Source organism: Taudactylus pleione, unplaced genomic scaffold, assembly GCF_031769625.1.
Source record: "Taudactylus pleione unplaced genomic scaffold, aTauple2 ptg000422l, whole genome shotgun sequence".
NCBI lineage: Eukaryota > Metazoa > Chordata > Amphibia > Anura > Myobatrachidae > Taudactylus > Taudactylus pleione.
Genome location: NW_028284824.1, coordinates 2,098,632 through 2,169,968, shown reverse-complemented (window position 1 = coordinate 2,169,968; position 71,337 = coordinate 2,098,632).

Genomic DNA, 71,337 nt, shown 5'->3' with positions numbered 1-71,337 from the left:
TAAAGGGCCGGCTGGCTTCACCATTAAAGGGTGCTGTAACCCCCAAAGTACACTCCAGTCCAAACCAAAAAAATATATATTTTCTGTGTTTGTGAACTGTGTGCGCAGTAGCCGCACGTGCATCAACAAAGTAGTGCCAAGCGTGCGCCTGTGTCATAAGTAAAAGGCCGGGTGGCTTGACCGTTAAAGGGTGCTGTAACCCCCAAAGTACACTCCAGTCCAAACCAAAAAAAAATTATTTTCTGTGTTTGTGAATTGTGTGCGCAGTAGCCGCACGTGCATCAACAAAGTAGTGCCAAGCGTGCGCCTGTGTCATAAGTAAAGGGCCAGCTGGCTTGACCATTAAAGGGTGCTGTAACCCCCAAAGTACACTCCAGTCCAAACCAAAAAAAAAAATATTTTCTGTGTTTGTGAATTGTGTGCGCAGTAGCCGCACGTGCATCAACAAAGTAGTGCCAAGCGTGCGCCTGTGTCATAAGTAAAGGGCCGGCTGGCTTGACCATTAAAGGCTGCTGTAACCCCCAAAGTACACTACAGTCCAAACCAAAAAAAAAATTATTTTCTGTGTTTGTGAATTGTGTGCGCAGTAGCCGCACGTGCATCAACAAAGTAGTGCCAAGCGTGCGCCTGTGTCATAAGTAAAGGGCCGGCTGGCTTGACCGTTAAAGGGTGCTGTAACCCCCAAAGTACACTCCAGTCCAACCAAAAAAATATATATTTTCTGTGTTTGTGAAGTGTGTGCGCAGTAGCCGCACGTGCATCAACAAAGTAGTGCCAAGCGTGCGTCTGTGTCATAAGTAAAGGGCCGGCTGGCTTGACCGTTAAAGGGTGCTGTAACCCCCAAAGTACACTCCAGTCCAAACCAAAAAAATATATATTTTCTGTGTTTGTGAATTGTGTGCGCAGTAGCCGCACGTGCATCAACAAAGTAGTGCCAAGCGTGCGCCTGTGTCATAAGTAAAGGGCCGGCTGGCTTGACCATTAAAGGGTACTGTAACCCCAAAGTACACTCCAGTCCAAACCAAAAAATATATATTTTCTGTGTTTGTGAATTGTGTGCGCAGTAGCCGCACGTGCATCAACAAAGTAGTGCCAAGCGTGCGCCTGTGTCATAAGTAAAGGGCCGGCTGGCTTGACCGTTAAAGGGTGCTGCAACCCCCAAAGTACACTCCAGTCCAAACCAAAAAAAAATATATTTTCTGTGTTTGTGAATTGTGTGCGCAGTAGCCGCACGTGCATCAACAAAGTAGTGCCAAGCGTGCGCCTGTGTCATAAGTAAAGGGCCGGCTGGCTTGACCATTAAAGGGTGCTGTAACCCCAAAGTACACTCCTGTCCAAACCAAAAAAATATATATTTTCTGTGTTTGTGAACTGTGTGCGCAGTAGCTGCACGTGCATCAACAAAGTAGTGCCAAGCGTGCGCCTGTGTCATAAGTAAAGGGCCGGCTGGCTTGACCGTTAAAGGGTGCTGTAACCCCCAAAGTACACTCCAGTCCAAACCAAAAAAAAAATTATTTTCTGTGTTTGTGAATTGTGTGCGCAGTAGCCGCACGTGCATCAACAAAGTAGTGCCAAGCGTGCGCCTGTGTTATAAGTAAAGGGCCGGCTGGCTTGACCGTTAAAGGGTGCTGTAACCCCCAAAGTACACTCCAGTCCAAACCAAAAAAAAATTATTTTCTGTGTTTGTGAACTGTGTGCGCAGTAGTCGCACGTGCATCAACAAAGTAGTGCCAAGCGTGCGCCTGTGTCATAAGTAAAAGGCCGGCTGGCTTGACCGTTAAAGGGTGCTGTAACCCCCAAAGTACACTCCAGTCCAAACCAAAAAAAAATTATTTTCTGTGTTTGTGAATTGTGTGCGCAGTAGCCGCACGTGCATCAACAAAGTAGTGCCAAGCGTGCGCCTGTGTCATAAGTAAAGGGCCAGCTGGCTTGACCATTAAAGGGTGCTGTAACCCCCAAAGTACACTCCAGTCCAAACCAAAAAAAAATATATTTTCTTTGTTTGTGAATTGTGTGCGCAGTAGCCGCACGTGCATCAACAAAGTAGTGCCAAGCGTGCGCCTGTGTCATAAGTAAAGGGCCGGCTGGCTTGACCATTAAAGGCTGCTGTAACCCCCAAAGTACACTCCAGTCCAAACCAAAAAAAAAATTATTTTCTGTGTTTGTGAATTGTGTGCGCAGTAGCCGCACGTGCATCAACAAAGTAGTGCCAAGCGTGCGCCTGTGTCATAAGTAAAGGGCCGGCTGGCTTGACCGTTAAAGGGTGCTGTAACCCCCAAAGTACACTCCAGTCCAAACCAAAAAATATATATTTTCTGTGTTAGTGAATTGTGTGCGCAGTAGCCGCACGTGCATCAACAAAGTAGTGCCAAGCGTGCACCAGTGTCATAAGTAAAGGGCCGGCTGGCTTGACCGTTAAAGGGTGCTGTAACCCCCAAAGTACACTCCAGTCCAAACCAAAAAAAAAATTATTTTCTGTGTTTGTGAATTGTGTGCGCAGTAGCCGCACGTGCATCAACAAAGTAGTGCCAAGCGTGCGCCTGTGTCATAAGTAAAGGGCCGGCTGGCTTGACCGTTAAAGGGTGCTGTAACCCCCAAAGTACACTCCAGTCCAAACCAAAAAAATATATATTTTCTGTGTTTGTGAATAGTGTGCGCAGTAGCCGCACGTGCATCAACAAAGTAGTGCCAAGCGTGCGCCTGTGTCATAAGTAAAGGGCCGGCTAGCTTGACCGTTAAAGGGTGCTGTAACCCCCAAAGTACACTCCAGTCCAAACCAAAAAAATATATATTTTCTGTGTTTGTGAATTGTGTGCGCAGTAGCCGCACGTGCATCAACAAAGTAGTGCCAAGCGTGCGCCTGTGTCATAAGTAAAGGGCCGGCTGGCTTGACCGTTAAAGGGTGCTGTAACCCCAAAGTACACTCCAGTCCAAACCAAAAAAATATATATTTTCTGTGTTTGTGAATTGTGTGCGCAGTAGCCGCACGTGCATCAACAAAGTAGTGCCAAGCGTGCGCCTGTGTCATAAGTAAAGGGCCGGCTGGCTTGACCGTTAAAGGGTGCTGTAACCCCCAAAGTACACTCCAGTCCAAACCAAAAAAAAAAATTATTTTCTGTGTTTGTGAATTGTGTGCGCAGTAGCCGCACGTGCATCAACAAAGTAGTGCCAAGCGTGCGCCTGTGTCATAAGTAAAGGGCCGGCTGGCTTGACCATTAAAGGTTGCTGTAACCCCCAAAGTACACTCCAGTCCAAACCAAAAAAATATATATTTTCTGTGTTTGTGAACTGTGTGCGCAGTAGCCGCACGTGCATCAACAAAGTAGTGCCAAGCGTGCGCCTGTGTCATAAGTAAAGGGCCGGCTGGCTTCACCATTAAAGGGTGCTGTAACCCCCAAAGTACACTCCAGTCCAAACCAAAAAAATATATATTTTCTGTGTTTGTGAACTGTGTGCGCAGTAGCCGCACGTGCATCAACAAAGTAGTGCCAAGCGTGCGCCTGTGTCATAAGTAAAAGGCCGGGTGGCTTGACCGTTAAAGGGTGCTGTAACCCCCAAAGTACACTCCAGTCCAAACCAAAAAAAAAATTATTTTCTGTGTTTGTGAATTGTGTGCGCAGTAGCCGCACGTGCATCAACAAAGTAGTGCCAAGCGTGCGCCTGTGTCATAAGTAAAGGGCCAGCTGGCTTGACCATTAAAGGGTGCTGTAACCCCCAAAGTACACTCCAGTCCAAACCAAAAAAAAAAATATTTTCTGTGTTTGTGAATTGTGTGCGCAGTAGCCGCACGTGCATCAACAAAGTAGTGCCAAGCGTGCGCCTGTGTCATAAGTAAAGGGCCGGCTGGCTTGACCATTAAAGGCTGCTGTAACCCCCAAAGTACACTACAGTCCAAACCAAAAAAAAAATTATTTTCTGTGTTTGTGAATTGTGTGCGCAGTAGCCGCACGTGCATCAACAAAGTAGTGCCAAGCGTGCGCCTGTGTCATAAGTAAAGGGCCGGCTGGCTTGACCGTTAAAGGGTGCTGTAACCCCCAAAGTACACTCCAGTCCAAACCAAAAAAATATATATTTTCTGTGTTTGTGAAGTGTGTGCGCAGTAGCCGCACGTGCATCAACAAAGTAGTGCCAAGCGTGCGTCTGTGTCATAAGTAAAGGGCCGGCTGGCTTGACCGTTAAAGGGTGCTGTAACCCCCAAAGTACACTCCAGTCCAAACCAAAAAAATATATATTTTCTGTGTTTGTGAATTGTGTGCGCAGTAGCCGCACGTGCATCAACAAAGTAGTGCCAAGCGTGCGCCTGTGTCATAAGTAAAGGGCCGGCTGGCTTGACCATTAAAGGGTACTGTAACCCCAAAGTACACTCCAGTCCAAACCAAAAAAATATATATTTTCTGTGTTTGTGAATTGTGTGCGCAGTAGCCGCACGTGCATCAACAAAGTAGTGCCAAGCGTGCGCCTGTGTCATAAGTAAAGGGCCGGCTGGCTTGACCGTTAAAGGGTGCTGCAACCCCCAAAGTACACTCCAGTCCAAACCAAAAAAAAATATATTTTCTGTGTTTGTGAATTGTGTGCGCAGTAGCCGCACGTGCATCAACAAAGTAGTGCCAAGCGTGCGCCTGTGTCATAAGTAAAGGGCCGGCTGGCTTGACCATTAAAGGGTGCTGTAACCCCCAAAGTACACTCCTGTCCAAACCAAAAAAATATATATTTTCTGTGTTTGTGAACTGTGTGCGCAGTAGCTGCACGTGCATCAACAAAGTAGTGCCAAGCGTGCGCCTGTGTCATAAGTAAAGGGCCGGCTGGCTTGACCGTTAAAGGGTGCTGTAACCCCCAAAGTACACTCCAGTCCAAACCAAAAAAAAAATTATTTTCTGTGTTTGTGAATTGTGTGCGCAGTAGCCGCACGTGCATCAACAAAGTAGTGCCAAGCGTGCGCCTGTGTTATAAGTAAAGGGCCGGCTGGCTTGACCGTTAAAGGGTGCTGTAACCCCCAAAGTACACTCCAGTCCAAACCAAAAAAAAAATTATTTTCTGTGTTTGTGAACTGTGTGCGCAGTAGTCGCACGTGCATCAACAAAGTAGTGCCAAGCGTGCGCCTGTGTCATAAGTAAAAGGCCGGCTGGCTTGACCGTTAAAGGGTGCTGTAACCCCCAAAGTACACTCCAGTCCAAACCAAAAAAAAAATTATTTTCTGTGTTTGTGAATTGTGTGCGCAGTAGCCGCACGTGCATCAACAAAGTAGTGCCAAGCGTGCGCCTGTGTCATAAGTAAAGGGCCAGCTGGCTTGACCATTAAAGGGTGCTGTAACCCCCAAAGTACACTCCAGTCCAAACCAAAAAAAAATATATTTTCTTTGTTTGTGAATTGTGTGCGCAGTAGCCGCACGTGCATCAACAAAGTAGTGCCAAGCGTGCGCCTGTGTCATAAGTAAAGGGCCGGCTGGCTTGACCATTAAAGGCTGCTGTAACCCCCAAAGTACACTCCAGTCCAAACCAAAAAAAAAATTATTTTCTGTGTTTGTGAATTGTGTGCGCAGTAGCCGCACGTGCATCAACAAAGTAGTGCCAAGCGTGCGCCTGTGTCATAAGTAAAGGGCCGGCTGGCTTGACCGTTAAAGGGTGCTGTAACCCCCAAAGTACACTCCAGTCCAAACCAAAAAAATATATATTTTCTGTGTTAGTGAATTGTGTGCGCAGTAGCCGCACGTGCATCAACAAAGTAGTGCCAAGCGTGCACCAGTGTCATAAGTAAAGGGCCGGCTGGCTTGACCGTTAAAGGGTGCTGTAACCCCCAAAGTACACTCCAGTCCAAACCAAAAAAAAAATTATTTTCTGTGTTTGTGAATTGTGTGCGCAGTAGCCGCACGTGCATCAACAAAGTAGTGCCAAGCGTGCGCCTGTGTCATAAGTAAAGGGCCGGCTGGCTTGACCGTTAAAGGGTGCTGTAACCCCCAAAGTACACTCCAGTCCAAACCAAAAAAATATATATTTTCTGTGTTTGTGAATAGTGTGCGCAGTAGCCGCACGTGCATCAACAAAGTAGTGCCAAGCGTGCGCCTGTGTCATAAGTAAAGGGCCGGCTAGCTTGACCGTTAAAGGGTGCTGTAACCCCCAAAGTACACTCCAGTCCAAACCAAAAAAATATATATTTTCTGTGTTTGTGAATTGTGTGCGCAGTAGCCGCACGTGCATCAACAAAGTAGTGCCAAGCGTGCGCCTGTGTCATAAGTAAAGGGCCGGCTGGCTTGACCGTTAAAGGGTGCTGTAACCCCAAAGTACACTCCAGTCCAAACCAAAAAAATATATATTTTCTGTGTTTGTGAATTGTGTGCGCAGTAGCCGCACGTGCATCAACAAAGTAGTGCCAAGCGTGCGCCTGTGTCATAAGTAAAGGGCCGGCTGGCTTGACCGTTAAAGGGTGCTGTAACCCCCAAAGTACACTCCAGTCCAAACCAAAAAAAAAAATTATTTTCTGTGTTTGTGAATTGTGTGCGCAGTAGCCGCACGTGCATCAACAAAGTAGTGCCAAGCGTGCGCCTGTGTCATAAGTAAAGGGCCGGCTGGCTTGACCATTAAAGGTTGCTGTAACCCCCAAAGTACACTCCAGTCCAAACCAAAAAAATATATATTTTCTGTGTTTGTGAACTGTGTGCGCAGTAGCTGCACGTGCATTAACAAAGTAGTGCCAAGCGTGCGCCTGTGTCATAAGTAAAGGGCCGGCTGGCTTGACCGTTAAAGGGTGCTGTAACCCCCAAAGTACACTCCAGTCCAAACCAAAAAAATATATATTTTCTGTGTTTGTGAACTGTGTGCGCAGTAGTCGCACGTGCATCAACAAAGTAGTGCCAAGCGTGCGCCTGTGTCATAAGTAAAATGCCGGCTGGCTTGACCGTTAAAGGGTGCTGTAACCCCCAAAGTACACTCCAGTCCAAACCAAAAAAAAAATTATTTTCTGTGTTTGTGAATTGTGTGCGCAGTAGCCGCACGTGCATCAACAAAGTAGTGCCAAGCGTGCGCCTGTGTCATAAGTAAAGGGCCAGCTGGCTTGACCGTTAAAGGGTGCTGTAACCCCCAAAGTACACTCCAGTCCAGACCAAAAAAATATATATTTTCTGTGTTAGTGAATTGTGTGCGCAGTAGCCACACGTGCATCTACAAAGTTGTGCCAAGCGTGCGCCTGTGTCATAAGTAAAGGGCCGGCTGGCTTGACCGTTAAAGGGTGCTGTAACCCCAAAGTACACTCCAGTCCAAACCAAAAAAATATATATTTTCTGTGTTTGTGAATTGTGTGCGAAGTAGCCGCACGTGCATCAACAAAGTAGTGCCAAGCGTGCGCCTGTGTCATAAGTAAAGGGCCGGCTGGCTTGACCGTTAAAGGGTGCTGTAACCCCCAAAGTACACTCCAGTCCAAACCAAAAAAAAAAATATTTTCTGTGTTTGTGAATTGTGTGCGCAGTAGCCGCACGTGCATCAACAAAGTAGTGCCAAGCGTGCGCCTGTGTCATAAGTAAAGGGCCGGCTGGCTTGACCATTAAAGGCTGCTGTAACCCCCAAAGTACACTACAGTCCAAACCAAAAAAAAAATTATTTTCTGTGTTTGTGAATTGTGTGCGCAGTAGCCGCACGTGCATCAACAAAGTAGTGCCAAGCGTGCGCCTGTGTCATAAGTAAAGGGCCGGCTGGCTTGACCTTTAAAGGGTGCTGTAACCCCCAAAGTACACTCCAGTCCAAACCAAAAAAATATATATTTTCTGTGTTTGTGAAGTGTGTGCGCAGTAGCCGCACGTGCATCAACAAAGTAGTGCCAAGCGTGCGTCTGTGTCATAAGTAAAGGGCCGGCTGGCTTGACCGTTAAAGGGTGCTGTAACCCCCAAAGTACACTCCAGTCCAAACCAAAAAAATATATATTTTCTGTGTTTGTGAATTGTGTGCGCAGTAGCCGCACGTGCATCAACAAAGTAGTGCCAAGCGTGCGCCTGTGTCATAAGTAAAGGGCCGGCTGGCTTGACCATTAAAGGGTACTGTAACCCCAAAGTACACTCCAGTCCAAACCAAAAAAATATATATTTTCTGTGTTTGTGAATTGTGTGCGCAGTAGCCGCACGTGCATCAACAAAGTAGTGCCAAGCGTGCGCCTGTGTCATAAGTAAAGGGCCGGCTGGCTTGACCGTTAAAGGGTGCTGCAACCCCCAAAGTACACTCCAGTCCAAACCAAAAAAAAATATATTTTCTGTGTTTGTGAATTGTGTGCGCAGTAGCCGCACGTGCATCAACAAAGTAGTGCCAAGCGTGCGCCTGTGTCATAAGTAAAGGGCCGGCTGGCTTGACCATTAAAGGGTGCTGTAACCCCCAAAGTACACTCCTGTCCAAACCAAAAAAATATATATTTTCTGTGTTTGTGAACTGTGTGCGCAGTAGCTGCACGTGCATCAACAAAGTAGTGCCAAGCGTGCGCCTGTGTCATAAGTAAAGGGCCGGCTGGCTTGACCGTTAAAGGGTGCTGTAACCCCCAAAGTACACTCCAGTCCAAACCAAAAAAAAAAATTATTTTCTGTGTTTGTGAATTGTGTGCGCAGTAGCCGCACGTGCATCAACAAAGTAGTGCCAAGCGTGCGCCTGTGTTATAAGTAAAGGGCCGGCTGGCTTGACCGTTAAAGGGTGCTGTAACCCCCAAAGTACACTCCAGTCCAAACCAAAAAAAAAATTATTTTCTGTGTTTGTGAACTGTGTGCGCAGTAGTCGCACGTGCATCAACAAAGTAGTGCCAAGCGTGCGCCTGTGTCATAAGTAAAAGGCCGGCTGGCTTGACCGTTAAAGGGTGCTGTAACCCCCAAAGTACACTCCAGTCCAAACCAAAAAAAAAAATTATTTTCTGTGTTTGTGAATTGTGTGCGCAGTAGCCGCACGTGCATCAACAAAGTAGTGCCAAGCGTGCGCCTGTGTCATAAGTAAAGGGCCAGCTGGCTTGACCATTAAAGGGTGCTGTAACCCCCAAAGTACACTCCAGTCCAAACCAAAAAAAAAATATATTTTCTTTGTTTGTGAATTGTGTGCGCAGTAGCCGCACGTGCATCAACAAAGTAGTGCCAAGCGTGCGCCTGTGTCATAAGTAAAGGGCCGGCTGGCTTGACCATTAAAGGCTGCTGTAACCCCCAAAGTACACTCCAGTCCAAACCAAAAAAAAAATTATTTTCTGTGTTTGTGAATTGTGTGCGCAGTAGCCGCACGTGCATCAACAAAGTAGTGCCAAGCGTGCGCCTGTGTCATAAGTAAAGGGCCGGCTGGCTTGACCGTTAAAGGGTGCTGTAACCCCCAAAGTACACTCCAGTCCAAACCAAAAAAATATATATTTTCTGTGTTAGTGAATTGTGTGCGCAGTAGCCGCACGTGCATCAACAAAGTAGTGCCAAGCGTGCACCAGTGTCATAAGTAAAGGGCCGGCTGGCTTGACCGTTAAAGGGTGCTGTAACCCCCAAAGTACACTCCAGTCCAAACCAAAAAAAAAATTATTTTCTGTGTTTGTGAATTGTGTGCGCAGTAGCCGCACGTGCATCAACAAAGTAGTGCCAAGCGTGCGCCTGTGTCATAAGTAAAGGGCCGGCTGGCTTGACCGTTAAAGGGTGCTGTAACCCCCAAAGTACACTCCAGTCCAAACCAAAAAAAATATATATTTTCTGTGTTTGTGAATAGTGTGCGCAGTAGCCGCACGTGCATCAACAAAGTAGTGCCAAGCGTGCGCCTGTGTCATAAGTAAAGGGCCGGCTAGCTTGACCGTTAAAGGGTGCTGTAACCCCCAAAGTACACTCCAGTCCAAACCAAAAAAATATATATTTTCTGTGTTTGTGAATTGTGTGCGCAGTAGCCGCACGTGCATCAACAAAGTAGTGCCAAGCGTGCGCCTGTGTCATAAGTAAAGGGCCGGCTGGCTTGACCGTTAAAGGGTGCTGTAACCCCAAAGTACACTCCAGTCCAAACCAAAAAAATATATATTTTCTGTGTTTGTGAATTGTGTGCGCAGTAGCCGCACGTGCATCAACAAAGTAGTGCCAAGCGTGCGCCTGTGTCATAAGTAAAGGGCCGGCTGGCTTGACCGTTAAAGGGTGCTGTAACCCCCAAAGTACACTCCAGTCCAAACCAAAAAAAAAAATTATTTTCTGTGTTTGTGAATTGTGTGCGCAGTAGCCGCACGTGCATCAACAAAGTAGTGCCAAGCGTGCGCCTGTGTCATAAGTAAAGGGCCGGCTGGCTTGACCATTAAAGGTTGCTGTAACCCCCAAAGTACACTCCAGTCCAAACCAAAAAAATATATATTTTCTGTGTTTGTGAACTGTGTGCGCAGTAGCTGCACGTGCATTAACAAAGTAGTGCCAAGCGTGCGCCTGTGTCATAAGTAAAGGGCCGGCTGGCTTGACCGTTAAAGGGTGCTGTAACCCCCAAAGTACACTCCAGTCCAAACCAAAAAAATATATATTTTCTGTGTTTGTGAACTGTGTGCGCAGTAGTCGCACGTGCATCAACAAAGTAGTGCCAAGCGTGCGCCTGTGTCATAAGTAAAATGCCGGCTGGCTTGACCGTTAAAGGGTGCTGTAACCCCCAAAGTACACTCCAGTCCAAACCAAAAAAAAAATTATTTTCTGTGTTTGTGAATTGTGTGCGCAGTAGCCGCACGTGCATCAACAAAGTAGTGCCAAGCGTGCGCCTGTGTCATAAGTAAAGGGCCAGCTGGCTTGACCGTTAAAGGGTGCTGTAACCCCCAAAGTACACTCCAGTCCAGACCAAAAAAATATATATTTTCTGTGTTAGTGAATTGTGTGCGCAGTAGCCACACGTGCATCTACAAAGTTGTGCCAAGCGTGCGCCTGTGTCATAAGTAAAGGGCCGGCTGGCTTGACCGTTAAAGGGTGCTGTAACCCCAAAGTACACTCCAGTCCAAACCAAAAAAATATATATTTTCTGTGTTTGTGAATTGTGTGCGAAGTAGCCGCACGTGCATCAACAAAGTAGTGCCAAGCGTGCGCCTGTGTCATAAGTAAAGGGCCGGCTGGCTTGACCGTTAAAGGGTGCTGTAACCCCCAAAGTACACTCCAGTCCAAACCAAAAAAAAAAATATTTTCTGTGTTTGTGAATTGTGTGCGCAGTAGCCGCACGTGCATCAACAAAGTAGTGCCAAGCGTGCGCCTGTGTCATAAGTAAAGGGCCGGCTGGCTTGACCATTAAAGGGTGCTGTAACCCCCAAAGTACACTCCAGTCCAAACCAAAAAAATATATATTTTCTGTGTTTGTGAACTGTGTGCGCAGTAGCTGCACGTGCATCAACAAAGTAGTGCCAAGCGTGCGCCTGTGTCATAAGTAAAGGGCCAGCTGGCTTGACCGTTAAAGGGTGCTGTAACCCCCAAAGTACACTCCAGTCCAAACCAAAAAAAATATATATTTTCTGTGTTTGTGAACTGTGTGCGCAGTAGCTGCACGTGCATCAACAAAGTAGTGCCAAGCGTGCGCCTGTGTCATAAGTAAAGGGCCAGCTGGCTTGACCGTTAAAGGGTGCTGTAACCCCCAAAGTACACTCCAGTCCAAGCCAAAAAAATATATATTTTCTGTGTTAGTGAATTGTGTGCGCAGTAGCCACACGTGCATCTACAAAGTTGTGCCAAGCGTGCGCCTGTGTCATAAGTAAAGGGCCGGCTGGCTTGACCGTTAAAGGGTGCAGTAACCCCAAAGTACACTCCAGTCCAAACCAAAAAAATATATATTTTCTGTGTTTGTGAATTGTGTGCGAAGTAGCCGCACGTGCATCAACAAAGTAGTGCCAAGCGTGCGCCTGTGTCATAAGTAAAGGGCCGGCTGGCTTGACTGTTAAAGGGTGCTGTAACCCCCAAAGTACACTCCAGTCCAAACCAAAAAAAAAAATTATTTTCTGTGTTTGTGAATTGTGTGCGCAGTAGCCGCACGTGCATCAACAAAGTAGTGCCAAGCGTGCGCCTGTGTCATAAGTAAAGGGCCGGCTGGCTTGACCATTAAAGGGTGCTGTAACCCCCAAAGTACACTCCAGTCCAAACCAAAAAAATATATATTTTCTGTGTTTGTGAACTGTGTGCGCAGTAGCTGCACGTGCATCAACAAAGTAGTGCCAAGCGTGCGCCTGTGTCATAAGTAAAGGGCCGGCTGGCTTGACCGTTAAAGGGTGCTGTAACCCCCAAAGTACACTCCAGTCCAAACCAAAAAAAATATATATTTTCTGTGTTTGTGAATTGTGTGCGCAGTAGTCGCACGTGCATCAACAAAGTAGTGCCAAGCGTGCGCCTGTGTCATAAGTAAAAGGCCGGCTGGCTTGACCGTTAAAGGGTGCTGTAACCCCCAAAGTACACTCCAGTCCAAACCAAAAAAAAAATTATTTTCTGTGTTTGTGAATTGTGTGCGCAGTAGCCGCACGTGCATCAACAAATTAGTGCCAAGCGTGCGCCTGTGTCATAAGTAAAGGGCCGGCTGGCTTGACCGTTAAAGGGTGCTGTAACTAACCCCCAAAGTACACTCCAGTCCAAACCAAAAAAATATATATTTTCTGTGTTAGTGAATTGTGTGCGCAGTAGCTGCACGTGCATCAACAAAGTAGTGCCAAGCGTGCGCCTGTGTCATAAGTAAAGGGCCGGCTGGCTTGACCGTTAAAGGGTGCTGTAACCCCCAAAGTACACTCCAGTCCAAACCAAAAAAAAAAATTGTTTTCTGTGTTTGTGAATTGTGTGCGCAGTAGTCGCACGTGCATCAACAAAGTAGTGCCAAGCGTGCGCCTGTGTCATAAGTAAAGGGCCTGCTGGCTTGACCGTTAAAGGGTGCTGTAACCCCCAAAGTACACTCCAGTCCAAACCAATAAAATATATATTTTCTGTGTTTGTGAATTGTGTGCGCAGTCGCACGTGCATCAACAAAGTAGTGCCAAGCGTGCGCCTGTGTCATAAGTAAAGGGCCGGCTGGCTTGACCGTTAAAGGGTGCTGTAACCCCCAAAGTACACTCCAGTCCAAACCAAAAAAATATATATTTTCTGTGTTTGTGAAGTGTGTGCGCAGTAGCCGCACTTGCATCAACAAAGTAGTGCCAAGCGTCCGTCTGTGTCATAAGTAAAGGGCCGGCTGGCTTGACCGTTAAAGGGTGCTGTAACCCCCAAAGTACACTCCAGTCCAAACCAAAAAAATATATATTTTCTGTGTTTGTGAATTGTGTGCGCAGTAGCCGCATGTGCATCAACAAAGTAGTGCCAAGCGTGCGCCTGTGTCATAAGTAAAGGGCCGGCTGGCTTGACCATTAAAGGGTGCTGTAACCCCAAAGTACACTCCAGTCCAAACCAAAAAAATATATATTTTCTGTGTTTGTGAATTGTGTGCGCAGTAGCCGCACGTGCATCAACAAAGTAGTGCCAAGCGTGCGCCTGTGTCATAAGTAAAGGGCCGGCTGGCTTGACCATTAAAGGGTGCTGTAACCCCCAAAGTACACTCCAGTCCAAACCAAAAATATATATATTTTCTGTGTTTGTGAAGTGTGTGCGCAGTAGCCGCACGTGCATCAACAAAGTAGTGCCAAGCGTGCGCCTGTGTCATAAGTAAAGGGCCGGCTGGCTTGACCATTAAAGGGTGCTGTAACCCCCAAAGTACACTCCAGTCCAAACCAAAAAAATATATATTTTCTGTGATTGTGAAATGTGTGCGCAGTAGCCGCACGTGCATCAACAAAGTAGTGCCAAGCGTGCGCCTGTGTCATAAGTAAAGGGCCGGCTGGCTTGACCATTAAAGGGTGCTGTAACCCCCAAAGTACACTCCAGTCCAAACCAAAAAAATATATATTTTCTGTGTTTGTGAATTGTGTGCGCAGTAGCCGCACGTGCATCAACAAAGTAGTGCCAATCGTGCGCCTGTGTCATAAGTAAAGGGCCGGCTGGCTTGACCGTTAAAGGGTGCTGAAACCCCCAAAGTACACTCCAGTCCAAACCAAAAAAATATATATTTTCTGTGTTAGTGAATTGTGTGCGCAGTAGCCGCACGTGCATCAACAAAGTAGTGCCAAGCGTGCGCCTGTGTCATAAGTAAAGGGCCGGCTGGCTTGACCATTAAAGGGTGCTGTAACCCCCAAAGTACACTCCAGTCCAAACCAAAAAAATATATATTTTCTGTGTTTGTGAATTGTGTGCGCAGTAGCCGCACGTGCATCAACAAAGTAGTGCCAAGCGTGCGCCTGTGTCATAAGTAAAGGGCCGGCTGGCTTGACCGTTAAAGGGTGCTGTAACCCCCAAAGTACACTCCAGTCCAAACCAAAAAAAAAATTATTTTCTGTGTTTGTGAATTGTGTGCGCAGTAGCCGCACGTGCATCAACAAAGTAGTGCCAAGCGTGCGCCTGTGTCATAAGTAAAGGGCCGGCTGGCTTGACCATTAAAGGGTGCTGTAACCCCCAAAGTACACTCCAGTCCAAACCAAAAAAATATATATTTTCTGTGTTTGTGAACTGTGTGCGCAGTAGCTGCACGTGCATCAACAAAGTAGTGCCAAGCGTGCGCCTGTGTCATAAGTAAAGGGCCGGCTGGCTTGACCGTTAAAGGGTGCTGTAAGCCCCAAAGTACACTCCAGTCCAAACCAAAAAAATATATATTTTCTGTGTTTGTGAATTGTGTGCGCAGTAGTCGCACGTGCATCAACAAAGTAGTGCCAAGCTTGCGCCTGTGTCATAAGTAAAAGGCCGGCTGGCTTGACCGTTAAAGGGTGCTGTAACCCCCAAAGTACACTCCAGTCCAAACCAAAAAAAAAATTATTTTCTGTGTTTGTGAATTGTGTGCGCAGTAGCCGCACGTGCATCAACAAATTAGTGCCAAGCGTGCGCCTGTGTCATAAGTAAAGGGCCGGCTGGCTTGACCGTTAAAGGGTGCTGTAACTAACCCCCAAAGTACACTCCAGTCCAAACCAAAAAAATATATATTTTCTGTGTTAGTGAATTGTGTGCGCAGTAGCTGCACGTGCATCAACAAAGTAGTGCCAAGCGTGCGCCTGTGTCATAAGTAAAGGGCCGGCTGGCTTGACCGTTAAAGGGTGCTGTAACCCCCAAAGTACACTCCAGTCCAAACCAAAAAAAAAATTGTTTTCTGTGTTTGTGAATTGTGTGCGCAGTAGTCGCACGTGCATCAACAAAGTAGTGCCAAGCGTGCGCCTGTGTCATAAGTAAAGGGCCGGCTGGCTTGACCGTTAAAGGGTGCTGTAACCCCCAAAGTACACTCCAGTCCAAACCAAAAAAATATATATTTTCTGTGTTTGTGAATTGTGTGCGCAGTAGCCGCACGTGCATCAACAAAGTAGTGCCAAGCGTGCGCCTGTGTCATAAGTAAAGGGCCGGCTGGCTTGACCGTTAAAGGGTGCTGTAACCCCCAAAGTACACTCCAGTCCAAACCAAAAAAATATATATTTTCTGTGTTTGTGAAGTGTGTGCGCAGTAGCCGCACTTGCATCAACAAAGTAGTGCCAAGCGTCCGTCTGTGTCATAAGTAAAGGGCCGGCTGGCTTGACCGTTAAAGGGTGCTGTAACCCCCAAAGTACACTCCAGTCCAAACCAAAAAAATATATATTTTCTGTGTTTGTGAATTGTGTGCGCAGTAGCCGCATGTGCATCAACAAAGTAGTGCCAAGCGTGCGCCTGTGTCATAAGTAAAGGGCCGGCTGGCTTGACCGTTAAAGGGTGCTGTAACCCCAAAGTACACTCCAGTCCAAACCAAAAAAATATATATTTTCTGTGTTTGTGAATTGTGTGCGCAGTAGCCGCACGTGCATCAACAAAGTAGTGCCAAGCGTGCGCCTGTGTCATAAGTAAAGGGCCGGCTGGCTTGACCGTTAAAGGGTGCTGTAACCCCCAAAGTACACTCCAGTCCAAACCCAAAAAAAATATATTTTCTGTGTTTGTGAATTGTGTGCGCAGTAGCCGCATGTGCATCAACAAAGTAGTGCCAAGCGTGCGCCTGTGTCATAAGTAAAGGGCCGGCTGGCTTGACCGTTAAAGGGTGCTGTAACCCCAAAGTACACTCCAGTCCAAACCAAAAAAATATATATTTTCTGTGTTTGTGAATTGTGTGCGCAGTAGCCGCACGTGCATCAACAAAGTAGTGCCAAGCGTGCGCCTGTGTCATAAGTAAAGGGCCGGCTGGCTTGACCATTAAAGGGTGCTGTAACCCCCAAAGTACACTCCAGTCCAAACCAAAAATATATATATTTTCTGTGTTTGTGAAGTGTGTGCGCAGTAGCCGCACGTGCATCAACAAAGTAGTGCCAAGCGTGCGCCTGTGTCATAAGTAAAGGGCCGGCTGGCTTGACCATTAAAGGGTGCTGTAACCCCCAAAGTACACTCCAGTCCAAACCAAAAAAATATATATTTTCTGTGATTGTGAATTGTGTGCGCAGTAGCCGCACATGCATCAACAAAGTAGTGCCAAGCGTGCGCCTGTGTCATAAGTAAAGGGCCGGCTGGCTTGACCATTAAAGGGTGCTGTAACCCCCAAAGTACACTCCAGTCCAAACCAAAAAAATATATATTTTCTGTGTTTGTGAATTGTGTGCGCAGTAGCCGCACGTGCATCAACAAAGTAGTGCCAAGCGTGCGCCTGTGTCATAAGTAAAGGGCCGGCTGGCTTGACCGTTAAAGGGTGCTGTAACCCCCAAAGTACACTCCAGTCCAAACCAAAAAAATATATATTTTCTGTGTTAGTGAATTGCGTGCGCAGTAGCCGCACGTGCATCAACAAAGTAGTGCCAAGCGTGCGCCTGTGTCATAAGTAAAGGGCCGGCTGGCTTGACCATTAAAGGGTGCTGTAACCCCCAAAGTACACTCCAGTCCAAACCAAAAAAATATATATTTTCTGTGTTTGTGAATTGTGTGCGCAGTAGCCGCACGTGCATCAACAAAGTAGTGCCAAGCGTGCGCCTGTGTCATAAGTAAAGGGCCGGCTGGCTTGACCGTTAAAGGGTGCTGTAACCCCCAAAGTACACTCCAGTCCAAACCAAAAAAAAAATTATTTTCTGTGTTTGTGAATTGTGTGCGCAGTAGCCGCACGTGCATCAACAAAGTAGTGCCAAGCGTGCGCCTGTGTCATAAGTAAAGGGCCGGCTGGCTTGACCATTAAAGGGTGCTGTAACCCCCAAAGTACACTCCAGTCCAAACCAAAAAAATATATATTTTCTGTGTTAGTGAATTGTATGCGCAGTAGCCGCACGTGCATCAACAAAGTAGTGCCAAGCGTGCGCCTGTGTCATAAGTAAAGGGCCGGCTGGCTTGACCGTTAAAGGGTGCTGTAACCCCCAAAGTACACTCCAGTCCAAACCCAAAAAATATAAATTTTCTGTGTTAGTGAATTGTGTGCGCAGTAGCCGCACGTGCATCAACAAAGTAGTGCCAAGCGTGCACCAGTGTCATAAGTAAAGGGCCGGCTGGCTTGACCGTTAAAGGGTGCTGTAACCCCCAAAGTACACTCCAATCCAAACCAAAAAAAAAATTATTTTCTGTGTTTGTGAATTGTGTGCGCAGTAGCCGCACGTGCATCAACAAAGTAGTGCCAAGCGTGCGCCTGTGTCATAAGTAAAGGGCCGGCTGGCTTGACCGTTAAAGGGTGCTGTAACCCCCAAAGTACACTCCAGTCCAAACCAAAAAAATATATATTTTCTGTGTTTGTAAATAGTGTGCGCAGTAGCCGCACGTGCATCAACAAAGTAGTGCCAAGCGTGCGCCTGTGTCATAAGTAAAGGGCCGGCTAGCTTGACCGTTAAAGGGTGCTGTAACCCCCAAAGTACACTCCAGTCCAAACCAAAAAAATATATATTTTCTGTGTTTGTGAATTGTGTGCGCAGTAGCCGCACGTGCATCAACAAAGTAGTGCCAAGCGTGCGCCTGTGTCATAAGTAAAGGGCCGGCTGGCTTGACCGTTAAAGGGTGCTGTAACCCCAAAGTACACTCCAGTCCAAACCAAAAAAATATATATTTTCTGTGTTTGTGAATTGTGTGCGCAGTAGCCGCACGTGCATCAACAAAGTAGTGCCAAGCGTGCGCCTGTGTCATAAGTAAAGGGCCGGCTGGCTTGACCTTTAAAGGGTGCTGTAACCCCCAAAGTACACTCCAGTCCAAACCAAAAAAAAAATTATTTTCTGTGTTTGTGAATTGTGTGCGCAGTGGCCGCACGTGCATCAACAAAGTAGTGCCAAGCGTGCGCCTGTGTCATAAGTAAAGGGCCGGCTGGCTTGACCATTAAAGGTTGCTGTAACCCCCAAAGTACACTCCAGTCCAAACCAAAAAAATATATATTTTCTGTGTTTGTGAACTGTGTGCGCAGTAGCTGCACGTGCATTAACAAAGTAGTGCCAAGCGTGCGCCTGTGTCATAAGTAAAGGGCCGGCTGGCTTGACCGTTAAAGGGTGCTGTAACCCCCAAAGTACACTCCAGTCCAAACCCAAAAAATATATATTTTCTGTGTTTGTGAACTGTGTGCGCAGTAGTCGCACGTGCATCAACAAAGTAGTGCCAAGCGTGCGCCTGTGTCATAAGTAAAAGGCCGGCTGGCTTGACCGTTAAAGGGTGCTGTAACCCCCAAAGTACACTCAGTCCAAACCAAAAAAAAAATTATTTTCTGTGTTTGTGAATTGTGTGCGCAGTAGCCGCACGTGCATCAACAAAGTAGTGCCAAGCGTGCGCCTGTGTCATAAGTAAAGGGCCAGCTGGCTTGACCGTTAAAGGGTGCTGTAACCCCCAAAGTACACTCCAGTCCAAACCAAAAAAATATATATTTTCTGTGTTAGTGAATTGTGTGCGCAGTAGCCGCACGTGCATCTACAAAGTTGTGCCAAGCGTGCGCCTGTGTCATAAGTAAAGGGCCGGCTGGCTTGACCGTTAAAGGGTGCTGTAACCCCAAAGTACACTCCAGTCCAAACCAAAAAAATATATATTTTCTGTGTTTGTGAACTGTGTGCGCAGTAGCTGCACGTGCATCAACAAAGTAGTGCCAAGCGTGCGCCTGTGTCATAAGTAAAGGGCCGGCTGGCTTGACCGTTAAAGGGTGCTGTAACCCCCAAAGTACACTCCAGTCCAAACCAAAAAAATATATATTTTCTGTGTTTGTGAATTGTGTGCGCAGTAGTCGCACGTGCATCAACAAAGTAGTGCCAAGCGTGCGCCTGTGTCATAAGTAAAAGGCCGGCTGGCTTGACCGTTAAAGGGTGCTGTAACCCCCAAAGTACACTCCAGTCCAAACCAAAAAAAAAATTATTTTCTGTGTTTGTGAATTGTGTGCGCAGTAGCCGCACGTGCATCAACAAATTAGTGCCAAGCGTGCGCCTGTGTCATAAGTAAAGGGCCGGCTGGCTTGACCGTTAAAGGGTGCTGTAACTAACCCCCAAAGTACACTCCAGTCCAAACCAAAAAAATATATATTTTCTGTGTTAGTGAATTGTGTGCGCAGTAGCCGCACGTGCATCAACAAAGTAGTGCCAAGCGTGCGCCTGTGTCATAAGTAAAGGGCCGGCTGGCTTGACCGTTAAAGGGTGCTGTAACCCCCAAAGTACACTCCAGTCCAAACCAAAAAAAAAATTGTTTTCTGTGTTTGTGAATTGTGTGCGCAGTAGTCGCACGTGCATCAACAAAGTAGTGCCAAGCGTGCGCCTGTGTCATAAGTAAAGGGCTGGCTGGCTTGACCGTTAAAGGGTGCTGTAACCCCCAAAGTACACTCCAGTCCAAACCAAAAAAATATATATTTTCTGTGTTTGTGAATTGTGTGCGCAGTAGCCGCACGTGCATCAACAAAGTAGTGCCAAGCGTGCGCCTGTGTCATAAGTAAAGGGCCAGCTGGCTTGACCGTTAAAGGGTGCTGTAACCCCCAAAGTACACTCCAGTCCAAACCAAAAAAATATATATTTTCTGTGTTTGTGAAGTGTGTGCGCAGTAGCCGCACTTGCATCAACAAAGTAGTGCCAAGCGTCCGTCTGTGTCATAAGTAAAGGGCCGGCTGGCTTGACCATTAAAGGGTGCTATAACCCCCAAAGTACACTCCAGTCCAAACCAAAAAAATATATATTTTCTGTGATTGTGAATTGTGTGCGCAGTAGCCGCACGTGCATCAACAAAGTAGTGCCAAGCGTGCGCCTGTGTCATAAGTAAAGGGCCGGCTGGCTTGACCATTAAAGGGTGCTGTAACCCCCAAAGTACACTCCAGTCCAAACCAAAAAAATATATATTTTCTGTGTTTGTGAATTGTGTGCGCAGTAGCCGCATGTGCATCAACAAAGTAGTGCCAAGCGTGCGCCTGTGTCATAAGTAAAGGGCCGGCTGGCTTGACCGTTAAAGGGTGCTGTAACCCCCAAAGTACACTCCAGTCCAAACCAAAAAAATATATATTTTCTGTGTTAGTGAATTGTGTGCGCAGTAGCCGCACGTGCATCAACAAAGTAGTGCCAAGCGTGCGCCTGTGTCATAAGTAAAGGGCCGGCTGGCTTGACCATTAAAGGGTGCTGTAACCCCCAAAGTACACTCCAGTCCAAACCAAAAAAATATATATTTTCTGTGTTTGTGAATTGTGTGCGCAGTAGCCGCACGTGCATCAACAAAGTAGTGCCAAGCGTGCGCCTGTGTCATAAGTAAAGGGCCGGCTGGCTTGACCGTTAAAGGGTGCTGTAACCCCCAAAGTACACTCCAGTCCAAACCAAAAAAAAAATTATTTTCTGTGTTTGTGAATTGTGTGCGCAGTAGCCGCACGTGCATCAACAAAGTAGTGCCAAGCGTGCGCCTGTGTCATAAGTAAAGGGCCGGCTGGCTTCACCGTTAAAGGGTGATGTAACCCCCAAAGTACACTCCAGTCCAAACCAAAAAAATATATATTTTCTGTGTTAGTGAATTGTGTGCGCAGTAGCCGCACGTGCATCAACAAAGTAGTGCCAAGCGTGCGCCTGTGTCATAAGTAAAGGGCCGGCTGGCTTGACCGTTAAAGGGTGCTGTAACCCCCAAAGTACACTCCAGTCCAAACCAAAAAAATATATATTTTCTGTGTTTGTGAATTGTGTGCGCAGTAGCCGCACGAGCATCAACAAAGTAGTGCCAAGCGTGCGCCTGTGTCATAAGTAAAGGGCCGGCTGGCTTGACCGTTAAAGGGTGCTGTAACCCCCAAAGTACACTCCAGTCCAAACCAAAAAAAAAATTATTTTCTGTGTTTGTGAATTGTGTGCGCAGTAGCCGCACGTGCATCAACAAAGTAGTGCCAAGCGTGCACCTGTGTCATAAGTAAAGGGCCAGCTGGCTTGACCATTAAAGGGTGCTGTAACCCCCAAAGTACACTCCAGTCCAAACCAAAAAAAAAAATATTTTCTGTGTTTGTGAATTGTGTGCGCAGTAGCCGCACGTGCATCAACAAAGTAGTGCCAAGCGTGCGCCTGTGTCATAAGTAAAGGGCCAGCTGGCTTGACCATTAAAGGCTGCTGTAACCCCCAAAGTACACTCCAGTCCAAACCAAAAAAAAAATTATTTTCTGTGTTTGTGAATTGTGTGCGCAGTAGCCGCACGTGCATCAACAAAGTAGTGCCAAGCGTGCGCCTGTGTCATAAGTAAAGGGCCGGCTGGCTTGACCGTTAAAGGGTGCTGTAACCCCCAAAGTACACTCCAGTCCAAACCAAAAAAATATATATTTTCTGTGTTAGTGAATTGTGTGCGCAGTAGCCGCACGTGCATCAACAAAGTAGTGCCAAGCGTGCGCCTGTGTCATAAGTAAAGGGCCGGCTGGCTTGACCGTTAAAGGGTGCTGTAACCCCCAAAGTACACTCCAGTCCAAACCAAAAAAAAAATTATTTTCTGTGTTTGTGAATTGTGTGCGCAGTAGCCGCACGTGCATCAACAAAGTAGTGCCAAGCGTGCGCCTGTGTCATAAGTAAAGGGCCGGCTGGCTTAACCGTTAAAGGGTGCTGTAACCCCCAAAGTACACTCCAGTCCAAACCAAAAACATATATATATTTTCTGTGTTTGTGAATAGTGTGCGCAGTAGCCGCACGTGCATCAACAAAGTAGTGCCAAGCGTGCGCCTGTGTCATAAGTAAAGGGCCGGCTAGCTTGACCGTTAAAGGGTGCTGTAATCCCCAAAGTACACTCCAGTCCAAACCAAAAAAATATATATTTTCTGTGTTTGTGAAGTGTGTGCGCAGTAGCCGCACGTGCATCAACAAAGTAGAGCCAAGCGTGCGTCTGTGTCATAAGTAAAGGGCCGGCTGGCTTGACCGTTAAAGGGTGCTGTAACCCCCAAAGTACACTCCAGTCCAAACCAAAAAAATATATATTTTCTGTGTTTGTGAATTGTGTGCGCAGTAGCCGCACGTGCATCAACAAAGTAGTGCCAAGCGTGCGCCTCTATCATAAGTAAAGGGCCGGCTGGCTTGACCGTTAAAGGGTGCTGTAACCCCAAAGTACACTCCAGTCCAAACCAAAAAAATATATATTTTCTGTGTTTGTGAATTGTGTGCGCAGTAGCCGCACGTGCATCAACAAAGTAGTGCCAAGCGTGCGCCTGTGTCATAAGTAAAGGGCCGGCTGGCTTGACCGTTAAAGGGTGCTGTAACCCCCAAAGTACACTCCAGTCCAAACCAAAAAAAAAATTATTTTCTGTGTTTGTGAATTGTGTGCGCAGTAGCCGCACGTGCATCAACAAAGTAGTGCCAAGCGTGCGCCTGTGTCATAAGTAAAGGGCCGGCTGGCTTGACCATTAAAGGGTGCTGTAACCCCCAAAGTACACTCCAGTCCAAACCAAAAAAATATATATTTTCTGTGTTTGTGAATTGTGTGCGCAGTAGCTGCACGTGCATCAACAAAGTAGTGCCAAGCGTGCGCCTGTGTCATAAGTAAAGGGCCGGCTGGCTTGACCGTTAAAGGGTGCTGTAACCCCCAAAGTACACTCCAGTCCAAACCAAAAAAATATATATTTTCTGTGTTTGTGAACTGTGTGCGCAGTAGTCGCACGTGCATCAACAAAGTAGTGCCAAGCGTGCGCCTGTGTCATAAGTAAAAGGCCGGCTGGCTTGACCGTTAAAGGGTGCTGTAACCCCCAAAGTACACTCCAGTCCAAACCAAAAAAAAAAAATTTTTCTGTGTTTGTGAATTGTGTGCGCAGTAGCCGCACGTGCATCAACAAAGTAGTGCCAAGCGTGCGTCTGTGTCATAAGTAAAGGGCCGGCTGGCTTGACCATTAAAGGCTGCTGTAACCCCCAAAGTACACTCCAGTCCAAACCAAAAAAAAAATTATTTTCTGTGTTTGTGAATTGTGTGCGCAGTAGCCGCACGTGCATCAACAAAGTAGTGCCAAGCATGCGCCTGTGTCATAAGTAAAGGGCCGGCTGGCTTGACCGTTAAAGGGTGCTGTAACCCTCAAAGTACACTCCAGTCCAAACCAAAAAAATATATATTTTCTGTGTTAGTGAATTGTGTGCGCAGTAGCCGCACGTGCATCAACAAAGTAGTGCCAAGCGTGCGCCTGTGTCATAAGTAAAGGGCCGGCTGGCTTGACCGTTAAAGGGTGCTGTAACCCCCAAAGTACACTCCAGTCCAAACCAAAAAAAAAATTATTTTCTGTGTTTGTGAATTGTGTGCGCAGTAGCCGCACGTGCATCAACAAAGTAGTGCCAAGCGTGCGCCTGTGTCATAAGTAAAGGGCCGGCTGGCTTGACCGTTAAAGGGTGCTGTAACCCCCAAAGTACACTCCAGTCCAAACCAAAAAAATATATATTTTCTGTGTTTGTGAATAGTGTGCGCAGTAGCCGCACGTGCATCAACAAAGTAGTGCCAAGCGTGCGCCTGTGTCATAAGTAAAGGGCCGGCTAGCTTGACCATTAAAGGGTGCTGTAACCCCCAAAGTACACTCCAGTCCAAACCAAAAAAAAAATTATTTTCTGTGTTTGTGAATTGTGTGCGCAGTAGCCGCACGTGCATCAACAAAGTAGTGCCAAGCGTGCGCCTGTGTCATAAGTAAAGGGCCGGCTGGCTTGACCGTTAAAGGGTGCTGTAACCCCCAAAGTACACTCCAGTCCAAACCAAAAAAATATATATTTTCTGTGTTTGTGAATTGTGTGCGCAGTAGTCGCACGAGCATCAACAAAGTAGTGCCAAGCGTGCGCCTGTGTCATAAGTAAAGGGCCGGCTGGCTTGACCGTTAAAGGGTGCTGTAACCCCCAAAGTACACTCCAGTCCAAACCAAAAAAAAAATATTTTCTGTGTTTGTGAATTGTGTGCGCAGTAGCCGCACGTGCATCAACAAAGTAGTGCCAAGCGTGCGCCTGTGTCATAAGTAAAGGGCCGGCTGGCTTGACCATTAAAGGCTGCTGTAACCCCCAAAGTACACTCCAGTCCAAACCAAAAAAAAAATTATTTTCTGTGTTTGTGAATTGTGTGCGCAGTAGCCGCACGTGCATCAACAAAGTAGTGCCAAGCATGCGCCTGTGTCAAAAGTAAAGGGCCGGCTGGCTTGACCATTAAAGGGTGCTGTAACCCTCAAAGTACACTCCAGTCCAAACCAAAAAAATATATATTTTCTGTGTTAGTGAATTGTGTGCGCAGTAGCCGCACGTGCATCAACAAAGTAGTGCCAAGCGTGCGCCTGTGTCATAAGTAAAGGGCCGGCTGGCTTGACCGTTAAAGGGTGCTGTAACCCCCAAAGTACACTCCAGTCCAAACCAAAAAAAAAATTATTTTCTGTGTTTGTGAATTGTGTGCGCAGTAGCCGCACGTGCATCAACAAAGTAGTGCCAAGCGTGCGCCTGTGTCATAAGTAAAGGGCCGGCTGGCTTGACCGTTAAAGGGTGCTGTAACCCCCAAAGTACACTCCAGTCCAAACCAAAAAAATATATATTTTCTGTGTTTGTGAATAGTGTGCGCAGTAGCCGCACGTGCATCAACAAAGTAGTGCCAAGCGTGCGCCTGTGTCATAAGTAAAGGGCCGGCTAGCTTGACCATTAAAGGGTGCTGTAACCCCCAAAGTACACTCCAGTCCAAACCAAAAAAAAAATTATTTTCTGTGTTTGTGAATTGTGTGCGCAGTAGCCGCACGTGCATCAACAAAGTAGTGCCAAGCGTGCGCCTGTGTCATAAGTAAAGGGCCGGCTGGCTTGACCGTTAAAGGGTGCTGTAACCCCCAAAGTACACTCCAGTCCAAACCAAAAAAATATATATTTTCTGTGTTTGTGAATTGTGTGCGCAGTAGCCGCACGAGCATCAACAAAGTAGTGCCAAGCGTGCGCCTGTGTCATAAGTAAAGGGCCGGCTGGCTTGACCGTTAAAGGGTGCTGTAACCCCCAAAGTACACTCCAGTCCAAACCAAAAAAAAAATTATTTTCTGTGTTTGTGAATTGTGTGCGCAGTAGCCGCACGTGCATCAACAAAGTAGTGCCAAGCGTGCGCCTGTGTCATAAGTAAAGGGCCAGCTGGCTTGACCATTAAAGGGTGCTGTAACCCCCAAAGTACACTCCAGTCCAAACCAAAAAAAAAATTATTTTCTGTGTTTGTGAATTGTGTGCGCAGTAGCCGCACGTGCATCAACAAAGTAGTGCCAAGCGTGCGCCTGTGTCATAAGTAAAGGGCCGGCTGGCTTGACCGTTAAAGGGTGCTGTAACCCCCAAAGTACACTCCAGTCCAAACCAAAAAAATATATATTTTCTGTGTTTGTGAATAGTGTGCGCAGTAGCCGCACGTGCATCAACAAAGTAGTGCCAAGCGTGCGCCTGTGTCATAAGTAAAGGGCCGGCTAGCTTGACCATTAAAGGGTGCTGTAACCCCCAAAGTACACTCCAGTCCAAACCAAAAAAAAAATTATTTTCTGTGTTTGTGAATTGTGTGCGCAGTAGCCGCACGTGCATCAACAAAGTAGTGCCAAGCGTGCGCCTGTGTCATAAGTAAAGGGCCGGCTGGCTTGACCGTTAAAGGGTGCTGTAACCCCCAAAGTACACTCCAGTCCAAACCAAAAAAATATATATTTTCTGTGTTTGTGAATTGTGTGCGCAGTAGCCGCACGAGCATCAACAAAGTAGTGCCAAGCGTGCGCCTGTGTCATAAGTAAAGGGCCGGCTGGCTTGACCGTTAAAGGGTGCTGTAACCCCCAAAGTACACTCCAGTCCAAACCAAAAAAAAAATTATTTTCTGTGTTTGTGAATTGTGTGCGCAGTAGCCGCACGTGCATCAACAAAGTAGTGCCAAGCGTGCGCCTGTGTCATAAGTAAAGGGCCAGCTGGCTTGACCATTAAAGGGTGCTGTAACCCCCAAAGTACACTCCAGTCCAAACCAAAAAAAAAAATATTTTCTGTGTTTGTGAATTGTGTGCGCAGTAGCCGCACGTGCATCAACAAAGTAGTGCCAAGCGTGCGCCTGTGTCATAAGTAAAGGGCCGGCTGGCTTGACCATTAAAGGCTGCTGTAACCCCCAAAGTACACTCCAGTCCAAACCAAAAAAATATATATTTTCTGTGTTTGTGAATTGTGTGCGCAGTAGCCGCACGTGCATCAACAAAGTAGTGCCAAGCGTGCGCCTGTGTCATAAGTAAAGGGCCGGCTGGCTTGACCGTTAAAGGGTGCTGTAACCCCCAAAGTACACTCCAGTCCAAACCAAAAAAATATATATTTTCTGTGTTTGTGAATTGTGTGCGCAGTAGCCGCACGTGCATCAACAAAGTAGTGCCAAGCGTGCGCCTGTGTCATAAGTAAAGGGCCGGCTGGCTTGACCATTAAAGGGTGCTGTAACCCCCAAAGTACACTCCAGTCCAAACCAAAAAAATATATATTTTCTGTGTTTGTGAACTGTGTGCGCAGTAGTCGCACGTGCATCAACAAAGTAGTGCCAAGCGTGCGCCTGTGTCATAAGTAAAAGGCCGGCTGGCTTGACCGTTAAAGGGTGCTGTAACCCCCAAAGTACACTCCAGTCCAAACCAAAAAAAAATATATATTTTCTGTGTTTGTGAACTGTGTGCGCAGTAGTCGCACGTGCATCAACAAAGTAGTGCCAAGCGTGCGCCTGTGTCATAAGTAAAAGGCCGGCTGGCTTGACCGTTAAAGGGTGCTGTAACCCCCAAAGTACACTCCAGTCCAAACCAAAAAAAAAAATTTTTTCTGTGTTTGTGAATTGTGTGCGCAGTAGCCGCACGTGCATCAACAAAGTAGTGCCAAGCGTGCGCCTGTGTCATAAGTAAAGGGCCGGCTGGCTTGACCATTAAAGGCTGCTGTAACCCCCAAAGTACACTCCAGTCCAAACCAAAAAAAAAATTATTTTCTGTGTTTGTGAATTGTGTGCGCAGTAGCCGCACGTGCATCAACAAAGTAGTGCCAAGCATGCGCCTGTGTCATAAGTAAAGGGCCGGCTGGCTTGACCGTTAAAGGGTGCTGTAACCCTCAAAGTACACTCCAGTCCAAACCAAAAAAATATATATTTTCTGTGTTAGTGAATTGTGTGCGCAGTAGCCGCACGTGCATCAACAAAGTAGTGCCAAGCGTGCGCCTGTGTCATAAGTAAAGGGCCGGCTGGCTTGACCGTTAAAGGGTGCTGTAACCCCCAAAGTACACTCCAGTCCAAACCAAAAAAAAAATTATTTTCTGTGTTTGTGAATTGTGTGCGCAGTAGCCGCACGTGCATCAACAAAGTAGTGCCAAGCGTGCGCCTGTGTCATAAGTAAAGGGCCGGCTGGCTTGACCGTTAAAGGGTGCTGTAACCCCCAAAGTACACTCCAGTCCAAACCAAAAAAATATATATTTTCTGTGTTTGTGAATAGTGTGCGCAGTAGCCGCACGTGCATCAACAAAGTAGTGCCAAGCGTGCGCCTGTGTCATAAGTAAAGGGCCGGCTAGCTTGACCATTAAAGGGTGCTGTAACCCCCAAAGTACACTCCAGTCCAAACCAAAAAAAAAATTATTTTCTGTGTTTGTGAATTGTGTGCGCAGTAGCCGCACGTGCATCAACAAAGTAGTGCCAAGCGTGCGCCTGTGTCATAAGTAAAGGGCCGGCTGGCTTGACTGTTAAAGGGTGCTGTAACCCCCAAAGTACACTCCAGTCCAAACCAAAAAAATATATATTTTCTGTGTTTGTGAATAGTGTGCGCAGTAGCCGCACGTGCATCAACAAAGTAGTGCCAAGCGTGCGCCTGTGTCATAAGTAAAGGGCCGGCTAGCTTGACCATTAAAGGGTGCTGTAACCCCCAAAGTACACTCCAGTCCAAACCAAAAAAAAAATTATTTTCTGTGTTTGTGAATTGTGTGCGCAGTAGCTGCACATGCATCAACAAAGGAGCAGCGCCAAGCGTGCGCCTGTGTCCCATAAGTAAAGAGCCGGCTGGCTCATTTCTTAAAGGCTGGTGTAACCCACAAAGTGCACTACTCTCCAGCAAAAATAAAAAAATATTTTCTGTGTTTAGCCGCACGTATATATCAAATCGATATAACATAAATGGAGGACCAAACTTTCTCCGATAAAAATAAAATAGAGAAAGATCAAGAACCACTTCCTCCTAGTGCTGAAGCTGCTGCCACTAGTCATGACATAGACGATAACATGCCATCAACGTCGTCTGCCAAGGCCGATGCCCAATGTCATAATAGAGGGCACATACAATCCCAAATGACAAAGTTCTGGAAAATGACCTTGAAAAAAACATTTAAATCAGCTGAAGAGAAACGTAAACTTGCCAATATGCCATTTACGACACGGAGTGGCAAGGAACGGCTAAGGTCGATCCCTAGTATGTTCATGACTAGTGGTTCAGCTTCACATGACGATGGAAGCCCTCCTCCCACTAAAAAAATCAAAAGAGTTAAGCTGGCAAAAGCACAGCGAAGAACTGTGCTTTCTAAGAAGATATCACAAATCCCCAAGGAGAGTCCAAGTGTGGTGGTGGTTGCGATGCCTGACCTTCCCAGCACTGGACGGGAAGAGGTGGCTCTTTCCACCATTTGCACGCCCCCTGCAAGTGCTGAAAGGAGCACCCACAGTCCACTTGTTGATATGCAAATTGATGATGTCACTGTTGAAGTACAACAGGATGAGGATACTGGTGTAGCTGGCGCTGAGGAGGAAGTTGGCGAGGAGGATTCTGATGGTGATGTGGTTTGTTTAAATCAGGCTCCGGGGGAGACAGTTGTTGTCCGTGGGATGAAAAAGCCCATCACGGTCATGCCTGGGCAGAAGACCAAACATTCCACCTCTTTGGTCTGGCAATATTTCTATCCAAATCCGGACAACAACTGTCTTGCCATATGTACCTTATGTAAAGGTGGAATAAGTAGGGGTAGGGACGTTAACCACCTACGAACATCCTCCCTTATACGGCACCTGCAGCGCGTTCATAATAAGTTACTGTCAAGTTCAGAAACTTTGGCTAAGACCGTAAGCAGTCCAGGGACACCTAAATCCCGTTGTCCTGTTGTATCCAAGCGCCTGCAAACCACACCGTCAACTCCCTCCTCGTCAATTTCCTCCTTAGTCAGGATCGGAAGTAGTCCTGCAGGCCATGTCACTGGCATGACTGACTCTCCTATCCGGGATTCCTCCGGAGGATCCTGCATTGCTTCGCCTCCTACTGTCGCTGCTGCTGTTGCTGCTGCTGGGAGTCGTTCATCATCCCAGAGAGGAAGTAGGAACACCACTACTTTTACTAAACAATTGACCCTCCAACAGTCCTTAGCGAGGAGGATGAAGTACGACAGCAGTCATCCTGAAGCAAAACGTATAACTGAGGCCTTGACTGCTATGTTGGTGTTAGACGTGCGTCCGGTATCCGCCATTGGTGCAGTGGGATTTAGACAATTGATGGAGGTAGTGTGTCCCCGGTTCCAAATCCCGTCTAGATTCCACTTCACTAGGCAGGCGATACCGAGACTGTACAGAAACGTCAGAAAAAGTGTCCTCAGTGTCCTGAAAAATGCCGTTGTACCCAATGTCCACTTAAAAACGGACATGTGGACAAGTGGAACAGGGCAGACTAAGGACTATATGACTGTGACAGCCCACTGGGTAGATGTATCACCTTACGCAGCAACAGCAGCAGCGTCACCAGTCGCAGCATCTCAGAAACGCCAGCTCGTTCCAAGGCAGGCTACGCTGTGTATCACCGGTTTCAGTAAGAGGCACACCGCCGACAACCTCTTAGAGAAACTGAGGGAAATCATCGCCCAGTGGCTTACCCCACTTAGACTCTCCTGGGGATTTGTGATATCTGACAACGCCACCAATATTGTGCGGGCATTACATCTGGGCAAATTCCAGCACGTCCCATGTTTTGCTCACACAAGAAACTTGGTGGTGCAGAATTTTCTGAAAAGCGACAGGGGCGTGCAGGAGACGCTTTGGGTGGCCCGAAAAATTTCAGGCCACTTTCGCCATTCAGCGACTGCGTGCCGAAGACTGGAGCGCCAGCAAACACTCTTGAACCTGCCCCGCCATCACCTGAAGCAAGAGGTTGTGACGCGGTGGAACTCAACCCTCTATATGCTTCAGAGGATGGAGGAGCAGCAAAAGGCCATTCAAGCCTATACATCCACCTATGACATAGGCAAAGGAGGGGGTATGCACCTGACTCAAGCGCAGTGGAGAATGATTTCCGTGTTGTGCAAGGTTCTCCAGCCCTTCGAACTTGCCACACGTGAAGTCAGTTCAGACACTGCCAGCTTGAGTCAGGTCATTCCCCTCATCAGGCTTTTGCAGAAGCAGCTGGAGAAAGTGAAGGAGGAGCTAAGATGGAGCGATTCCGCTCGGCATGTGGGACTTGTGGATGAAGCCCTTCATTCGCTTTGCCAGGATTCCAGGGTGGTCAATTTGTTGAAATCAGACCACTACATTTTGGCCACCGTGCTCGATCCTAGGTTTAAAGCCTATGTGGTGTCTCTCTTTCCGGCCGACACAAGCCTGCAGAGGTGCAAAGACCTGCTGGTGAACACACTGTCAGCTGAAGCGGAACGTTACACGTCAACAGCTCCTTCTTCATTTTCTCCCGCAACTGGGGCTGCCAGGAAAAAACTTAGGTATCCTAAGCAACCCGCTGGCGGTGATGCAGGGCAGGCAGGACCAAGTTTGGACATCTGGTCCGGACTGAAGGACCTGGCAACAATTTCTGACATGTCTACTGTCACTGCATATGATACTGTCACCATTGACAGAATGGTGGAGGATTACATCGGTGACAGCATCCAAGTAGGCATGTCAGACAGTCCATACCTGTACTGGCAGGAAAAAGAGGCAATTTGGAGGCCCCTGTACAAACTGGCTCTATTTTACCTGAGTTGCCCCCCTTCCAGTGTGTACTCCGAAAGAGTGTTTAGTGCAGCCGGGAACCTTGTCAGCGAAAGGCGTAGGAGGTTGCTTCCACAGAATGTGGAGAAGATGATGTTCATCAAAATGAATTATCAACTCTTCCAGGGAGACCAGCCTCCAGAACGTACAGAGGGACCTGTGGTGGTGGATTCAAGTGGGGACGAGTTAATACTTTGTGAGGATGAAGATGTACACACTGAAGAGGGTGAGGAATCTGTGGATGAGGAGGATGAGGATGACATCTTGCCTCCGTAGAGCCAGTTTGTGCAGGGACACATTAATTGCCAGCTTGTTTTGTGGGGGCCCAAACGAACCAATCATTTCAGCCACAGTTGTGTGGCAGACCCTGGCGCTGAAATGATTGGTTTGTTAAAGTGTGCATGTCCTGTTTATACAACATAATCCCAAGGACAATTCCATCTTGCACCTCTTTTTTTTCTTTGCATTATGTACAGTTTGGGGCCTAGTTTTTCAAACTGCCATCCTGTCTGCCACTGCAGTATCACGCCTAGATGGGTCACGTGTTTGTGCCGCCCACTCGTGTCGCTTAGCATAGTCATCCAGCTACCTCGGTGCAACCTTTTGGACATAAAAACACTATTGTGAGGTGTGAGGTGTTCAGAATAGACTGGAAATGAGTGGAAATTAAGGTTATTGAGGTTAATAATAGCATAGGAGCAGAAAAACCTACAAATTCTGTGATTTTAGCTGTTTTTATGCTTTTTTTTTTTCAAAAAAATACAGATCCAAAACACAAAACCCAGAACCCAAAACACGGAAGGGTGGTTTTGGCAAAACCAATCCAGATCCAAAACACGAAGAAAGATCCAGATCCAAAACCAAAACACAAAACACGAAAAGTGGCCGGTGCACACCCCTAATATACAGTATGCGCTAGTGTGTGTATACTGTGTAGGTATATGTGTTTGTGTATACTGTACATGTGCGTGTTAGTATGTTTGTTATAGAAAACATGTTTGCTACATATGTATTATATGTGTGTGTGTGTAACGTGTGCCTACTCTCCAACATGACCTGTTCCATTAGGTACAAAATACTCTGCTCCTGGACTTAACACCTAACGTATGATTGCAGTCACCTGTGTAGCACTAGGTAATTGATTAGACAGGTGATTCACCACAGGTGGCTGCAATCATAAATTAAGAGGGAAGTCCAGGAGCAGAGCATTTTGTACCTAATGGAACGGGTCATGTTGGAGGGTCTGCGTGTGGCGGGGGAAGGGGTAGGCTCCATGTGGCTTGGTGGGGGCCCCCACAACTTAGTTGCCCCAGGGCCCCCACAAGCCTTAATCCTGCCCTGCTTACGGACACGCCAGGTGGCCCCCAAGCGCTGCAGACAGTGAGAATAGATGCCGGGCGCATGCGCCTGGCATCTATTCTCCGGAGGTGACCGGGTGCACCGCACATTTCTCCACCCGCGGGACACTGCGACCCGTGGGTGAAGACGGCACCCGCAGACTGTGAGGGCAGGGTGCTTTTTGTCCTCCTTCTGGAGGGCAGGTTGCTTTTTGCCCTCCAGAAGGAGGGCAGGGCGCCGCGCCCCGCTAAAACAGCCAAGTGGGAACGCTACATGTGCTCTATCAAGCCCCAGAGTACAATCGATACTATCGAATGTGACTGATGTTATGTTTGATGTTTCTATTTTGTGCCACACAATGCAAGCAGCTAATAATCGATTGTTGAAGCTAATAACACTGCTAATTGGCTTTTAATTGATTCAGTTGCGTTAGCATTAGCGAATAATAAGAATAAATAAATTTCATGGGGATGGCTTATTCTATGTGGTTTTTTGTTAATTTTTTATGTAATTTGCACCCAACACAAGCAGCCGCAACCATAAGAAGAAAATTAACATACAGCGACTGACAACGATTGACTCGATCGATAACTGCTATCACTCGCTAGCTAGAGGAGGTGCTTTGTTCATGTATGGGCGTCACTTTGGTTGCGATCGCCTGGCCGTGCGATTGGTTTTTTTTCTGATTCTCGATCGTTAGGCGTACGACCGAGCGGCCGCTTACGACCAACTCTGAATGAGGTCCAGAGTTCGTAAGGCACCCCAAACGCTTGATTTCTAGCTTTCTGGGGTAACATATACATTGTGTACTGCTAACCACTTTCTATGTCTGCATTTATCTAAGTTGGGAGGAGTGTGGTGTATATAGTTCTCATTGCTGTGTTTGTATTCTGGTGGAAGGTTACAACGGATCTTATTATTTGTTGTATTAGTTGGCGTATGATTTTCTAGTCTGTGTCTTTGTTTTTCCTGCTGTTTTACAGTAAAGAAGCATGCTCACTCACTGTGTCCAAGTTATTTAGAAACCCTTATTGAAGTATAAATCACAAACTTAACACACAGCCCCTGACCGTCCGCGGCCGGCCCGACACCTTTCAAATGTTGGGGAGGGATGAGCTGCCCCCTTGTCCCCCCCAATTACGACACCTATGCGTATACCAAACCTGGTGCTCTCTATCTCATTATTACCAGCCTGTCACACTGAGAACCCAGACAGAGGGTGCAGTAAATCCCCAAATTTCTTACAGGGAACCCTGGCGAAAACAACACCAGTGCATTAGATTCCGCACCTCTGTTCTGAGTAGCGTCTATATGCGTTTTCAGAACAAAATCCTTTTAATTCCTGGCATTCATAGATGATTCAAAATATAATAGTTTATCCAAAATATAATCTGGCAACCACTAGTATGTATAGTACGATTCTATAAACCAGTGGTTCTCAAACTCGCTCCTCAGGACCCCACACAGTTCAACTTTTGCAGGTCACCCAGCAGGTGCTCAGAGCCGGCCCTAACCAGTTTGATGCCCTAGGCAAGATTTTGGGTGGTGTCCCCTAGCACAGTCGCTAGTTCCGCCTCTGACCCAGCACCCCTATCCCAGCACAGCAGCAATCAACCAGCAGTACAGATCACAGCAGCAGCCAGCAACATCCATCACCCCTCACCCATTGCAAACCTCATCCACAGAGCTATAACTAGACACTTTGGTGCCCTGTGCCAGCAAGAGCATTGGCATCCCCACACCGATGTTTGTCTTCCTACAGATAGGCCCAGGCTACTGGACTCAGCCAAGAACCATGGGAGGAGGAGCTGCTGCAGCTAGGCATGCCCAGCACCCTCCTCCAGTGGCGATTTTTGCTACTGCCTGCTGCTTCCACTGTCTCTGCTCCCGTTGCTGCTGGCTGTATGAGCTGCTACCTGAGCTGAGCTGAGAGCTCCGATCGCGGTAGGACAGCAACAGCAGAGGTGCCATCTGCCTGTCCTGGTCCAGCCGTTGCCTGCTGTCAAGCTGAGCTGGCCCTAGGCTGGAAATGCCTGCCCCTAGGTATTCCAAATGCCCTAAGCATTTGCCTAGTTTGCCTATGCCTAGGGCTGGCTCTGGGTGCACAGGTGTATTCAATACTCACTGACACATTTTAAAAGATCGACAGGTGGTGCTAATATCTCACTTGTGATTCTGTGAGGAGACCTGGAAAACATGCATGTTTGGGGTCCTGAGGACCGAGTTTGAGAACCTGTGCTATAAACACATGAATGCTGTGCAAATCAATGCGCTATAGCAGTGGTTCTCAGACTCTGTTCCCAGGACCCCACACAGGTCACATTTTCCAGGTCACCCAGCAGGTGTACAGGTATAGTCATTACTCACTGAGACATTTTAAAAGATACACAGGTGGAGCTAACAATTTCATTTGTGGTTATGTGAGCAGACCTTGAAAACATGCACTGTTTGGGGTCCTGAGGAGAGAGTTTGAGAACCTGTGAGCTATAGTGATGCCTTAGCAAACTTAAATATATAGGTGGTTTGGCTCCCCAATAAGAAAGTTATATCTGACCACTAAAAAATGGACAGTTCTGGCACTAAACTCAATAGTCCAATAAAGTAAAAAAGACTGCTGCAGATATCAAACTCTGTGTTAATTTGAAAAAGAGATCAGAAAGAAAAAAAGTGGGGAATCTGCGCTGTCTGTATATGTGTATATATAATGGTTAACTAGTAAGTGGATAGTAACACAAGCAGATGGTAAATACAAGCATAAATCGAAGTTAAATTTAATACATGTTAAAATACACAACAATATCAATGTACATAGGAAAAAAAATAAAGATAAAAATGAAAATAAAATTTAAACAAAAGATTGTGTGAGTTATTTCACCAATCAAATAATAAACAATAAAAATAGTTGCCAGTGACCGTGATTAAACACCTTTTCAGTCTGACCAAGGAAAATAAAGTGACTGATGGAATCTGGTACTATGAGAAGCTCTTATTGTACCTAGTAACAATGGCCCTCATTCAGAGCCGTTCGCTATTTGCGGTCGTTCGTTCAAAAACAAGGGGTGGCTATTCAAATGATCCGTTCGCACATTGCGGTCTGTTCACACCTCTAAGTCTGAACGAGCGAGCAAAACATACGCTCGTTTTTTTTATAAAAACACCCCCTGGCCGCTCGCACCATACGTCATGTCCGCTATTTATTAGATTAATCGAGTACATCGTACAGCGTATGAACTGCTCGCTATTCTTGTGGTTGGTTTTTTCAACCGCTATTTTGCGAGCAGTTCTGAGTTAAAAAAAAACAAGTGACGTGGTCAATGATGCTGCTGTATTAATTATGCACTCCCTTAAAACGCCCGTTTTGACCTTTAAGCACGCCTGCGTTCGAATTCCACACCCCCGTTTTCAAGCACCTTCCCCTGTTACCACCCACATACGCCTCATTCTGTCACTCAAAATAGCAGGTATTCGCTATATAGCGTACAAACGACTGATTGGTCCGTGAGTACTCTGAGCGGCGCTGTGATTGGGCAGCACAGCTGATCTGGATGACCGTCCATGTATGTTAGCAGCCCAGCGGCTATTCATGTGTTTTTAACACAGTAAGATTTGGCTCCTTAAAAAACATTGGGGTCATTTTGGGCTTACATGATATCTACTCTATAAAGGTCCTTTATCAGAGCTACTATTGAGGTCAGAATACTGTATGAGCTTCACAGCTATACGGGATAAATTTCCTAATTGCTGTTATTCTAAGGAATTGTGACATTATTTTCATATACCAATACGCATTAGTTGTATCCACTGGAGATCAACACCAACTGCTAATTTTTCATATGCTACAAGTGATACTGATAGTAACAATTACCTTTCAGTGGAAACATTGTTACTAGGTACAATAAGAGCTTCTCATAGTACCAGATTCCATCAGTCACTTTATTTTCCTTGGTCAGACTGAAAAGGTGTTTAATCACGGTCACTGGCAACTATTTTTATTGTTTATTATTTGATTGGTGAAATAACTCACACAATCTTTTGTTTAAATTTTATTTTCATTTTTATCTTTATTTTTTTTCCTATGTATATTGATATTGTTGTGTATTTTAACATGTATTAAATTTAACTTCGATTTATGCTTGTATTTACCATCTGCTTGTGTTACTATCCACTTACTAGTTAACCATTATATATACACATATACAGACAGCGCAGATTCCCCACTTTTTTTTATATCTGACCACTGTTAATAGTATCTGTCAAATAACATGCTCTGTATGGAACAACCGTCTTCAAGCATATTATTTCCATGATATTGTAAAACACCGACCATTGCTAGGTGGTTGGAAGATAAATCCCAATCATTACAGTATTTTGTACGAACAACTAAATTCTTAGGTGTTATAAGACTAATCTAAACTATTATAGTAATATCTCATGAGAAGGTCCTTCTTCCCTGGTGTATATACCATCATCTCTCCCTACTGCCCACAATGACACCAAACATTTGGGTTTAACAGCAGTTGCTACTTCTATGAGTATGACTGCATATGAAACAATGTTTATATAGCTTGTATCCAGGGGCGTATCTATCCAGAGGGGCCCCGCACCGCACACCCTGCACTCATAATATACTTACCCCTCCAGAGTCCCACGTCGGTGCGGGGGAACGGGGCTGTAAAAACGCCTGGAAAATGGCTGCAATGGCTATTTTCCTGTCGTTTGCGCATGCGCGGTACAGGGAAAATGGTTGGTGCGGCCATTTTCCCGGTGACCTGCCCATGCGCTATAGACTCTTGGCACACTCTAGTGCCCAGAGTCTATAATTCCAGCACTGACCGCACACAACTCAGAGCGGTGCCGGCTGCCGAACGGAGAGGAGGGGGCCTGTGACGGAGACTGCACACGGGCCCCCTCCTCACTAGAAACGCCCCTGCTTGTATTCCGTGTTCTGCAATGTTTTGTACTGTAAAGCTGGGAACACACCACACAATAGGCTGCCACATAGGCACAGGGGACACATGCATCACCATGGTAAGGGCTGGAATGCATGCCTCTCCCCTTGTAACCCTCTTGCTCCCTCTGTCACCCTCTGTTTCCTTGCTGTCACCAACTGCCTCCCCCTGTTACCCTCTGCTTTCCTTGTCACCCTTTGCCTCCCCCCATCATCCACTGTTCCTTCCCATCACCCACTGCCTTACCCTGTCACCCATTGCCTCTCCCCCTGTCACCTTCTGCTTCACCCTGCCACCTTCTGCCTCCCCATCAACCTCTGCCTCTACTTGTCATACACTGCCTCTCCTTGTCACCCTCTGCCTCTCCATGTCACCCTCTGCCTCTACAAGTCATACGCTGCCTCTCCCTGTCACCCTCTGCCTCTCCATGTCACCCTCTGCCTCTACATGTCACCCTCTACCTCTCCCTGTCACCCTCTGCCTCTACATGTCACCCTCTGACTCTCCCCATCACCTACTGTCCCGCTGTCACTCTCTGTCTCTCCCTGTCACACCCTGTCTCTACCTGTCACCCTCTGTCTCTCCCTGTCACCCCCTGTCTCTCCCTGTCACCTTCTAGCTCTGCGTGTCTCCATTGCCTCTCTTTGTCACTCCATGGGTTAAATTTACTAAAATGAGCGTTTTTTAGAAGTGGAGATGTTGCCCATAGCTACCAATCAGATTCTAGCTATTATCTTCTAGAAGGTGCTAGTTAAATGTTAAGTAGAATCCGATTGGTTGCTATGGGCAACATCTCTACTTCTAAAAACTCTCACCTTAGTAAATTTACCCCCTTGTCTCTCCCTGTTACACACTGCCCCTCACTGTCAGCCTATGCCTCTCCCTGTTATCTTCTGCCTCTCCCTGTCATACTCTGCCTCTACCTGTCATACTCTGCCTCTACCTGTTGCTCTATGCCTCTCCTTATCACCCTCTGCCTCTCCCTGTCATACTCTGCCTCTACCTGTTGCCCTATGCCTCTCCTTATCACCCTCTGCCTCTACTTGTCGCCCTCTGTGTCTCCCTTTCACCCACTGCCTCCCCCTGTCAATCACTGTCTCTCCCTGTCACCCTCTGCCTTGCCTCTCCTTGCGGTAACCTGGTGGACTACAGGCACATTATAAACTCTGGGTGAGGTGAAGGAGGGGCCCAAGGCATATTTTTGCAACTGGATCCACAAAATTGCTCATTCTGTCACTGGTTACCGCTGTTTCCTCTTTGACCGCTCTTCACCAATAAACCTGCAAGCCCGGTTAATGATGTGGCTTAAACTCCATTTCACATTCCGCTGGTGCCTATTGTTAACCTCATAGGTTGTATGTATAATAGGACATATCAACAAAATTGGTGATATACACTATGTAGACAAAAGTGATTAGACACCCCCGTGCAAGCGAATTGCATACAATGCCAACCATGCATACCATTGCAAACGAGTTCCAAGTGGCCACTAATGTGGCGGTTTTGACAAGAACACTTGGTAGAGAGGCCCATGTACTTGCAGTTCTACGGAAACAATGAATGTTTTTATTAGGACGACAATGCCATCTGTCGTGTTTCCAGGGCGACAATGGACTGGTATATAGAAAAGTCGGTAACCCGGATGAACTGGCCAGCTCAGAGTCTAGATATTAACCCCACTGAGAACCTCTGGGATGAATTGGAGCAACCGTTGTGTTCTAGGCCAACTCGACCTTCTTCAGTGTCACAGTTGGTTACTGTACTTAAGGCGGAATGGCAAAATATACCGCCTGCTGTTGTCCAGGAACTTGTGGACAGTTTGCCAAGAAGGATGTCTGCAGTAATCATTGCACGTGGTGGACCTACAAAGTACTGATGTCAATAAAATCTCATTGATCTATTTGCTGTCAGTGTCCAATCACTTTTTATCTACAAAGTGTACTTGTTTAGTGCAGTTATTTTTCTTACAGCTCTTGTCTTCACCAGCTACAATGGGAATAAGCCAAACCTTTTTACTTTTGAGCTGGAATCTGCCTCTGAGTACAAAGGGACAATGGGGAAATGTGTTTGAAAAAGCCACACTAAAGGCACACCCGATGTCTGTTTATATGGAAGTTCCCTCCTAGAAGATGCAATAATGCAGCTTTAGAATAAAACTACCCCTTGTTTACTATAGGTACTGGCTGTGCTTGATTTGTCAATAGGAAAAACATTTATTTAAATAAAAAAACAAAAAAAAGAAAGTTGCATAGTGGTGAAAAGGAACTGAGAATTACAACCTATACACAAAGGCAATATTTATAGGGTAATTACTTATGCAGTTGTGCCAATGCTAAAAAATTAAACCACATTTCCCTATGCTGACCATCTAAACCGTTGAAACAAGTAATCAGATACATTGGAAATAATAATATTAAACATTTCCCATATTGCTGATAATTTTGACTTGCCCATCAAATCAGGCTAGGGGAGAAATTTACTAAGCTGTGGTTTACAGATGTATACTTACTGGAAGTCCATACACCATATGTCGCAAGACACCTGACTGAGACGCTCTGAGAAGAGTAGCATAATGTATTTTTCTTTAACTTTTGCTTCTTAGGCGCATCGCAGACGTAGTGAAAATCGTCTCACATTATACCAGAGTCGCTAGCCTGAGACTGTAACCACACAGGAACCGCACGCAGTGGGCCACACATGTGTAATGCAATGAAGCTCCGATGGGCATCATGATCTTAAGTTATGATGGCCAATCTCTGTTCACGCTGCTCTATAGAGATAAGTGGGGTAACTTCATAAGGCATTACCTTATACAGACAAGGGGGTAAATTTACTAAAGGTCGATTTGCAGGTCAATTTGAGGAGTGATTTAGCTCTTCTCAAATCGACTCAAATCGAATGCATTGAAAAACGTTTTTTCACTGAATTTACTATTATTCGATTTGTTTTGCGATTTGCAAAACAAATTCGATTTGAGTGGGTTTTGAACAGTGATTTGCTGTTCAATTTGCTGTTCAAATCCCCGACACGTTAGAACTGCTTCATGCTTTCACTTTCAGCATGAGCAGTTCGCTCTCACACAGATACATGCAGACATCAGTGAGATGCCTGCATGTATCTGCCTTGAAAAAGTGTTTAAAGAGTTAAAATTTTAAAAAAATAAACGTGAAATCCCCTTCCAAATCAGAACCAGCCCCGGACTGCTGAAACCCAGTTCTGGTTGACTAAGTACAGGGAAAAAATGACGTAGGGTCTCCCTGTACTCAGTACAACCAGCACTGGGCTATGAGAAGCAGGGCTGGTTCTGGATTTACAGGGAAAAATTTGCGTAGGGTCTACCTGTAAATCACAGAACCAGCCCTGGACCCTTTCTAACGGGGGACTGATGTCACAGCCAGGGGAGCCCTATCACCGGGCCCCCCAGCCGTAGCATCAGCCCTGACCGCTAGTCAGCCCACTATATATAGTGTGTAAATATATATATATTTGCACACATATATATATATATATACATATGTATATATACACATATACATGTACACACAGACACACATCCTATAAATATATATACATATATATATATATATGTGTGTATATATGTATATATACACATATACATGTACACACAAATATATTGTACACATACATACACATCCTATAAATATACATATATATATATATATATATATATATACACACATAGGTCCCAGTGCCTTCAAATTTAATTAAAAGCTGCCTGACTTACATTTTCTAGCCGGCAAACTGCACGGCCACGTTCCTCTCTTCAGAGGACAAACGGCTTTCTTCCTCCCGCCCTCTTCTTCCTGCAGCCTGCCAGTCACTGAGCCACAGGCTGCACAAGCCATTGGACAGCTGAGCCGTCGCTCAGCTGCCCAGTACCTCTCTGCGGCCCCGGCTGGTGTGACTGTCAGGCAGGTGCACTGCGCGACGTGATCGGATCACTATAGAGATCCGATCTCTGGCGGGGGGCCCTCACAGGGGGCCCGGGAGTACTCCCCCAGCTATGGGGGAAGGCGTAGCGGAGGGGTGGAGGGCATCGGCAGAGCCCTGGAATGCCCCTAGGCATTCCAGTCGCCTCTAGGCATTTGCTTAGAATGCCTATGCCTAGGGCCGGCTCTGTCTCCAGGGCACCCCTAGCCTAGGCTGATAGCTCGGGGCTATCCCTGCCACCCCTGGGCGGTGGGTGGCGGGTTGATTGTGTGAGTGATGTGTAAAAATAGAAGTAATAAACATTGTCTTTCCAGTAGAACTGCAGGTCCCAGCAAGCCTCCCCTGCATGCTGGTACTTGGAGAACCACAAGTACCAGCATGTGGGGCATTAAGGGCCCACTGGGACCTGTAGTTCACCTGTAAATAATTGTTTTATAACTGCACACGGGCCCCCTCCTCTCTAGAAACTCCCCTGCATACACCTGTATGAACATGTATATTGCAGCCTTCAAATTTCAAAAGTAGTGCCTGGCATTACCGCTACTCAGACAACAGTCACCTTATATGCCCAATACACCCTCTTATACCTGTTATTGACTATGGGCCTGATTCAGCAAGGATCGCAGTTGCAAAGACGCACGCAATCGGTTGATTAATTTGCATTGCGCATGCGTCTGCATCGCAGTGCGTGTGCGTGAACTAGCAATTGCGATGGGAAATGCGTTTGCAGAGGCTACGCAGACCCCGAGCACAGTGATTGACAGGAAGTGCCGTTTGTGGGTGGTGACGGGGGGTGGTTGGGGGGTCGAAAGCAGGTGTGCCAGTGCGTTGGGACGGCGTTGCAGGGGCGTGCATAAATTATCCATTGCAATTCCACACGCAGCCTGAGGCCTCTTAGCGTGACCTGAAGTTAGCAATTCCTGAGTGAGGCCTGACCTGCCTTAACTGTGCATATGGGTCCGATGTTACTCGATGTTACCGATTATTTCGCTATGTTGCCCAAGTATATGGATGTTTGTAAGGGGAAGTGGGCATCCTTATGGTAAGCTGTGATCGCAATGCGATTGCAAACATTTGCATTTCACCGCTAATATTAGCAACTGCGGTGCGTGCGTTCTAGCAGAATAGCGATCCATGCTGAAACAGGCCCTATGTGTATTGTTTGCAGCCCTCTCTATAGTAGTGGCATGTAATCTATTGCTATACCAACAATGTGTTAGATGTTGCAAAGTATCAACAATGTCCGGATCCCCATAGCAATCTGCGAAGATGGGAAAAACTCCTCATAAACATGACTATGCTGTCAAGCTAAACAATTGTAAAATTATGTAGAAAAAAGGGGGAGGGGGGTTTAACCTCCTATTGTTCCTCAGCACACTGAATAGTTCCTGCAACAATACATGAAGACTATATGGTGATAGAAATTCAGAGATATTAGTTGCATGCATTTGCAAATCCATGGGAAGCTGCTAGGCCACGTCACGGCTTCTCTGTTACTAGCAGTCCCTAACATTAAGAGGTTCACGTCCCAGGCCCAGGGCACCCAAAAATCATTCAGCCCAGGACCCTTACAGCCCATCACACGAAAAAGGCTGACAGTGAAGTGTAAATTATAGATGTGTGAGAATAATTAATAAGTGTTGAAAAAGGGTTAAAATATATGTGAAAAAATTACATGAATAAAAACCTGCGCCCCAGACGTGAACTGTAATTTTCTGTTAATTGTAAAATTATATTTATAGCATGTTGCTCTATTTTACACAGTACATCATTATTTTATTAAAGTAGAGGAACCATCTAGCTTTTCATTAGAGATGTGCGGTTCGGTTCTCCAGAATTCTGAATCCAACCGAATTTCGTGAATCCGGGTATATCTGAGTTACGGTTATGTTCTTTTTGCGCTTTTCGAAATTTGGATTTTAAATCGGATTTTCGGGTTTTGGATTGCATAAATTACATGATTTTTAGCTGTTTTTTAAAACTTTGTATCTATTTTTTTTTTTTTAAATACAGGTCCAAAACTAAAACACGAAGATGAATCTAGATCCAAAACAGGGAGGTCAGCTCACATCTCTACTTTCCATGGATATTTACTAAATGTTTTTGACTTACCAATAACAGTATCTGTCTCATACAGAAATCCCTATCATCAGTATTTCCTTGGCATGGCTGGAACAGTAATGGTAAATTACTCTCCTTTTTTTAAATTTACATGTATTCAGAGGTATAGTGGGTGCCACCGTCACCCACCTACAGTACAGAAGTGAGTCAGGGGAAGAGGCATGGTCTGCATGTGGGGCAAGTCCAAAAGAAAAGAAAAACATCAGGGGCAGTGTCATATTGGTGAATGAAGAGCCCACTGGGGAAATGCAATGGTAGGGGCTCATGAAATAACGACGCTGAAGGGAGATGGACAGCCGCTGGGACTGAGTATGGTTTCTGAACTTCATAGATGGTATGCAGTCATGAAGTCTACAGTCACTATGTATACATTCATAATGTCAAAACCAGAATGTTGACAGTTATTATGTTGACATGGACAAAATGTTGACACATAATATGTTGACATAGGGTAAATGTTAACATTAGGGTTACAGTTAGGTTTAGGGTTTAGAATTAACATTAGAGTTAGCATTAGGGTTAGTGTTAGAGTTAGCATTAGGGTTAGTGTTAGAGTTAGCATAAGGGTTAGTGTTAGAGTTAGCATTAGGGTTAGTGTTAGAGTTAGCATTAGGGTTAGTGTTAGAGTTAGCATAAGGGTTAGTGTTAGGGTTAGCATTAGGGTTAGTGTTAGAGTTAGCATTAGGGTTAGTGTTAGGTTTAGCATTAGGGTTAGTGTTAGGGTTAGTATTAGGGTTAGTGTTAGAGTTAGCATTAGGGTTAGTGTTAGGGTTAGCATTAGGGTTAGTGTTAGAGTTAGCATTAGGGTTAGTGTTAGGGTTAGCATTAGGGTTAGTGTTAGGGTTAGCATTAGGGTTAGTGTTAGGGTTAGCATTAGGGTTAGTGTTAGGGTTAGTGTTAGAGTTAGCATTAGGGTTAGTGTTAGGGTTAGCATAAGGGTTAGTGTTAGGGTTAGCATTAGGGTTAGTGTTAGAGTTAGCATTAGGGTTAGTGTTAGGGTTAGCATTAGGGTTAGTGTTAGGGTTAGCATTAGGGTTAGCGTTAGGGTTAGTGTTAGGGTTAGCATTAGGGTTAGTGTTAGGGTTAGCATTAGGGTTAGTGTTCGGGTTAGCATTAGGGTTAGTGTTAGAGTTAGCATTAGTGTTAGGGTTAGCATTAGGGTTAGTGTTAGAGTTAGCATTAGGGTCAGTGTTAGGGTTAGCATTAGGGTTAGTGTTAGAGTTAGCATTAGGGTTAGTGTTAGGGTTAGCATTAGGGTTAGTGTTAGGGTTAGCATTAGGGTTAGTGTTAGAGTTAGCATTAGGGTTAGTGTTAGGGTTAGCATTAGGGTTAGTGTTAGAGTTAGCATTAGGGTTAGTGTTAGGGTTAGCATTAGGGTTAGTGTTAGGGTTAGTATTAGGGTTAGTGTTAGAGTTAGCATTAGGGTTAGTGTTAGGGTTAGCATTAGGGTTAGTGTTAGAGTTAGCATTAGGGTTAGAGTTAGCATTAGGGTTAGTGTAAGGGGATCATTAGGGTTAGTGTTAGAGTTAGCATTAGGGTCAGTGTTAGGGTTAGCATTAGGGTTAGTGTTAGAGTTAGCATTAGGGTTAGTGTTAGGGTTAGCATTAGGGTTAGTGTTAGGGTTAGCATTAGGGTTAGTGTTAGAGTTAGCATTAGGGTTAGTGTTAGGGTTAGCATTAGGGTTAGTGTTAGGGTTAGCATTAGGGTCAGTGTTAGGGTTAGCATTAGGGTTAGTGTTAGAGTTAGCATTAGGGTTAGTGTTAGGGTTAGCATTAGGGTTAGTGTTAGAGTTAGCATTAGGGTTAGTGTTAGAGTTAGCATTAGGGTTAGTGTTAGGGTTAGCATTAGGGTTAGTGTTAAGAGTTAGCATTAGGGTTAGTGTTAGGGTTAGCATTAGGGTTAGTGTTAGGGTTAGCATTAGGGTTAGTGTTAGAGTTAGCATTATGGTTAGTGTTAGGGTTAGCATTAGGGTTAGTGTTAGGGTTAGCATTAGGGTTAGTGTTAGAGTTAGCATTAGGGTTAGTGTTAGAGTTAGCATTAGGGTTAGTGTTAGGGTTAGCATTAGGGTTAGTGTTAGAGTTAGCATTAGGGTTAGTGTTAGGGTTAGCATTAGGGTTAGTGTTAGGGTTAGCATTAGGGTTAGTGTTAGGGTTAGCATTAGGGTTAGGGTTAGTGTTAGGGTTAGCATTAGAGGTAGTGATACAGCAGAAATGGAATGTAGTCAGCATCCCGACAGTCAGAATGGAGACATTCACAATGCCCACAGCGGCATCCCAGCTGTCAGAATACCGACAGATTGCAGAGGTATTAGGGTTTGGGAGGGCTTTGGATTAGGGTTAGGAGGAGGGGGAGGGGGAGGATTAAGGTTAGGCTGTGGATGGGGAGGTTTAGGGTTAGGCTGTGGGACAGGATGATTAGGGATAGGCTGAGGGACAGGAGGGTTAGACTGCGCCTGGACTGGAGGGTTAGAGTTAGGCTGTGGGAGGAGAAGGTTAGGGTTAGACTACGGGACGGCAGGGTGATGGTTAGGCTGCGGGAGGGTTAGAGGAGGCTTAGGGTAAGGATTATAATACTTACAGAAATCTGTCTGTATTCTGACCATCGGCATCCTGATCTTCGGAATCCAGTACCCAACCTTCAGAAATAGATTGTGACCATTTTGATATTTAATTAGTGTCGACATGATGAACATGTCAACATTAACCATATTAACATTCTCATGGTCACTGTTAACATAATATACCGATAGCCTCTTAGGCTAGCACACACGTAGCACCCTCACATTATTAGTGTAAAAATAAAATAAGATGACCACCTGCAGCCCTCCAGCTGACCCAGATGGCACTGTGGCACAAAGTTCTGACAGTCATTTTGAGAACTGTTAGTCTTTCCCATTTAACACCGACTCATCTGAGATAACTAACAAGTTGTGCGGCAGCCAGCGGCTTTGGAAATGATTTTAATTAAGCTCTGTGGCCACCTCTAGCATGGAAGTAAATAGGTTTCCATTGTAGTTTTCCCTGGGTTTGGGGTCAGCGGCATGTTATCCCACCGATAATATAGTGGGATTGCAAGACAAAAGACTAATTATTCTTAATTTGCTATTAACTGACTGAAAATGTGTTTTTATTGTTCTGCACTAATTTTTGTTATCATATTGCTGTTGTGATGTTTAAAATGTTTGTTTATTGTTGTTTTTCTAAATACTATCCACAGGGCGTTTTCAGTAATTTCCCATTGTTATGGACACTGTACATATGTGTTATGTATAACCTGTATACAAATAAATTATTTTATCATGTCCCCTCAACAGGCCCCAGCACCATTAGGACCGCTTCCAGAAATATCCCGGACTGGTTTTCCATCCCAATCCGCCCCTGGCTGGGCCCACAACCTAGATCCTCAGGAACTTAATAGAATATATACAACATTCCCAAATGTCAAACACCAGGCTGAAGGCAGATTGATTCTGCATTAAAGTTTTGGCCTCTCACCTGTCTGTTCTATTTCTATTAATAATACACCCTCCCTCTGCCCCCTTTCCCTTCCTACCCCAGGTTTATACGAAGCCATAGGCCAATTTCACACATGTCGGTTTTGGCCGGCCAGGCAAGAACCGGGCAGTAGCCGGCTGGCTTTTTTCAGGCACTCAGTGCCTTTCATAAGCAGCGGCTTTGAGACGCTTTTTATGTGAGGTTTTTTTTTTTCCTATTGGGCATTCGCAGCAGCAGCCTCTGCTGCACAAACCCGGCCGGCAGAAGCCAGTGTGTGTGAAAGGAAACATTAGTGTCGGCACTTGTACTAGCCCCATGCTAGGTGCAAGAGATCTGTCAGAAATAGGCTGCTCGACTTTCCCAATTACATGGAGGATTTAATACACGCCCCATGCCACTCCCATGTCACTCCCACAAGACAGGGCAGTCCTGTGTGCTCGCAAGTTGCTGCCAAACACCCAATTTCATGGAAAGACAGATCCTGATGAGTTCCGTACAACTCAGAATAGGTCAGAGATATGCTAATATATGTAAAATGGCATCTGTATATGCGCTGTATGCTAAAATTCGCCATTTGCGTCCGTGCAGAGATCCGTCTTACTCAGAATCAGCCCCATAGACTGCAGGATAGAAGAAGAATTTTAAGCAAACCACAAATTTCCAAGTTTCGCAATGTGTCATCCAGCTTCCACTACCTAAAGGACATTGGCATTCGCTGCTGTGTTCCTTGGCTTCCTCCCTACCACCCCTAACAGATTGATATACACAACTTTGTGTGATGCACATGCGTTTATAAGTTCTGGTTGTAAACCCTTATGGGTCTCTCTCTCCTCAAGACTTCTGGAGAGAGCTAAAGAATCTGTTCCCCAGGCGGAAGCTTCGGCCAAGCCTTGTGGAGATGGGAAAACCAAAGATCCTTGCCCCCTAAGGGGCCTCAGCAAAGGGGTCCTGAAGACTCCTCTTTCTCCTCAATGGGGCCTTTTGGCTCTGAGGGGATGGGGAGAAATGGGGCCCTTCTCCTTTTGGAGAGGGTCCGAAGACCCAAGCTTCCAGCACAGTACTTTCACACTACATTGGATGATTGGGGCACCACCTCGAGCTTCAATAAAAAAAAAACATGCCTGTATAAGTAATATGTAAGCAAATATGAATCCGTTACTAGTGAACATCATGTTAAACCTCTGTACCAAGCTATTACTGTGTACTCTACTCAGTGCTACTGCATACATTGGAAAGCTAAGAGCTAAGCATTTCAAATTGATTTCCCTGAACTGCATGCAGAAAACACACAATTTTACTCCCAGCATAAAGGTCACAATCAATTAAGGAATTCCCTATTACTGTCTAACACTAATGACTGACTTTTTAATATGGAACCAAAGTTATATCTATCATTACCATTCTGTCAATGAAGGACAATTAGTAACATCAAGTATAAGAGGAATACATAAGAGAAACCTGTACATCTAATTATCCCATCAAGGACCGTACATACTGGACGATGAAAGTAAACAATATAAATGATAACGATATCGTTCAACGATATATCGTTCATATCGTCCAGTGTGTATGCCCTGAACGATCAATGATCGGCGCTCCTGCGGGTTGTTAACAATATCCCCTGAATGTAGCATGGCCCCACTCCCCCCCGCCATTGTTCGCCATGGGCGACATTGGCAAGTGTGTATGTCGGCACCCACGACGGGCCCACCACTGCCGATATCGGCTCATACACACATCGTCTAGTGTAGGAGTGGGCAAAAAGCGGCCCCCAGCTGTTGTAGAACTACACATCCCAGCATGCCCTGCCACAGTTTTCCTATTTGGCCATGCTAAAACTGTTGCAAGGCATGCTGGGATGTGTAGTTCAGCAACAGCTGGAGGGCTGCTTTATTAGAAATAACACTATCAGAAACATTTTATTTGTGTGGAACCATATTATTATAAACTTTATATTCATACAAACGCTCTCTGGATGGGCAAATCCACACTCATATAATAGAATCACCATTCAGAGTGCTTCAGGAAATCCCCTAAAAATCTGTATTTGATTAACTGTGTATACAACTATAATTAATGTCACACAGAATTAACACAGTAATGGGAGACTTGATTTCCACACTTGCATGTCCCAGCTACAAATAAGGTGCTGTATTTTGCAAACAAGAGATCTCCAATCCATTTAGGAAAATCCCTACACATTTTTCTTACTACTTTACAATCACATTTCAACTTATAAATATTGAGTTACAGTTTAACTATTTAGTGATACCTTTATCTTTTGCATACCTTTGTGTTGCTAACTGATCACATATAATATTTTTTTGCTATAAGACTAAGCGACAACGTATGCAGCTGAAAATGACACTGCTAAGTTCTGCGGATCCTATTTAATTATTATATTACTATTTTAATGGACCTGGGTCACCTCAGCCTCTACCCCCGCACAACTTCGCCCCCGCTTTGGATGGCCCCACCCTTTCTCTGCTGTCCCCCCCAATCGTAACTCTCCAGCAAATTTTGTCTGTGGCCCATTACAAAACCTCTCTGTTAGTCGTTGGGGTGCATGCCTCTCTAGTGGTAGTGTAGGCGCATACCTCAATGGTGGTGATGGAGGCTTATGCCTCTCTGATGATTATGGCGGCACACCCATCAGTTGGTTGTGGGTGTGCATGCCTCTCTGTTGGTCATAGGGACGCATACCTCTCCAATGGTCATGGGGAGGACATGCCTCTCCAGTGGTATTGGGGGTGCCTGATCTCTGGTGGTGTTGGGAGTGCATGCCACCCAGTTAATTGTGGGAGCACATATCTCTCCAGTTGTCTTGGGGGCACCTGACTCTCCAGTGAATGTGGAGGCAAATGCCTCTCTCTTCAGGGCTACTAGATGTCAGGGCTGTGGCCTTGTTTGTGTTGGTTATTTTTATAATGATAGTATCCCAACATTCCACCACAAAGTAACATTACCTGAGCAACAATAATCATGCACAAGATCACCACCCAAAAATTCAGAAAAGGTGGAGGAAGGTATTTTTTATTTTTTTCAATGGTCATAGTGGTGCTGGGGTATGATCGTAGTGGTGCTGGGATATGATCATAGTGGTGCTGGGGTAGGATCGTAGTGGTGCTGGGGTATGATCATAGTGATGCTGGGGAAGGATCGAAGTGGTACTGGGGTAGGATCGTAGTGCTGCTGGGGTATGATCGGAGTGGTGCTGGGGTAGGATCATAGTGGTGCTGGGGTATGATCATAGTGGTGCTGGGGTAGGATCGTAGTGGTGCTGGGGTAGGATCATAGTGGTGCTGGGGAAGGATCGTAGTGGTACTGGGGTATGATCATAGTGGTGCTGGGGTAGGATCGTAGTGGTACTTGGGTATGACCATAGTGGTGCTGGGGTATGACCGTAGTGGTACTGGGGTATCATCGTAGTGGTGCTGGGGTATGATCGAAGTGGTGCTGGGGTATGATCGAAGTGGTGCTGGGGTATGATCGTAGTGGTGCTGGGGTATGATCGTAGTGGTGCTGGGGTATGATCGTAGTGATGCTGGGGAAGGATCGAAATGGTGCTGGGGTAGGATCGTAGTGGGGCTGGGGTAGGATCGTAGTGGTGCTGGGGTATGATCACAGTGGTGCTGGGGTATGATCGTAGTGGTGCTGGGGAAGGATCGTAGTGGTGCTGGGGTATGATCATAGTGATGGGGAAGGATCGTAGGGGTGCTGGGGTAGGATCGTAGTGGTGGTGGGGTAGGATCGTAGTGGTGCTGGGGTAGGATCGTAGTGGTGCTGGGGTATGATCGTAGTGGTGCTGGGGTAGGATCGTAGTGGTGCTGGGGTATGATCATAGTGGTGCTGGGGTATGATCGTTGTGGTGCTGGGGTATGATCGTAGTGGTGCTGGGGTAGGATCGTAGTGGTGCTGGGGTAGGATCGTAGGGGAGCTGGGGTATGATCGTAGGGGTGCTGGGGTAGGATCGTAGTGGTGGTGGGGTAGGATAATAGTGGTGCTGGGGTATGATCATAGTGGTGCTGGGATATGACCAAAGAGGTGCTAGGGTATGATCGTAGTGGTGCTGGGGTAGGATCGTAGTGGTACTGGGGTAGGATCGTAGTGGTGCTGGGGTAGGATGGTAGTGGTGCTGGGGTAGGATGGTAGTGGTGCTGGGATATAATCGTAGTGGTGCTGTGGTATGATCATAGTGGTGCTGGGGTATGATCATAGTGGTGCTGGGGAAGGATCGTAGTGGTGCTGGGGTATGATCGTAGTGATGCTGGGGAAGGATCGAAATGGTGCTGGGGTAGGATCGTAGTGGGGCTGGGGTAGGATCATAGTGGTGCTGGGGTATGATCATAGTGGTGCTGGGGTATGATCGTAGTGGTGCTGGGGAAGGATCGTAGTGGTGCTGGGGTATGATCATAGTGATGGGGAAGGATCGTAGTGGTGCTGGGGTAGGATCGTAGTGGTGGTGGGGTAGGATCGTAGTGGTGCTGGGGTAGGATCGTAATGGTACTGGGGTAGGACCGTAGCGGTGCTGGGGTAGGACCGTAGTGGTGCTGGGGTAGGATCGTAGTGGTGCTGGGGTAGGATCGTAGTGGTGCTGGGGTAGGATCGTAGTGGTGCTGGGGTAGGATCGTAGGGGTGCTGGGGTAGGATCGTAGCGGTGCTGGGGTATGATCGTAGCGGTTCTGGGGTAGGATCGTAGCGGTGCTGGGGTAGGATCGTAGTGGTGCTGGGGTATGACCGTAGTGGTGCTGGGGTAGTGGTGCTGGGGTAGGATCGTAGTGGTGCTGGGGTAGGATCGTAGTGGCGCTGGGGTATGATCGTAGTGTTGCTCGAGTATGATCGTAGTGGTGCTGGGGTATGATCGTAGTGGTGCTGGGGTATGATCGTAGTGGTGCTAGGATATGATCGTAGTGGTGCTGGGGTAGGATCGTAGTGGTGCTGGGGTAGGATCGTAGTGGTGCTGGGGTATGATCGTAGTGGTGCTGGGTAGGATCGTAGTGGTGCTGGGGTAGGATCAGAGGGGTGCTGGGGTAGGATCAGAGGGGTGCTGGGGTATGATCGTAGCGGTGCTGTGGTATGATCGTAGCGGTGCTGGGGTATCATCAAAGCGGTGCTGGGGTAGGATCGAAGCGGTGCTGGGGTATGATCGTAGCGCTGCTGGGGTATGATCGTAGCGGTGCTGGGGTATGATCGTAGCGGTGCTGGTGTAGGACCGTAGCGGTGCTGGGGTAGGACCGTAGCGGTGCTGGGGTAGGACCGTAGTGGTCCTGGGGTAGGATCGTAGTGGTGCTGGGGTAGGATCGTAGTGGTGCTGGGGTAGGATCGTAGTGGTGCTGGGGTAGGATCGTAGTGGTCCTGGGGTAGGATCGTAGTGGTGCTGGGGTATGATCGTAGTGGTGCTGGGGTATGATCGTAGTGGTGCTGGGGTAGGATCGTAGTGGTGCTGGGGTAGGATCGTAGGAGACCTGGGTATGATCGTAGGGGTGCTGGGGTAGGATCGTAGTGGTGCTGGGGTAGGATAATAGTGGTGCTGGGGTATGATCATAGTGGTGCTGGGGTATGATCGTTGTGGTGCTGGGGTATGATCGTAGTGGTGCTGGGGTAGGATTGTAGTGGTGCTGGGGTAGGATCGTAGGGGAGCTGGGGTATGATCGTAGGGGTGCTGGGGTAGGATCGTAGTGGTGGTGGGGTAGGATAATAGTGGTGCTGGGGTATGATCATAGTGGTGCTGGGATATGACCAAAGTGGTGCTAGGGTATGATCGTAGTGGTGCTGGGGTAGGATCGTAGTGGTACTGGGGTAGGATCGTAGTGGTGCTGGGGTAGGATGGTAGTGGTGCTGGGGTAGGATGGTAGGGGTGCTGGGATATAATCGTAGTGGTGCTGTGGTATGATCATAGTGGTGGTGGGGTATGATCATAGTGGTGCTGGGGAAGGATCGTAGTGGTGCTGGGGAAGGATCGTAGTGGTGCTGGGGTATGATCGTAGTGGTGCTGGGGTATGATCGTAGTGGTGCTGGGGTAGGATCGTAATGGTACTGGGGTAGGATCGTAGTGGTGCTGGGGTAGGATCGTAGTGGTGCTGGGGTAGGATCGTAGTGGTGCTGGGGTAGGATCGTAGTGGTGCTGGGGTAGGATCGAAGTGGTGCTGGGGTATGATCAAAGTGGTGCTGGGGTAGGATCGTAGTGGTGCTGGGGTATGATCGTAGTGGTGCAGGGCTAGGATCGTAGTGTTGCTGGGGTATGATCGTAGTGGTGCTCCAGTATGATCGTAGTGGTGCTCGAGTATGATCGTAGTGGTGTTGGGGTTAGATCGTAGTGGTGCTCGAGTATGATCGTAGAGGTGCTGGGGTATGATCTTAGAGGTGCTGGGATATGATCGTAGTGGTGCTGGGGTAGGATCGTAGTGGTGCTGTGGTAGGATCGTAGTGGTGCTGGGGTATGATCATAGTGGTGCTGGGGTAGGTTCGTAGTGGTGCTGGGGTAGGATCGTAGTGGTGCTGGGGTAGGATCATAGGGGTGCTGGGGTATGATCGTAGCGGTGCTGTGGTATGATCGTAGCGGTGCTGGGGTATCATCAAAGCGGTTCTGGGGTAGGATCGTAGCGGTGCTGGGGAATGATCGTAGTGGTGCTGGGGTATGATCGTAGTGGTGCTGGGATAGGATCGTAGTGGTGCTGGGGAAGGATCGTAGTGGGACTGGGGTAGGATCGTAGTGGGGCTGGGGTATGATGGAAGTGGTGCTGGGGTATGATCGTAGTGGTGCTGGGGTATGATCAAAGTGGTGCTGGGGTATGATCGTAGTGGTGCTGGGGTATAATCGTAGTGGTGATGGGGTATGATCGTAGTGATGCTGGGGAAGGATCGTAGTGATGCTGGGGAAGGATCGTAGTGGTGCTGGGGTAGGATCGTAGTGGTGCTGGGGTAGGATCGTAGTGGTGCTGGGGTAGGATCGTAGTGGTGCTGGGGTAGGATCATAGGGGTGCTGGGGTAGGATCGTAGCGGTGCTGGGGTATGATCGTAGCGGTTCTGGGGTAGGATCGTAGCGGTGCTGGGGTAGGATCGTAGTGGTGCTGGGGTATGACCGTAGTGGTGCTGGGGTAGTGGTGCTGGGGTAGGATCGTAGTGGTGCTGGGGTAGGATCGTAGTGGTGCTGGGGTATGATCGTAGTGTTGCTCGAGTATGATCGTAGTGGTGCTGGGGTATGATCGTAGTGGTGCTGGGGTATGATCGTAGTGGTGCTAGGATATGATCGTAGTGGTGCTGGGGTAGGATCGTAGTGGTGCTGGGTTAGGATCGTAGTGGTGCTGGGGTATGATCGTAGTGGTGCTGGGTAGGATCGTAGTGGTGCTGGGCTAGGATCAGAGGGGTGCTGGGGTAGGATCAGAGGGGTGCTGGGGTATGATCGTAGCGGTGCTGTGGTATGATCGTAGCAGTGCTGGGGTATCATCAAAGCGGTGCTGGGGTAGGATCGAAGCGGTGCTGGGGTATGATCGTAGCGGTGCTGGGGTATGATCGTAGCGGTTCTGGGGTAGCACCGTAGCGGTGCTGGGGTAGGACCGTAGTGGTGCTGGGGTAGGACCGTAGTGGTCCTGGGGTAGGATCGTAGTGGTGCTGGGGTAGGATCGTAGTGGTGCTGGGGTAGGATCGTAGTGGTGCTCTGGTAGGATCGTAGTGGTCCTGGGGTAGGATCGTAGTGGTGCTGGGGTATGATCGAAGTGGTGCTGGGGTATGATCGTAGTGGTGCTGGGGTAGGATCGTAGTGGTGCTGGGGTAGGATCGTAGGAGACCTGGGGTATGATCGTAGGGGTGCTGGGGTAGGATCGTAGTGGTGCTGGGGTAGGATAATAGTGGTGCTGGGGTATGATCATAGTGGTGCTGGGATATGACCAAAGTGGTGCTAGGGTATGATCGTAGTGGTGCTGGGGTAGGATCGTAGTGGTACTGGGGTATGATCGTAGTGGTGCTGGGGTAGGATGGTAGTGGTGCTGGGGTAAGATCGTAGTGGTGCTGGGGTATGATCCTAGTGGTGCTGTGGAATGATCATAGTGGTGCTGGGGTATGATCATAGTGTTGCTGGGGTAGGATCGTAGTGGTGCTGGGGAACGATCGTAGTGGTGCTGGGGAAGGATCGTAGTGGTGCTGGGGTATGATCTTAGTGGTGCTGGGGTAGGATCGTAGTGGTGCTGGGGTAGGATCGTAGTGGTGCTGGGGTAGGATCGTGGTGGTGCTGGGGTAGGATCGTAGTGATGCTGGGGTATGATCGCAGTGGTGCTGGGGTAGGATCGCAGTGGTGCTGGGGTAGGATCGTAGTGGTGCTGGGGTAGGATCGTAGTGGTGCTGGGGTATGATCGAAGTGGTGCTGGGGTATGATCGAAGTGGTGCTGGGGTATGATCGAAGTGGTGCTGGGGTAGGATCGTAGTGGTGCTGGGGTATGATCGTAGTGGTGCAGGGCTAGGATCGTAGTGTTGCTGGGGTATGATCATAGTGGTGCTCCAGTATGATCGTAGTGGTGCTCGAGTATGATGGTAGTGGTGCTGGGGTTAGATCGTAGTGGTGCTCGAGTATGATCGTAGTGGTGCTGGGGTATGATCTTAGTGGTGCTGGGATATGATCGTAGTGGTGCTGGGGTAGGATCGTAGTGGTGCAGGGGTAGGATCGTAGTGGTGCTGGGGTAGGATCGTAGTGGTGCTGGGGTAGGTTCGTAGTGGTGCTGGGGTATGATCGTAGTGGTGCTGGGGTAGGATCATAGGGGTGCTGGGGTATGATCGTAGCGGTGCTGTGGTATGATCGTAGCGGTGCTGGGGTATCATCATAAACAGTTCTGGGGTAGGATCGTAGCGGTGCTGGGGTATGATCGTAGTGGTGCTGGGGTAGGATCGTAGTGGTGCTGGGGTATGATCGTAGTGGTGCTGGGGTATGATCGTAGTGGTGCTGGGGTAGGATCGTAGTGGTGCTGGGGTAGGATCGTAGTGGTGCTGAGATATGATCGTAGTGGTGCTGGGGTATGATCGTAGTGATGCTGGGGAAGGATCGTAGTGATGCTGGGGAAGGATCGTAGTTGTGCTCGGGTAGGATCGTAGTGGTGCTGGGGTAGGATCGTTGTGGTGCTGGGGTAGGATCGTAGTGGTGCTGGGGTAGGATCGTAGTGGTGCTGGGGTAGGATCGTAGGGGTGCTGGGGTAGGATCGTAGCGGTGCTGGGGTAGGATCGTAGCGGTGCTGGGGTAGGATCGTAGCGGTTCTGGGGTAGGACCGTAGCGGTGCTGGGGTAGGACCGTAGTGGTGCTGGGGTAGGACCGTAGTGGTGCTGGGGTAGGATCGTAGGGGTGCTGGGGTAGGATCGTATTGGTGCTGGGGTATGATCTCTCTTCAGGGCTACTAGATGTCAGGGTTGTGGCCTTGTTTTTGTAGGTTATTTTTATAATGATAGTATCCCACCATCCCACCACAAAGTAACATTACCTGAGCAACAATAATCATGCACAAGATCACCACTCAAAAATTCAGAAAAGATGGAGAAAGGGTTTTTTTTATTTTTTTCAATGGTCATAGTGGTGCTGGGGTATGATCGTAGTGGTGCTGGGATATGATCATAGTGGTGCTGGGGTTGGATCATAGTGGTGCTGAAGTATGACCATAGTGATGCTGGGGTAGGATCGTAGTGGTGCTGGGGTAGGATCGTAGTGGTGCTGGGGTAGGATCGTAGTGGTGCTGGGGTATGTTCCTAGTGGTGCTGGGGTAAGATCGTAGTGGTGCTGGGGTATGATCATAGTGGTGCTGGGATATGACCAAAGTGGTGCTAGGGTATGATCGTAGTGGTGCTGGGGTAGGATCGTAGTGGTACTGGGGTATGATCGTAGTGGTGCTGGGGTAGGATGGTAGTGGTGCTGGGGTAAGATCGTAGTGGTGCTGGGGTATGATCGTAGTGGTGCTGTGGAATGATCATAGTGGTGCTGGGGTATGATCATAGTGTTGCTGGGGTAGGATCGTAGTGGTGCTGGGGAACGATCGTAGTGGTGCTGGGGAAGGATCGTAGTGGTGCTGGGGTATGATCTTAGTGGTGCTGGGGTAGGATCGTAGTGGTGCTGGGGTAGGATCGTAGTGGTGCTGGGGTAGGATCGTGGTGGTGCTGGGGTAGGATCGTAGTGATGCTGGGGTATGATCGCAGTGGTGCTGGGGTAGGATCGCAGTGGTGCTGGGGTAGGATCGTAGTGGTGCTGGGGTAGGATCGTAGTGGTGCTGGGGTATGATCGAAGTGGTGCTGGGGTATGATCGAAGTGGTGCTGGGGTATGATCGAAGTGGTGCTGGGGTAGGATCGTAGTGGTGCAGGGCTAGGATCGTAGTGTTGCTGGGGTATGATCATAGTAGTGCTCCAGTATGATCGTAGTGGTGCTCGAGTATGATCGTAGTGGTGCTGGGGTTAGATCGTAGTGGTGCTCGAGTATGATCGTAGTGGTGCTGGGGTATGATCTTAGTGGTGCTGGGATATGATCGTAGTGGTGCTGGGGTAGGATCGTAGTGGTACTGGGGTATGATCGTAGTGGTGCTGGGGTAGGATGGTAGTGGTGCTGGGGTAAGATCGTAGTGGTGCTGGGGTATGATCGTAGTGGTGCTGTGGAATGATCATAGTGGTGCTGGGGTATGATCATAGTGTTGCTGGGGTAGGATCGTAGTGGTGCTGGGGAACGATCGTAGTGGTGCTGGGGAAGGATCGTAGTGGTGCTGGGGTATGATCTTAGTGGTGCTGGGGTAGGATCGTAGTGGTGCTGGGGTAGGATTGTAGTGGTGCTGGGGTAGGATCGTGGTGGTGCTGGGGTAGGATCGTAGTGATGCTGGGGTATGATCGCAGTGGTGCTGGGGTAGGATCGCAGTGGTGCTGGGGTAGGATCGTAGTGGTGCTGGGGTAGGATCGTAGTGGTGCTGGGGTATGATCGAAGTGGTGCTGGGGTATGATCGAAGTGGTGCTGGGGTATGATCGAAGTGGTGCTGGGGTAGGATCGTAGTGGTGCAGGGCTAGGATCGTAGTGTTGCTGGGGTATGATCATAGTAGTGCTCCAGTATGATCGTAGTGGTGCTCGAGTATGATCGTAGTGGTGCTGGGGTTAGATCGTAGTGGTGCTCGAGTATGATCGTAGTGGTGCTGGGGTATGATCTTAGTGGTGCTGGGATATGATCGTAGTGGTGCTGGGGTAGGATCGTAGTGGTGCAGGCGTAGGATCGTAGTGGTGCTGGGGTAGGATCGTAGTGGTGCTGGGGTAGGTTCGTAGTGGTGCTGGGGTATGATCGTAGTGGTGCTGGGGTAGGATCATAGGGGTGCTGGGGTATGATCGTAGCGGTGCTGTGGTATGATCGTAGCGGTGCTGGGGTATCATCATAAACAGTTCTGGGGTAGGATCGTAGCGGTGCTGGGGTATGATCGTAGTGGTGCTGGGGTAGGATCGTAGTGGTGCTGGGGTATGATCGTAGTGGTGCTGGGGTATGATCGTAGTGGTGCTGGGGTAGGATCGTAGTGGTGCTGGGGTAGGATCGTAGTGGTGCTGAGATATGATCGTAGTGGTGCTGGGGTATGATCGTAGTGATGCTGGGGAAGCATCGTAGTGATGCTGGGGAAGGATCGTAGTTGTGCTCGGGTAGGATCGTAGTGGTGCTGGGGTAGGATCGTTGTGGTGCTGGGGTAGGATCGTAGTGGTGCTGGGGTAGGATCGTAGTGGTGCTGGGGTAGGATCGTAGGGGTGCTGGGGTAGGATCGTAGCGGTGCTGGGGTAGGATCGTAGCGGTGCTGGGGTAGGATCGTAGCGGTTCTGGGGTAGGACCGTAGCGGTGCTGGGGTAGGACCGTAGTGGTGCTGGGGTAGGACCGTAGTGGTGCTGGGGTAGGATCGTAGGGGTGCTGGGGTAGGATCGTATTGGTGCTGGGGTATGATCTCTCTTCAGGGCTACTAGATGTCAGGGTTGTGGCCTTGTTTTTGTAGGTTATTTTTATAATGATAGTATCCCACCATCCCACCACAAAGTAACATTACCTGAGCAACAATAATCATGCACAAGATCACCACTCAAAAATTCAGAAAAGATGGAGAAAGGGTTTTTTTTATTTTTTTCAATGGTCATAGTGGTGCTGGGGTATGATCGTAGTGGTGCTGGGATATGATTATAGTGGTGCTGGGGTTGGATCATAGTGGTGCTGAAGTAAGACCATAGTGATGCTGGGGTAGGATCGTAGTGGTGCTGGGGTAGGATCGTAGTGGTGCTGGGGTAGGATCGTAGTGGTGCTGGGGTATGTTCCTAGTGGTGCTGGGGTAAGATCGTAGTGGTGCTGGGGAAGGATCATAGTGGTGCTGGGATAGGATCGTAGTGGTGCTGGGATAGGATCGTAGTGGTGCTGGGGAAGGATCATGGTGGTGCTGGGGAAGGATCGTAGTGGTGCTGGGGTATGATCGTAGTGGTGCTGGGGTATGATCCTAGTGGTGCTGGGGTATGATCGTAGTGGTGCTGGGGTATGATCGTAGTGGTGCTGTGGTAGGATCGTAGTGGTGCTGGGGTAGGATCGTAGTGGTGCAGGGGTAGGATCGTAGTGGTGCTGGGGTAAGATCGTTGTGGTGCTGGGGTAGGATTGTAGTGGTGCTGGGGTAGGATCGTAGGGGTGCTGGGGTAGGATCGTAGGGGTGCTGGGGTAGGATCGTAGCGGTGCTGGGGTAGCATCGTAGAGGTGCTGGGGTATGATCGTAGCGGTGCTGGGGTATGATCGTAGTGGTGCTGGGGTAGGATCGTAGTGGTGCTGGGGTAGGATCGTAGTGGTGCTGGGGTATGATCGTAGTGGTGCTGGGGTAGGATCGTAGTGGTACTGGGGTAGGATCGTAGTGGTGCTGGGGTATTATCGTAGTGGTGCTGGGGTAGGATCGTAGTGGTGCTGGGGTAGGATCGTAGGGGTGCTGGGGTATTATCGTAGCGGTGCTGGGGTAGGATCGTAGCGGTGCTGGGGTATGATCGTAGTGGTGCTGGGGTAGGATCGTAGTGGTGCTGGGGCATGATCGTAGTGGTGCTGGGGTATGATCGTAGTGGTGCTGGGGTAGGATCGTAGTGGTGCTGGGGTAGGATCGTAGTGGTGCTGAGATATGATCGAAGTGGTGCTGGGGTATGATCGTAGTGGTGCTGGGGTAGGATCGTAGTGGTGCTGGGGTAGGATCGTAGGAGACCTGGGGTATGATCGTAGGGGTGCTGGGGTAGGATCGTAGTGGTGCTGGGGTAGGATAATAGTGGTGCTGGGGTATGATCATAGTGGTGCTGGGATATGACCAAAGTGGTGCTAGGGTATGATCGTAGTGGTGCTGGGGTAGGATCGTAGTGGTACTGGGGTATGATCGTAGTGGTGCTGGGGTAGGATGGTAGTGGTGCTGGGGTAAGATCGTAGTGGTGCTGGGGTATGATCGTAGTGGTGCTGTGGAATGATCATAGTGGTGCTGGGGTATGATCATAGTGTTGCTGGGGTAGGATCGTAGTGGTGCTGGGGAACGATCGTAGTGGTGCTGGGGAAGGATCGTAGTGGTGCTGGGGTATGATCTTAGTGGTGCTGGGGTAGGATCGTAGTGGTGCTGGGGTAGGATCGTAGTGGTGCTGGGGTAGGATCGTGGTGGTGCTGGGGTAGGATCGTAGTGATGCTGGGGTATGATCGCAGTGGTGCTGGGGTAGGATCGCAGTGGTGCTGGGGTAGGATCGTAGTGGTGCTGGGGTAGGATCGTAGTGGTGCTGGGGTATGATCGAAGTGGTGCTGGGGTATGATCGAAGTGGTGCTGGGGTATGATCGAAGTGGTGCTGGGGTAGGATCGTAGTGGTGCTGGGGTATGATCGTAGTGGTGCAGGGCTAGGATCGTAGTGTTGCTGGGGTATGATCATAGTGGTGCTCCAGTATGATCGTAGTGGTGCTCGAGTATGATCGTAGTGGTGCTGGGGTTAGATCGTAGTGGTGCTCGAGTATGATCGTAGTGGTGCTGGGGTATGATCTTAGTGGTGCTGGGATATGATCGTAGTGGTGCTGGGGTAGGATCGTAGTGGTGCAGCGGTAGGATCGTAGTGGTGCTGGGGTAGGATCGTAGTGGTGCTGGGGTAGGTTCGTAGTGGTGCTGGGGTATGATCGTAGTGGTGCTGGGGTAGGATCATAGGGGTGCTGGGGTATGATCGTAGCGGTGCTGTGGTATGATCGTAGCGGTGCTGGGGTATCATCATAAACAGTTCTGGGGTAGGATCGTAGCGGTGCTGGGGTATGATCGTAGTGGTGCTGGGGTAGGATCGTAGTGGTGCTGGGGTATGATCGTAGTGGTGCTGGGGTATGATCGTAGTGGTGCTGGGGTAGGATCGTAGTGGTGCTGGGGTAGGATCGTAGTGGTGCTGAGATATGATCGTAGTGGTGCTGGGGTATGATCGTAGTGATGCTGGGGAAGGATCGTAGTGATGCTGGGGAAGGATCGTAGTTGTGCTCGGGTAGGATCGTAGTGGTGCTGGGGTAGGATCGTTGTGGTGCTGGGGTAGGATCGTAGTGGTGCTGGGGTAGGATCGTAGTGGTGCTGGGGTAGGATCGTAGGGGTGCTGGGGTAGGATCGTAGCGGTGCTGGGGTAGGATCGTAGCGGTGCTGGGGTAGGATCGTAGCGGTTCTGGGGTAGGACCGTAGCGGTGCTGGGGTAGGACCGTAGTGGTGCTGGGGTAGGACCGTAGTGGTGCTGGGGTAGGATCGTAGGGGTGCTGGGGTAGGATCGTATTGGTGCTGGGGTATGATCTCTCTTCAGGGCTACTAGATGTCAGGGTTGTGGCCTTGTTTTTGTAGGTTATTTTTATAATGATAGTATCCCACCATCCCACCACAAAGTAACATTACCTGAGCAACAATAATCATGCACAAGATCACCACTCAAAAATTCAGAAAAGATGGAGAAAGGGTTTTTTTTATTTTTTTCAATGGTCATAGTGGTGCTGGGGTATGATCGTAGTGGTGCTGGGATATGATCATAGTGGTGCTGGGGTTGGATCATAGTGGTGCTGAAGTATGACCATAGTGATGCTGGGGTAGGATCGTAGTGGTGCTGGGGTAGGATCGTAGTGGTGCTGGGGTAGGATCGTAGTGGTGCTGGGGTATGTTCCTAGTGGTGCTGGGGTAAGATCGTAGTGGTGCTGGGGTATGATCATAGTGGTGCTGGGATATGACCAAAGTGGTGCTAGGGTATGATCGTAGTGGTGCTGGGGTAGGATCGTAGTGGTACTGGGGTATGATCGTAGTGGTGCTGGGGTAGGATGGTAGTGGTGCTGGGGTAAGATCGTAGTGGTGCTGGGGTATGATCGTAGTGGTGCTGTGGAATGATCATAGTGGTGCTGGGGTATGATCATAGTGTTGCTGGGGTAGGATCGTAGTGGTGCTGGGGAACGATCGTAGTGGTGCTGGGGAAGGATCGTAGTGGTGCTGGGGTATGATCTTAGTGGTGCTGGGGTAGGATCGTAGTGGTGCTGGGGTAGGATCGTAGTGGTGCTGGGGTAGGATCGTGGTGGTGCTGGGGTAGGATCGTAGTGATGCTGGGGTATGATCGCAGTGGTGCTGGGTTAGGATCGCAGTGGTGCTGGGGTAGGATCGTAGTGGTGCTGGGGTAGGATCGTAGTGGTGCTGGGGTATGATCGAAGTGGTGCTGGGGTATGATCGAAGTGGTGCTGGGGTATGATCGAAGTGGTGCTGGGGTAGGATCGTAGTGGTGCTGGGGTATGATCGTAGTGGTGCAGGGCTAGGATCGTAGTGTTGCTGGGGTATGATCATAGTGGTGCTCCAGTATGATCGTAGTGGTGCTCGAGTATGATCGTAGTGGTGCTGGGGTTAGATCGTAGTGGTGCTCGAGTATGATCGTAGTGGTGCTGGGGTATGATCTTAGTGGTGCTGGGATATGATCGTAGTGGTGCTGGGGTAGGATCGTAGTGGTGCAGGGGTAGGATCGTAGTGGTGCTGGGGTAGGATCGTAGTGGTGCTGGGGTAGGTTCGTAGTGGTGCTGGGGTATGATCGTAGTGGTGCTGGGGTAGGATCATAGGGGTGCTGGGGTATGATCGTAGCGGTGCTGTGGTATGATCGTAGCGGTGCTGGGGTATCATCATAAACAGTTCTGGGGTAGGATCGTAGCGGTGCTGGGGTATGATCGTAGTGGTGCTGGGGTAGGATCGTAGTGGTGCTGGGGTATGATCGTAGTGGTGCTGGGGTGTGATCGTAGTGGTGCTGGGGTAGGATCGTAGTGGTGCTGGGGTAGGATCGTAGTGGTGCTGAGATATGATCGTAGTGGTGCTGGGGTATGATCGTAGTGATGCTGGGGAAGCATCGTAGTGATGCTGGGGAAGGATCGTAGTTGTGCTCGGGTAGGATCGTAGTGGTGCTGGGGTAGGATCGTTGTGGTGCTGGGGTAGGATCGTAGTGGTGCTGGGGTAGGATCGTAGTGGTGCTGGGGTAGGATCGTAGGGGTGCTGGGGTAGGATCGTAGCGGTGCTGGGGTAGGATCGTAGCGGTGCTGGGGTAGGATCGTAGCGGTTCTGGGGTAGGACCGTAGCGGTGCTGGGGTAGGACCGTAGTGGTGCTGGGGTAGGACCGTAGTGGTGCTGGGGTAGGATCGTAGGGGTGCTGGGGTAGGATCGTATTGGTGCTGGGGTATGATCTCTCTTCAGGGCTACTAGATGTCAGGGTTGTGGCCTTGTTTTTGTAGGTTATTTTTATAATGATAGTATCCCACCATCCCACCACAAAGTAACATTACCTGAGCAACAATAATCATGCACAAGATCACCACTCAAAAATTCAGAAAAGATGGAGAAAGGGTTTTTTTTATTTTTTTCAATGGTCATAGTGGTGCTGGGGTATGATCGTAGTGGTGCTGGGATATGATTATAGTGGTGCTGGGGTTGGATCATAGTGGTGCTGAAGTAAGACCATAGTGATGCTGGGGTAGGATCGTAGTGGTGCTGGGGTAGGATCGTAGTGGTGCTGGGGTAGGATCGTAGTGGTGCTGGGGTATGTTCCTAGTGGTGCTGGGGTAAGATCGTAGTGGTGCTGGGGAAGGATCATAGTGGTGCTGGGATAGGATCGTAGTGGTGCTGGGATAGGATCGTAGTGGTGCTGGGGAAGGATCATGGTGGTGCTGGGGAAGGATCGTAGTGGTGCTGGGGTATGATCGTAGTGGTGCTGGGGTATGATCCTAGTGGTGCTGGGGTATGATCGTAGTGGTGCTGGGGTATGATCGTAGTGGTGCTGTGGTAGGATCGTAGTGGTGCTGGGGTAGGATCGTAGTGGTGCAGGGGTAGGATCGTAGTGGTGCTGGGGTAAGATCGTTGTGGTGCTGGGGTAGGATTGTAGTGGTGCTGGGGTAGGATCGTAGGGGTGCTGGGGTAGGATCGTAGGGGTGCTGGGGTAGGATCGTAGCGGTGCTGGGGTAGGATCGTAGCGGTGCTGGGGTATGATCGTAGCGGTGCTGGGGTATGATCGTAGTGGTGCTGGGGTAGGATCGTAGTGGTGCTGGGGTAGGATCGTAGTGGTGCTGGGGTATGATCGTAGTGGTGCTGGGGTAGGATCGTAGTGGTACTGGGGTAGGATCGTAGTGGTGCTGGGGTATAATCGTAGTGGTGCTGGGGTAGGATCGTAGTGGTGCTGGGGTAGGATCGTAGGGGTGCTGGGGTATTATCGTAGCGGTGCTGGGGTAGGATCGTAGCGGTGCTGGGGTATGATCGTAGTGGTGCTGGGGTAGGATCGTAGTGGTGCTGGGGTATGATCGTAGTGGTGCTGGGGTATGATCGTAGTGGTGCTGGGGTAGGATCGTAGTGGTGCTGGGGTAGGATCGTAGTGGTGCTGAGATATGATCGTAGTGGTGCTGGGGTATGATCGTAGTGATGCTGGGGAAGGATCGTAGTGATGCTGGGGAAGGATCGTAGTTGTGCTCGGGTAGGATCGTAGTGGTGCTGGGGTAGGATCGTTGTGGTGCTGGGGTAGGATCGTAGTGGTGCTGGGGTAGGATCGTAGTGGTGCTGGGGTAGGATCGTAGGGGTGCTGGGGTAGGATCGTAGCGGTGCTGGGGTAGGATCGTAGCGGTGCTGGGGTAGGATCGTAGCGGTTCTGGGGTAGGACCGTAGCGGTGCTGGGGTAGGACCGTAGTGGTGCTGGGGTAGGACCGTAGTGGTGCTGGGGTAGGATCGTAGGGGTGCTGGGGTAGGATCGTATTGGTGCTGGGGTATGATCTCTCTTCAGGGCTACTAGATGTCAGGGTTGTGGCCTTGTTTTTGTAGGTTATTTTTATAATGATAGTATCCCACCATCCCACCACAAAGAAACATTACCTGAGCAACAATAATCATGCACAAGATCACCACTCAAAAATTCAGAAAAGATGGAGAAAGGGTTTTTTTTATTTTTTTCAATGGTCATAGTGGTGCTGGGGTATGATCGTAGTGGTGCTGGGATATGATCATAGTGGTGCTGGGGTTGGATCATAGTGGTGCTGAAGTATGACCATAGTGATGCTGGGGTAGGATCGTAGTGGTGCTGGGGTAGGATCGTAGTGGTGCTGGGGTAGGATCGTAGTGGTGCTGGGGTATGTTCCTAGTGGTGCTGGGGTAAGATCGTAGTGGTGCTGGGGTATGATCATAGTGGTGCTGGGATATGACCAAAGTGGTGCTAGGGTATGATCGTAGTGGTGCTGGGGTAGGATCGTAGTGGTACTGGGGTATGATCGTAGTGGTGCTGGGGTAGGATGGTAGTGGTGCTGGGGTAAGATCGTAGTGGTGCTGGGGTATGATCGTAGTGGTGCTGTGGAATGATCATAGTGGTGCTGGGGTATGATCATAGTGTTGCTGGGGTAGGATCGTAGTGGTGCTGGGGAACGATCGTAGTGGTGCTGGGGAAGGATCGTAGTGGTGCTGGGGTATGATCTTAGTGGTGCTGGGGTAGGATCGTAGTGGTGCTGGGGTAGGATCGTAGTGGTGCTGGGGTAGGATCGTGGTGGTGCTGGGGTAGGATCGTAGTGATGCTGGGGTATGATCGCAGTGGTGCTGGGGTAGGATCGCAGTGGTGCTGGGGTAGGATCGTAGTGGTGCTGGGGTAGGATCGTAGTGGTGCTGGGGTATGATCGAAGTGGTGCTGGGGTATGATCGAAGTGGTGCTGGGGTATGATCGAAGTGGTGCTGGGGTAGGATCGTAGTGGTGCTGGGGTATGATCGTAGTGGTGCAGGGCTAGGATCGTAGTGTTGCTGGGGTATGATCATAGTGGTGCTCCAGTATGATCGTAGTGGTGCTCGAGTATGATCGTAGTGGTGCTGGGGTTAGATCGTAGTGGTGCTCGAGTATGATCGTAGTGGTGCTGGGGTATGATCTTAGTGGTGCTGGGATATGATCGTAGTGGTGCTGGGGTAGGATCGTAGTGGTGCAGGGGTAGGATCGTAGTGGTGCTGGGGTAGGATCGTAGTGGTGCTGGGGTAGGTTCGTAGTGGTGCTGGGGTATGATCGTAGTGGTGCTGGGGTAGGATCATAGGGGTGCTGGGGTATGATCGTAGCGGTGCTGTGGTATGATCGTAGCGGTGCTGGGGTATCATCATAAACAGTTCTGGGGTAGGATCGTAGCGGTGCTGGGGTATGATCGTAGTGGTGCTGGGGTAGGATCGTAGTGGTGCTGGGGTATGATCGTAGTGGTGCTGGGGTATGATCGTAGTGGTGCTGGGGTAGGATCGTAGTGGTGCTGGGGTAGGATCGTAGTGGTGCTGAGATATGATCGTAGTGGTGCTGGGGTATGATCGTAGTGATGCTGGGGAAGCATCGTAGTGATGCTGGGGAAGGATCGTAGTTGTGCTCGGGTAGGATCGTAGTGGTGCTGGGGTAGGATCGTTGTGGTGCTGGGGTAGGATCGTAGTGGTGCTGGGGTAGGATCGTAGTGGTGCTGGGGTAGGATCGTAGGGGTGCTGGGGTAGGATCGTAGCGGTGCTGGGGTAGGATCGTAGCGGTGCTGGGGTAGGATCGTAGCGGTTCTGGGGTAGGACCGTAGCGGTGCTGGGGTAGGACCGTAGTGGTGCTGGGGTAGGACCGTAGTGGTGCTGGGGTAGGATCGTAGGGGTGCTGGGGTAGGATCGTATTGGTGCTGGGGTATGATCTCTCTTCAGGGCTACTAGATGTCAGGGTTGTGGCCTTGTTTTTGTAGGTTATTTTTATAATGATAGTATCCCACCATCCCACCACAAAGTAACATTACCTGAGCAACAATAATCATGCACAAGATCACCACTCAAAAATTCAGAAAAGATGGAGAAAGGGTTTTTTTTATTTTTTTCAATGGTCATAGTGGTGCTGGGGTATGATCGTAGTGGTGCTGGGATATGATTATAGTGGTGCTGGGGTTGGATCATAGTGGTGCTGAAGTAAGACCATAGTGATGCTGGGGTAGGATCGTAGTGGTGCTGGGGTAGGATCGTAGTGGTGCTGGGGTAGGATCGTAGTGGTGCTGGGGTATGTTCTTAGTGGTGCTGGGGTAAGATCGTAGTGGTGCTGGGGAAGGATCATAGTGGTGCTGGGATAGGATCGTAGTGGTGCTGGGATAGGATCGTAGTGGTGCTGGGGAAGGATCATGGTGGTGCTGGGGAAGGATCGTAGTGGTGCTGGGGTATGATCGTAGTGGTGCTGGGGTATGATCCTAGTGGTGCTGGGGTATGATCGTAGTGGTGCTGGGGTATGATCGTAGTGGTGCTGTGGTAGGATCGTAGTGGTGCTGGGGTAGGATCGTAGTGGTGCAGGGGTAGGATCGTAGTGGTGCTGGGGTAAGATCGTTGTGGTGCTGGGGTAGGATTGTAGTGGTGCTGGGGTAGGATCATAGGGGTGCTGGGGTAGGATCGTAGGGGTGCTGGGGTAGGATCGTAGCGGTGCTGGGGTAGGATCGTAGTGGTGCTGGGGTATGATCGTAGCGGTGCTGGGGTATGATCGTAGTGGTGCTGGGGTAGGATCGTAGTGGTGCTGGGGTAGGATCGTAGTGGTGCTGGGGTATGATCGTAGTGGTGCTGGGGTAGGATCGTAGTGGTACTGGGGTAGGATCGTAGTGGTGCTGGGGTATTATCGTAGTGGTGCTGGGGTAGGATCGTAGTGGTGCTGGGGTAGGATCGTAGGGGTGCTGGGGTATTATCGTAGCGGTGCTGGGGTAGGATCGTAGCGGTGCTGGGGTATGATCGTAGTGGTGCTGGGGTAGGATCGTAGTGGTGCTGGGGTATGATCGTAGTGGTGCTGGGGTATGATCGTAGTGGTGCTGGGGTAGGATCGTAGTGGTGCTGGGGTAGGATCGTAGTGGTGCTGAGATATGATCGTAGTGGTGCTGGGGTATGATCGTAGTGATGCTGGGGAAGGATCGTAGTGATGCTGGGGAAGGATCGTAGTTGTGCTCGGGTAGGATCGTAGTGGTGCTGGGGTAGGATCGTTGTGGTGCTGGGGTAGGATCGTAGTGGTGCTGGGGTAGGATCGTAGTGGTGCTGGGATCGGATCGTAGGGGTGCTGGGGTAGGATCGTAGCGGTGCTGGGGTAGGATCGTAGCGGTGCTGGGGTAGGATCGTAGCGGTTCTGGGGTAGGACCGTAGCGGTGCTGGGGTAGGACCGTAGTGGTGCTGGGGTAGGACCGTAGTGGTGCTGGGGTAGGATCGTAGGGGTGCTGGGGTAGGATCGTATTGGTGCTGGGGTATGATCTCTCTTCAGGGCTACTAGATGTCAGGGTTGTGGCCTTGTTTTTGTAGGTTATTTTTATAATGATAGTATCCCACCATCCCACCACAAAGAAACATTACCTGAGCAACAATAATCATGCACAAGATCACCACTCAAAAATTCAGAAAAGATGGAGAAAGGGTTTTTTTTATTTTTTTCAATGGTCATAGTGGTGCTGGGGTATGATCGTAGTGGTGCTGGGATATGATCATAGTGGTGCTGGGGTTGGATCATAGTGGTGCTGAAGTATGACCATAGTGATGCTGGGGTAGGATCGTAGTGGTGCTGGGGTAGGATCGTAGTGGTGCTGGGGTAGGATCGTAGTGGTGCTGGGGTATGTTCCTAGTGGTGCTGGGGTAAGATCGTAGTGGTGCTGGGGTATGATCATAGTGGTGCTGGGATATGACCAAAGTGGTGCTAGGGTATGATCGTAGTGGTGCTGGGGTAGGATCGTAGTGGTACTGGGGTATGATCGTAGTGGTGCTGGGGTAGGATGGTAGTGGTGCTGGGGTAAGATCGTAGTGGTGCTGGGGTATGATCGTAGTGGTGCTGTGGAATGATCATAGTGGTGCTGGGGTATGATCATAGTGTTGCTGGGGTAGGATCGTAGTGGTGCTGGGGAACGATCGTAGTGGTGCTGGGGAAGGATCATAGTGGTGCTGGGGTATGATCTTAGTGGTGCTGGGGTAGGATCGTAGTGGTGCTGGGGTAGGATCGTAGTGGTGCTGGGGTAGGATCGTGGTGGTGCTGGGGTAGGATCGTAGTGATGCTGGGGTATGATCGCAGTGGTGCTGGGGTAGGATCGCAGTGGTGCTGGGGTAGGATCGTAGTGGTGCTGGGGTAGGATCGTAGTGGTGCTGGGGTATGATCGAAGTGGTGCTGGGGTATGATCGAAGTGGTGCTGGGGTATGATCGAAGTGGTGCTGGGGTAGGATCGTAGTGGTGCTGGGGTATGATCGTAGTGGTGCAGGGCTAGGATCGTAGTGTTGCTGGGGTATGATCATAGTGGTGCTCCAGTATGATCGTAGTGGTGCTCGAGTATGATCGTAGTGGTGCTGGGGTTAGATCGTAGTGGTGCTCGAGTATGATCGTAGTGGTGCTGGGGTATGATCTTAGTGGTGCTGGGATATGATCGTAGTGGTGCTGGGGTAGGATCATAGTGGTGCAGGCGTAGGATCGTAGTGGTGCTGGGGTAGGATCGTAGTGGTGCTGGGGTAGGTTCGTAGTGGTGCTGGGGTATGATCGTAGTGGTGCTGGGGTAGGATCATAGGGGTGCTGGGGTATGATCGTAGCGGTGCTGTGGTATGATCGTAGCGGTGCTGGGGTATCATCATAAACAGTTCTGGGGTAGGATCGTAGCGGTGCTGGGGTATGATCGTAGTGGTGCTGGGGTAGGATCGTAGTGGTGCTGGGGTATGATCGTAGTGGTGCTGGGGTATGATTGTAGTGGTGCTGGGGTAGGATCGTAGTGGTGCTGGGGTAGGATCGTAGTGGTGCTGAGATATGATCGTAGTGGTGCTGGGGTATGATCGTAGTGATGCTGGGGAAGGATCGTAGTGATGCTGGGGAAGGATCGTAGTTGTGCTCGGGTAGGATCGTAGTGGTGCTGGGGTAGGATCGTTGTGGTGCTGGGGTAGGATCGTAGTGGTGCTGGGGTAGGATCGTAGTGGTGCTGGGGTAGGATCGTAGGGGTGCTGGGGTAGGATCGTAGCGGTGCTGGGGTAGGATCGTAGCGGTGCTGGGGTAGGATCGTAGCGGTTCTGGGGTAGGACCGTAGCGGTGCTGGGGTAGGACCGTAGTGGTGCTGGGGTAGGACCGTAGTGGTGCTGGGGTAGGATCGTAGGGGTGCTGGGGTAGGATCGTATTGGTGCTGGGGTATGATCTCTCTTCAGGGCTACTAGATGTCAGGGTTGTGGCCTTGTTTTTGTAGGTTATTTTTATAATGATAGTATCCCACCACAAAGTAACATTACCTGAGCAACAATAATCATGCACAAGATCACCACTCAAAAATTCAGAAAAGATGGAGAAAGGGTTTTTTTTATTTTTTTCAATGGTCATAGTGGTGCTGGGGTATGATCGTAGTGGTGCTGGGATATGATCATAGTGGTGCTGGGGTTGGATCATAGTGGTGCTGAAGTATGACCATAGTGATGCTGGGGTAGGATCGTAGTGGTGCTGGGGTAGGATCGTAGTGGTGCTGGGGTAGGATCGTAGTGGTGCTGGGGTATGTTCCTAGTAGTGCTGGGGTAAGATCGTAGTGGTGCTGGGGAAGGATCATAGTGGTGCTGGGATAGGATCGTAGTGGTGCTGGGATAGGATCATAGTGGTGCTGGGGAAGGATCATGGTGGTGCTGGGGAAGGATCGTAGTGGTGCTGGGGTATGATCGTAGTGGTGCTGGGGTATGATCCTAGTGGTGCTGGGGTATGATCGTAGTGGTGCTGGGGTATGATCGTAGTGGTGC